Raw genomic sequence first — 70,729 nt, 5'->3', positions numbered from 1 at the left:
TGGGCCGGGAGACTCTGCCCTAGCGCTTGGCATCTGGATTCCAACACAAGGCTGCCTCAGTCGCCTCTGGCACTCCCTCCCCTCCCCCCAACCCCTCTATTTAGCCCCTGTGTTTTTGTGTCCATGTCTGTCTGCATCAGGAGACCAGAGCCTCATCCACTAGCCTCCCTATTCTCCCCACCTTCCCACCGGCCTGTTCCATATACCAAGTCATCAATGAAGCCTGTTAAAGCAACATGAAAGTTCGGAAACATGCCTACTAGACTCTGGGGAGGTCACCCCTCTCTTGGAAGCAGATATTACAGTTAGGAGCTCTCAAAGTCCCGGGGTTTGGGGTAGGGGATCCCCAGCATCCAGGAGAGTCCCGCAGCTGGTGCCTCGGTGCTGGGGAGCACAGCTGCTCTGTCTTCTGTTGCCAAAGGGCTCCACCCAGAGGACAGATGGCTGGGATCCCTGTTTACACAGACCTTTCTCCACCAGGTATGGATGAGCTGTCCTGAAGAAACTCAGAAGCCCCCACTGCCTCTCCAGAAGAGCTCTGCAGAATTACCTCCTTTTCCCAGAATAGCCCGTGCCCAGCCCTTGCCTCCAACCCCAGGAGTGCCTGCTGTCTGCAAATGAGAAGAAAAGCGGGGCAGCTCAGAATTCCGCCTCCCACCCAGGAGAGATCTGAGAACCAAACGAGGCTGTCTGTGACTGGGCTCGAGCTACTAAAAAGTACAAGGCTCTGCTCAAACCCAAGGGGGTTTTTGGTTGTTATCTGCAGGCAAGAGGCGCTGTAAGAAAATTCTCCCCAACTGTTTTCACTTCCTCTTCTCTCTCTTTACCCTGGGAAGGGGAAAATCCTGCAAAGATTTGCAGCTGATGTGTAAAAAATACCAAAACAAAATTCTAGTTGCATTTTAACAGTATCTTTGGGTGGCAGCCACGTGACTGGGTTCTGACGTTCCAAAATCAAAGCCCAAAAGAATCATGAGATCAGAACAAATGTGTGGGTGGTAATGCCCTCTGGTCCAACGTACCTCACCATACTGTCCCCTCAAAGCCCCTCCAGCCTGGACCTGGATAACTCCCAAGGACCCCCGCACTTCGGGCAGCCCGTGGAAGACATTGTCTCTGTGCTATGCCAGAATCCATGGGCCCTACCTCCCACTGGTTCCCAGTGAGGGCCAGGTGGTATTTCAATGACACAGAGAGCCCAGGAATGCCCAATCCCGCACAGCCTGCTCCACCTCCCACAAGAAGTTCCCAGGAAAGCCAGGCCAAGGAACAGAAGATAAGTGGGAGTCACTGTCCCCTAGCCATTCCAGCACCAGTAACATCACAAAGCGCTGAGAACTGCTCTTACCTTTGCTGGGAAAGGTACATTTACTATGGCGCTGGGCCCTGGGGTGAACAAAGCTGGGAAGGACTAGCCAGAGGAAAGGTCATGTTCAGCGGGTTCAGTAGTGGAGAAGTGCAGAGTGAGGGGGTGTGACTGGTAGGTGGTCCCAGCATGCCTTTGAGGGACTGTAGACCTTGACACGAGCTGCCCTAATGCTCCCCTCTGCCCCGCCCCAGCCCGGTGAATGCCTACAGAATGTTGTGGTCCCAGCCTGAGTCACCATGGTAACCTCAGAGCCTGGCTCATGTTGGGTTGTATGTTACAGAAGAGGGGCTCGGTAAATGTTCCTTGAATGAATGAAGGAATGAATAAATGCCAGCTGGTTATGGGGCTAGCATATGGCCAGACCTTAGGATAGGCACCCTGACTTACACCCCTTTTCCCCCATAGGGCTTCACAGGGAAGCAGCCCCTTCATTGGAAGGACTCCCTCATTCAACATTTCGGAAGCACTCATTGAATAAATATTTCCTGAGCTCCTACAATGCACCAGACTTGGTTCTAGGTGCTGGGGATTCATCAATGAACACAACACAAAACCTTCTGCCCAAAGGAGTTTATATTCAGTGGGAAATGAGACAAACTCTGTTTTCCAGGGCCACCTGGGTGGCTCAGTGTTAAGTGCCTGACTCTTGATTTCGGCTCAGGTCATGATGTCAGGATCATGGGATCAAGCCCTGCATCAGGCTCTGCACTCAGCAGGATGACTGCGTGAGATTCTCTCTCTCTCTCTCTCCCCTTCCACCCTCTGCTCGCATGCGCGCCCTCTCTCTAAAGCAAAGACAAAACCCAAAAAACCTCTGTCTTCTGTGTCATATACACACTCATCATTTCCCTTCACGCCTTCTCCTTGCTCATCGAATGCTCTAGACTTTAGCCCTTCGAGCCTTTCAAGTGGTGCCCTGCTTCCTGGCAGGAGAAGCTGTGTTCTTCAAACAGGGTAACAGTCCAGTGACTTGTGAAGGGCGACTACAAGATGCCAAGTCAATCCTCTGGGACAGAGGCAAGGGAGGCGACACTCTTGCTTCCTGGACCTCAAACCTCACTCTGCATCCACTGACAACATCTTCTGCCTTGGGGTAAAACTGGCCCTCCTATTTTAATTAAAGCGAATTAAATAGAATCAGCTTTCACAATTGAGTGACGCAGAACTGTCCCAATGGCCACCATCGCCCTGGGCACCTTGCCAGCGTTGGGCCTTTGGCGCCTCATTGTCCCGACTTTGCTCCCTAGGCTACCTGGCTTCCGGCAGGGGGTCTGTGAGCTCTGGCACACGTTGTGTTGCCGGCATCTGGAGAGGTGTGGCCAGCCCCCCACATGACTGCTGGGATGTGGGCGCTGTTCTTAGGCAACATTTCCCACTTTCCTGGGTGGCATGACTATCTCACTAGGCACTGGAGGTGGGTGCTCAAAGACACCAAAAAAACTCACTTGCACAGAATGAGGGGGCATCGTTCGCTTTTGAGATCTGGCCTATGTGGTTTTCTTATAGAGCTAGGCTCACAGTGCAGTCTCAAAAAAAAAAAAAAAAGCACATTCATTTTTGGGGGGGAGAAAAGATACAAAATGCAGAAGAACTGTCTATTTAAAGTAATCACATGGTGAGTTGCTGCAAAGTGGTAAATCCTCTTTTACACCAAAGTCATCTTAATTGGGTTTTCGTGATGTGGATTTGTTAAAGGTTTGACGTGAACTGCATCCCTCCAGAGTCACTTTTCCTGTGTGCTCCCTGAAGCCAAGGGGCTAATAGCACCTAAAAGTGGCCATAACTCATATCACACTCACAGCCTGGGGAGGGGTGTAAACTTAATCCTCTTATCTAAAGAAAGTCAGAATTTCCGCCATTAAAGGGAATCCAAAGGATGACGTTCAACGAACAAAAACAACCCATGCTCCCCATTTCACAGTTGGCAAGTCAATCCTCTTCACTCTTTCCCCATTTCTGCTAGTAAAACTGAGCTCAGCAGGCCTGCTTTTTTCCTTCTAATGCCAACTGATGGAATTGCCCCCCCAAATGCAAGCCATGACCATGAACTAAGTCCCTTAGAAAGAACTGTGGGGGCGCCTGGGTGGCACAGCGGTTAAGCGTCTGCCTTCGGCTCAGGGCGTGATCCCGGCGTTATGGGATCGCCCCACATCAGGCTCCTCTGCTATGAGCCTGCTTCTTCCTCTCCACTCCCCCTGCTTGTGTTCCCCTCTCTCGCTGGCTGTCTCTATCTCTGTCGAATGAATAAATAAATAAAATCTTTAAAAAAAAAAAAAAGAAAGAAAGAAAGAACTGTGAAAGATGGCCTTTCTCCCCCCGCAGCTAAGGAGGGAGAAGTGCCACTCCCCATCAGAAAACCAATTCAAGAAATCAGATCTGATAAGGCGCTAGGATGAAGATTTTTACAAGAATATAAATCTTGTTCTGCAGGGCCGCGTGTGGACTCCGTGAGTATCCATCACTGTTCTCGGCTGGACTTGGTTGGAATAAATCTGTCCCTGGATGCTTTCACTCAACAAAATGGTCTGGGAAGGGGGCGCCTGGGTGGCTCCGCTGGTTACGCGTCTGACTCTTGGTTGCCGCTCAGGTCGTGATCTCATGGGTGGTGGGATCCAGCATCGCGCTGAGTCTGCTTCAGGATTCTCTCTGCCCCTCCCCGCATGCATGTGCACATACGCTCTCTCTGTCTCTAAAATAAATAAATACATGGTTGCTTTCTTTTTTAAAAGGGTCTGGTAAGATTCCTAAGACTATAGAAGTGGTTGCCATATTCTGTAACAAACAAACAAAAAGCCCCCAAAGACACTGGTAGTTCTGACGGATTTGCTCACTTAAGAATGGGCTGTTATCTAGAAACTGACACCTTTGTATTTCGATGCTATTCTGTGGGTTTCTCTAGCAAATCACATACAAAACCATTCCCATTTCCTCTTCTCCCACTTGCATGACGGAACAAATGAAACCTAAGACTCTGGGCTTTATAACATAATTTGAAAGGCTGAGTTATCGAAATTAACAGGGCTAAGCGTTGTCTCTCTATTGAATGGCCCATGGGGTTGTTTAAGACCCACCATGGGTGGGTATCCTGGAGATGTGCTCCCTGCCTCCTCTTTCCCCAGGAAGCCCTCCTCATCTAACCTAAACTTCCCTTCTGGATCCTTCAGCATCATCAGTGTGAAACAAGACAAATCCATCTTTATCATTAAGTCCCTGTCACTTTGCTTCGTGTTACCAAAGACTTCTTCTCATCAGGGATGAACAGTTGGGAGACAAAGAGGGAAAGGAAGGATGGGAAAAACAATTGTCACCAATCACTAAAAATCACTCATTTAAAAAAAAAAAAAAGAGCAGCATCTCAATTAAAACTAGTACGTGTTTAAGTTCCTTTTCACCCTGTAGAGTCAAATACTGAATTTCAGTTGCCCTGTGGGGTGTCATTGACATCCCGATGAGTCAGACATAAATTAGACAACTGGCTCAATTCTCAGGACCCCTCAGGACTTCTCAGAAGAAATAGCACGGTCACATCCACAGTCCAAAAAAAAAAAAAATTACACACATACATGTAAGCATAATCTACCTAATTCTGGGAACTCTTCTGGCTGATTCTACTTGGCTGAAGTGTAACCAACACCGCGCTCTTGAAACTTGTATCGTTCCCTCCCGAAGAGCTACTTCTCTACCCCGATCTTGGCTAATCAAAACCCCACCACCCACTGATTGAATACAGTGAATCCCACCTTATAATGAACCCATATGCGGCCAGTTAAACTGGATCGTTACTTACAAGGAGGAAAGTTCATGATGTATTCATCAAGTGAAAATAGCAGGTACAAAACAGCCAGTGCCATATACCCATTTTGAAAGCTCTGTATTCTTTTCTTTTTGAAGAGATTGGACGGATATGGTCATCTCTTAGTGGTTTCTTTCCTTGCCGAGCTTCTCAACGTTTCAAGACATTTTACTTCTGTAATTAAACGAATGTAAGGGGGAGACATCCTGCTTGTTAGAGGCTGATTTTCCCCTGCCCCAAATAAATATGTGGAAGTCCTAAACCGTAGTACCTCAGAATGTGTTTGGGGACAGGACCTTTACAGAGGTGATTAAGGTCAAATTAGGTCACATGGGTCACACAGGCCCAAATCCAATATGACTTCCATCCTGACACGAGGAGGAGGTCAGAACACGGACAACACAGACAGAGGGACGACCGTGTAAGGACACGGCGAGAAGGCAGCCAGCTGCCAGCCAAAGAGGGAAGTCCTGGAAGCCACTAGCCCTGCCAACACCTTGATCTCAGACTTCTAGCCTTCAGCGCTGTGAGAAAATAAAAATTCTGTTGTGCACCCCACCCCGTCTGTGGTGTTGTGTAATGGCCGCCCAAGCAAACCAATACACTGCCCACCTCTCAGAGACCAGCTCAAAGGCCAGCCCAGCCATGAACCTCCCCTCACTCCCAAACTTCCCCTCCTTCCTTCCGTCTTTCTGTTGCCTCCACTTTTGGGTCATCTGGCCTCACGCCAAATAAGGCTTGTTCGCACCTCTCACCTGCTACGTTGGAAGCTCTCGAGGGTGAGGCCCAGCCCGGGAGAGCTTGCTCAGATGGCCTGGAGGGAGGGACAATTTCCCTAGGACACCAGTAGGGGTCAGACAGCCTAGAGGTTCCCTGGTGGCGGGGCCCTGTGCGTGTTTGTGGCTGTGTGGCTGTGTGGCTGTGTGTGTCTGCTCTGGGGGAGGGTGTGGTGGTTCCACAAGGGCACCGCTTCGTACCAGCTGTGTAATCTTGGGGGCCATCACCTTCACACCCAAACCTGCCAGGTTCTCAAAGCACTTTCGTCTGTATCCTCTCATTTCGTTGTCATGACAATCCCCTAAGATTGCATATTATTTCCTCCGGTTCGCAGGTGAGGTAACCATCCTCAAAGAGGTGGGGAAACAAAACATGTAGTTGTGAAAACTTATAACAATAAGAGCTAGGATGTCCTGAGTGCCTGGCAACGCACTAAACACTCTGCGTGGCTTATCCCAATTAATCCTCACGACAAGCCTGTAAGAGAGGAATTATTACTCGACCTACTTTACAGATAAGGAAACTGAGGCTCAGAGGAGTTACCTGAGATCACGCAGCTAGAAAATGGTGGAGTTGGGGCTTAAACACGGGGTTCATATCCACAGCCCACACTTGCAACCCATATGCCACGCTGCCCCCTCCCCACATAAATTAGTATAGAGAAGGTGTTCAATGAGGGGAACAGACAGGAATTGCTCCAAATATCAGAGACGGAGTTCTTCTTAAGTCTTCTTAAAAGTCTTCTTAAAAATGGTGAGATTTGAGCCAAGCCTTTAGGACATAGTTGAGTGGAGAGGATGGGAGGGGCCAGGTGGCCTCACTTAATGCTGTTTACAACCAAGAGTTTCACAAGTCAGGGTCAATCACCCGATTCAACCCTCCATATCCCTCTTGAGCTCCCGGTCTGTGCCATCCACCGGGCCGGGAGGTGCCGGGGAGAGGAGGAGGAAGAAGAGCTCGATCCCTGGGGGACGGCAGACTGCGCCTAACAATGAGGACCCAAGAGGACAGGCATCAATTCCACTGCCGTGGTTTTAAGGCTCTTTCTCCGAGGCTTTGAGCGCGGAAGCCCTGGTTCCAATTCTGACACAAATTTCCTTTTTTTTTTTTTTTCCTTTCGACGTACCTGGTTAATTTCTGATAAAGGTGAATCTCAGGACGGTGGCACTGCCACAAATTTTCTATTGAGATTTTAGGCAAATCTAGCCCTTCTCATGGCCTCAGCTTCTGCACCTGGAAATGGAATCACTGAATATGTATTGCAGAGTGACTTCCGTAAGCTAACAGCAATCATTTACATGCAATTTCCATTCTTTGTCTCTTTCTCTCTCTTTTTTTTTTCTTTTGTTCGAAATGTGAGTTTCATGTTAAGGACAGAGGTCAAAACAAAGAAATAGGTTTAAGTGTCAGCAAGGTATGGATCAAAGTCATGGGAGCAGATGGATACTCCAGGAGAGATGTTTGTTAACTGAAAGATTAATTAATCCACTCTCCCAGGCCCACCTCACGTTTCCACGCAATCAGAAGCTCTCACCCCGGCAATTAAAATTAAGAAAAGCAGCTATTTATGGAAGGAGGGCATAGAAATAGCACCAATCACCAGTTTTCATTCCCCTGGACTGGCTGATGCTTTCAGAGGAGATGTTGTAAGTGGATTAACCTCACAGGCCCCCGGGAAAGGCAGAGGAAGAGAGTTGGGTCCACAGCAATCATGTGACCCCAACCGTGGCACCCATCTGAATCCAGAGGGTCTTGTTTGGGGGCCTCTCCTAACTTCTGCCCTTCTTGCTGGACCCACTCCCACCAGAACACGCACCCCAGAGGTATGAGAAGCCATACCTCTCATTGGCTTATTTCATGTAAGTCTCAAGACACAAGACAGAGTCTTAAGGAGTCGGCTCAAGAACATTGTCTTACACAGATTGAATAAATGGGAACATTTCCTTGGCTGGGTGGGACCCCAATGATCAATGCAGTCACTTGAGATTCTGAAGCACATTTAACACCTGTAACGGCGTAGGTAGGACATATATTTGACTTTTCCTTTTCTTTCTTTCTTTCTTTCTTTTCTTTCTTTCTCTCTCTCTCTCTCTCTTTCTTTCTTTCTTTCTTTCTTTCTTAATGATGGGAGAAAAACTACTTGCAGAAGAAATCTCTTCCATGTAGATTGAACCCTCGACCTTTTTCATCCCAACCTCCAAGATTAGATATCCAAACCCAATTTTGAAAGTATGATGGCCCTCCTTCTTGGAAGGTAAAGAAGAGCGAAGTCTCCTCATTCCCACATTCTACCATCCCAGGGCTGCCTAAGTCATGCCAGCCGGGCCTCTCCTGACCTCTGTGTCGGCATGCTACAACGTACCCAGCCTGTCAAGGGGCTGGGGCTCTGGAAGGAAACCTCACCCTCCTGAGCTGCTCCAGAACCCAAGCAGATGTGGTGAAAGAGAAAGATTTCCCAGTAACTGTGCCCACAGGGTTCCGGGGACCTTTGAGCTCAGTCTGTGCTGATTCTCCTCAGGCAGGATGAGCTCTCAGTGCTCCCAGTCATTCGCTGCAAGAAGAAAAGCTGCCCTAGTCACCCTCACTCACTCGTCTGACAAACATGATATGGCTCTCTGGCCAGCACCATACTCTCTCTGTACTGGGGATACAAAAATGAAAAGGCAAAGTCCTTGCCTTCAGGATCTCAGGATCTAGTAAGGGAATGAGAACAACCTCCTTCTTGCTTTCTTACCCACTTAGCCCCACTCCAGGCCCATATCCCTGATATCAGGAAGCAAGACACACTGGGTTGAGTCAAGTTGGAAAAACTATAGGGTTGGGCTGTTGACTATCATTCTGGCGAAGAACCCAGGAGAATCTGAGATGTTTAGAGCTTGTAGCAATCTTGGTAGCCTCGGACGAGCTTCTATGTGGCACTATTTGGGGGGGGGGGGTAAGCCTTACTCTAAGCTCCAAGACAAGCCTACAAAAGGAAGATAAAATAGTCACAAAGCTGGACACATCGTCTGTTCCTCCTGGAGAAAAGAAAATGATACAAGTAGAAAAAGATGCAGGCAGCAGAGATTAATGCAGGGACGGGCAGCCAAGTGGAGAAAAGTGTGAATCCGGGTGCCAAACTCCATGCAAGAGCCCTGAGGCCTGGCCCCAGCAGCTGGGGGTGGAAAACTTACCACCTCCCTTTTTCTGTTTGGGGAGGTATGGAAGGTGAGTGGAGAGGTTGCTTGACTAGATTAAACTCATGCAAACCCCATCCCACCCCTCTCCCTGCCCACAACTTGGTGCCAAGAGGCTGGGTCTGGTTGGATCTGGTCAGGTCTGATTGTGTCTGGTCAGGTATGTTCTGGTTTGGTCTGGTCGGGTCTGGTTGAGTCTGGTAGAATCTGGTTGGGTCTAATTGGATCTGATCAGGTCTGGTTGGGTCTGGTTAGGTCTGACCAGGCATATAGCTCAAATACTACCCCTGCTTTACGTGGCCTAGTAGTCAACACGGACACCTGAGTTCAAGTCCCAGACTGCCCTTGCTTGGAAAAGTCTCTGATTCTCTTCAAGCTGCAGTTTCCTCATGAGTAAACAGGGGCATTACTTACCACAAAGCTGTTGTGAGGAATAAATGAGACAACTTGTATAAAACACCTAAACAGTGCCCAGCAGAAATGGGGGTTCGATACCTGTTATTATCAGCTATGTGGAGTCTTTCTACCCCTTCCCCCAGTAAAACAGCCCCCGCTCCACCTGGAACTCACAACACAATTTGGCTTTATCTTTCATTTTCTGCCCTTGAAGGGAAATTTGACTCAAATCTGTCAGAATTCAAATGACAAGTAAGAATTTAAGTGATTCTTGTGAAAGAGGGAGGGAAAAGAAAAAATTTAGAAGTGATGGTGTCTATTGGCAGAAGTATGTGACCCGTGACAGTTCCAAAAATAAAACCCAGATTGAGTTGTTGCTGGTTAGAGAGAAATGGACATTTAAGATAGACTTGCTACTACTCCAAGCACGGCCCATGCGCATCCCTTGCGAACTTGTTAGAAACGCAGACTCTCACACGCTAGGCCGGGCCTGTAGAATTAGGATCTGAATTTTAACAAGATGGCTCCTATGCTCTCCTATGCTACACTTGAGAAGCGCTGGATAGACCCGTGGTTCTCAACCTTGGCTACACACTGGAATCATCCAGGGAGCCCTGAAAATTCCTGAGGCCAGGCTATATCCCAGAACAGTTAGAATCTCACTTCTTTTTACAAAGTATCAGATTATTCCAATATGCAGCCCGGCTTGAGAGCCATTGATCTATGCCAACACTGCAATTTAAAGATTAAGGAACTAAGGTCCAGGAGGTAAACTGACCCACCCAAGGTCACACAGCAAGTGAGTGACAGGGCTGGGACTGAAACCCAAGTCCTCCAATTCCAGGGCTCCCTTCACCATATACTTCACTGCCCTACAGCAGTTTGGGAAATGGGGGTGGGGAGGGGAGCGCCAGGTTTCCCTTTCTGGCTTGGTGTCTCTGTGGTTGGCTCCTCACATCAGGTCCTGAAGGCGGGCTTCCTGGACGTGGGTGGCCTTTGGCCTTGAATTCCACGATGAACTCTGTCCATGCAGGTCTCTCCCTCCCAGGTGGTAGGTGTCCGAAGCCCAGGGCCAGGTGGGATTCTACTGTCTAACAGGTGGCCAGTCTCTGGGTTAAAACAGCCTTACCCAGCCAGCCTGGCCCTGCCATTCCCACACACCCGTCTTCCCAGAGCCTCAAGCGCTCAGGGACTGTCCCACCTCCCAGGCCACAAGGTTCTCAGAACTCAGGTAAAGTTTCTGAGCCCTCGCAGCCTCAGCTCCCAGCCCCTCGCAGAACCATGGGGACAGGCCCATTCTCAAGTCAGCAACCGCGACAGTCTCGAAACCGTCAGGGCGACAGGCTCCCCCCGTGACTTGTTTTTGCTCTTTTGTCAGGGTTTAGGGGGGGATGTGTGTCTCTCAAACCTCTGATTGTCTCTGCTTTCTGACTTTTTCTGGTGTGTTTTTGAAGTGGCTTTTTGTTATTCTACCTCGGCTCGCTCACCTTTCTCAGCAGCCGTGGAAAACACAGCCCTGTTCTACTCTCCGCTGAGCGCTGGGATTCCATGTAAACAGCCTGGTTGCTGGCCTGACCAGGCTGAACAGATCAGAAGGGCCTGGGCCTGTCGAGCCCTTGAAAATAAACATGTGGCATAAAATTTCCCCTCGCTTGAGGCGGAGGATGGCGTAGACACAAGAAAGCAGAAGGAACTTTCTAGGCATACGATCACTGACGGCCCAGGCAGATCTGTTCTGCAGCCCCTGGAGCAGGCAAGAATGGGACCTTCTCCTTCCGTGAGCATCCGGGCCTTGCGAGAAGGAGGACCTTCTGGTCTCCTGTCCTGAATATTAAGGGGTAACTCTACAGCTGTGCTGTCCAGTATGGTAGCCACTAACCACATGTGGCTACTGAGCACTTAAAATGTGGCTAGGGTGACTAAGGGACTGATTTTTAACTTTTATTTAGTTTTACTTAATTTTAATTAAGTGTAAATAGCTAGGGGTGGCTGGTGGCTTCTGTGTGAACAGAGCAACTCCACAGCTCGGGGTGGGCTGCACGCAGGAATCCCCTGGGCAGATGTAACGCACTCTGATGCCCGGACCCCAGCCTTGAGATCCTGATTTCGTGGCACAGGGTGTGGACTGAGCAGCAGAGTTTTTAAGGCTCCACCGGTAACTCATACGTGCAACCACATCTGAGAACCTCTTGGCCTAGAGAACGTCCAACAGTGCCTCCAACCTCGACTGCCCACATTTTGATTTCGTCTCTGTGGTTTTCAGAGTTTGAAGAGCAAGGAGTTCACTTAGAGTATCAACTGAAGACACGTGAAGATGTTTTTCCATGTCCTGAAGGTAATCCATGTTCATTGTAGGAAATTGAAGAAATTCAGAAAAACAAAAAGAAGAAATCCCCTAAAATCCCACCACCCCAAAAAAGGGTTAAAACATTTGGATGTAAACCCTCCCAGACACTTTCTCATGGATCCATCCGTATGTTGTCTTCAAAATTGGGACCGTACCAGGCTTGCTCTCTTGTGATGGGTTTTTGTCACTTTGCAAACTGATTAATACACACTCATGTACCATCGATTGTCACGGCTGCATGGTATTGTCTCTTAGATATAAACCACAATTTATTTATCCAAATCCATGTTAGCACTGGTCCTATTTTTGCTATTGTTTAAAAAACATTGCTAGGACTGTAACAATAGCAATATCCTTATGAAAAGCCATTCATTAGCCCCTTAGGAAGACAGGGGAGGAGTCGGGGAGGGAAAGGAAGAGAAAAGAGAAGAAAATTATATGGTCAAAAGGCATACACATTTAAAGTAATTCAAAATACTGTCCAGAAAAGTCGAATCTCTTTACATTCCTACCAACAGAGCATGAGAGTCCTTTTTATACGCATGCTGGCATTGGGGATTGAGTTTTCAAATTTAATAAAGTTTTTAAAAAATTTAAAACCACCAACAGGCAACTCACGGTGAAATTCAGCATCCCTTTGGTGAGTCCTGACTATGTGCCAGGCTCTGCCTTTGATATCGGTGATCAGGATGAGGGGTCCACATCCCTGCCCTCCGAGCACTCAGGACAGGGAGGAATTCAAGGGCTTGGCTTTAAAGTCAGGGAGAACAACACAGGCTAAATAGAAGTACGAGAGTCACACTGCAGAGCAGGGAAGAAAAGCTCGTAATTCTTCCTGGGGATGCTGGGAAGTCTGGCGTGGGAGGTGGGGGGTGGGGCCTTTGAGCTGGCTCCAGAAGGATGAATAGAAACACCAGCAAGAGGGGAGAGGTGGCGGTATTCGGCAAACACCGAAAGGTGCTGGAGACTCAGAGACTGGAAAGGTGTCACTTCCATGTTTCGGTGGCTCTTACTACAATCAGGAAGCTCCCCCTTGGATCTATCCCACAGCCTCTTATTGACCCTTAAATCTCTTCCCTCCGGTTATTTGCAGTGGGTACAGGAGATAACATGGTTGTCCACTGTCACCTTCAGAGAGTTCTAGATTAATGCAGTATCAAGAAGCATGGTATGGTATGTTTTTATTTGGGTTACTCACTCCTTTAAAAAAAAAAAAAACATTGACATAGAATGTCATTTTTTTAAAAAGAGCTGCGGAAGTCAAGGTCATGGGGTAGAAGTCTGGGTGACCCGGATTCCTCAGGTCTCAGGTCCTGAGCCCAACTTGTCCACCATTCTCAGGATGGCCAGGGCCAGTCTGTGTAAGGGAGGAGGAGCCAGTACAAGCCCTGGCTCTCCCTCCTAGGACCATGGGGCAATTCACTTCATCTCTCTGAGCCTGTAAAACATGGGTTGTAGGAAGAGTGAACATTAGATCTGAGGGATGGGAAGGCATTTTGTTAAAAATAACAGTAAGATGAAGAACTCGTGGCTCCTGTCAGTGTGGGCCACTGAGTCTCTGTGAGCCAAAAGCTCACACTTTCTTTTTAAGATTTATTTATTGATTTATTGATTTATTTGAGAGAGAGAGCGTGTGTGAGTGGGGGAGAGGGGGAAGAGGAAGAGGGAGAGAGAGAGAAAGCGACATTGCCCCCCCCCCCCGAGTGCAGAGCCCAACACCGCAGGGCTTGATCTCACAATCCTGAGATCATGACCTGAGCCAAAACCAAGAGTCGGAACACTCAACCGACTGAGCCACCCAGGCGCCTCCACACCCGCCCACTTTAAGTTTCAGACATACTGGCATTTTAGGAATAAGGCAAGTCCCCAAAGATGGCCTTTCCTCAGAAGCTCACTGAAAAAGGAATTAAGAAACTTGCTCAGTCGTGACCTGAAGCCAGAGGTTTATGAAGGGCATGATAGCCACAGGACCTTTGAGCGTGAGATCCCCTTTTCCACCCATTGACCTACACTCCCCCTTTCCCCAATTCTGTCCTATAAGGTCAGACACAGAATCAAATTTCCCACCTGCCGTGACTTCACCTCCCCCTTCTCCTTATAGCCTGTGACACACGTCCGTGGAGAGTCCCACACATCATCACAGAACAAAAACAAAAACAACATGAAAAAATACCAAATCTGCGCCCTTACCACCCCCGTCCCTCCACTATGAGTCGCCCACATGACAAGAGTTCTTTAACTTGGGTTTCAAATACTAGAAATGAAATGGCTTTTTTTTTTTCACTTCTGCTATTTACACAGTCAGAGACCTCAAGGCTAAACCCACCATAATTCAAGTTTATTTTTAGATTTCTCAGCTGTAGAGATCTACAGAATGCCAAAATGGGCTCAGTGATTCAGTCAACAAGAGGAAGGAGAAAGGGGACGGAGCGCCGTGGAGAACTTGCACCAGGCCAGGTGCCTCTCTGGTTCTGCTTCGGCTCGTCCTCCCAGAGACTCAGGGCAAACCCTGAGCGATCGTACCTTCGCAGGTATTGAAACAGAGGTTCCAGGTAGTCACACGACTCTGTCAGAATCAGACAATCAGCTCATCGTGGGGCCTGGATTTGAAATCGGGAACAACTCAAAGCCAAAGGATTTGTGCAGAACCTTCCCCACCCCCCTTTCTTTCGCTTGCTCCACAGTCAATCCCCAGGTACCTCCTTTACCTGAGTGTTTGCACTCTCCCTGTCCTAGCTACCTGTACCTTGCCCTTCTCTGCTTGGGAACAAAAATAGGGTCAACCCAGAGAAGGTTCTGGAAACATAAAGGCTCCCCCCTACCCTCCCCTGCAAAGCAGTGGCACTGGCCTCATTCCAACCCATCTAAGCGACTGACTCCTTCCCCCATACAAATCCTGGTGAGGAGGAGAGCAGAGTGAGTTTAACCCCCTGGTGGGGAGGGGTGGGTTCTGTAGGACCTGCAGCCGCACAGAGCTGGGCTGGAACCTCAGCTTGGACGCTGGAGGCACTTACACGTCACCAAGCCTCCATTTCCTTATCTTAAATTGGCGAAGATAAACCCACCAGTCAGGATAGTTTGGCCCTGGTCAGATTCAAGCACATGGTTAACATCTAAAAACGTGTGCTCATTCTCTTCCTCCTTCACCTCCCCAGGAGAGGGGTACAGGGCTACTGTCAGGGAGCCTGGCCTGCAGGGAGCTTTGGTAACTATCTCTGAGGAAGCTCAACGCATTCATTCAGGCCTGCCTCGAACATCTGCAGGGCCCAGGCAAGCGCACCAACCAATAGAGGCCTACACACCGCATGCCCAGAGAGTTATGCCATAAATCAAGCTAATGAACTGTTAAATAAAATAGGTTCTATCCTATTTTGAGAATCTATGTTTCCATAATGAAGAGTATATTTTTTAATGACCTAAAAGGCCATGCTCAAATTTAGAATTCTTAGACTCCATGGAGAGCTTCCCTTCAGCCCCTGAGCCCAGGCCTACAGCTCACTCCCCTCCATCCCCTCCTCCTCTGTCTACACATCAAAGCTATGTCTACACCACCAGCCCTACACACTGCCAGCCTTTGGCCACCTCTTCAACCCAGGGGTTTCTGGACCCCATGACCTGGAGCATGACGTAGAAGTGGGGACACAGACCCACCGTGCACCTGTCATTTGCCTGACAAGGTGTACGGTCCAAAGGTCAGAGACGGGCCTCCCTCTGCCGGATCTGCGGGAAGCTGTGCATTTGTTCAAGGTGTTGCCTACCTGGCGCACTAAGCAGGAATTCACGCAGTGAGCCAGAACCACAACAGTCTACCTCCTCCACCCTCTTGCGTTAAACCCTACACCTGACATGTGAAAGGCAATCACACTTTTGAACATTTTATTTTATTTTTTTTTTAAAGATTTTTTATTTATTTATTCGACAGAGATAGAGACAGCCAGCGAGAGAGGGAACACAAGCAGGGGGAGTGGGAGAGGAAGAAGCAGGCTCATAGCAGAGGAGCCTGATGTGGGGCTCGATCCCACAACGCCGGGATCACGCCCTGAGCTGAAGGCAGACGCTTAACCGCTGTGCCACCCAGGCGCCCCCACACTTTTGAACATTTTAGTCTTTTTGTGGTAATCTTTGTCTCTGTACCCCTGGGATGGGAGCCAAGGACATGCATATGTCGATATTTTACACATCGAGTCTCTTCAGTTCTCTTTTGGTTCTTCGCTTTAAAAGTCTTTGCTTCAAAAACTATAGGGGGTGATGAAACTGTTGTATGCTGTATCTTGCTTGTCGTAGTGGTTACACAACTGTCTGCATTTATAAAAACCCCTCGATACGTACAACAAACTAGGTGAACTTTACTATATGTAAGTGATAGCCCCAAAAATTATGTAATAAAAATTCTTCCTTCAAACCACATTTTGAGAAAGGAGCAGGATTTGAAAGAGAAATTTGTTTGGGCATCTAAAATAACTTCCTACTCTGTAACATTTAGGGTGAGTCAGTGTCGTGAACATCTGTCCTATTCGTAGACACCCATCGTCTTACGATGGCCTTTCTGGAGGAAATTCCCTTACGCTCCTGCCTCCCCCAAGAACTCCAACTCCCAGGCTCCCTTGAAGCTAGGACATGAGCACGTGACCTACCCTCCACCAATCAGAAATGCTCGTGAAGACGCGGCTTCAGAAGTGAGTCCCGCCTGGACACGCAGTCCGTAAGGGGATTCCTCTGCTGGTGTGTTGGCCTCAGAAGCATTCGACTTTGGGGTTTTCGGTGGTTATGAAGTTGGGTTCCTGGTTACCAACTAGTGTTGCTTAGGGGAAAGAGGATGGATGGGGGAGTTCCATTCCTTGTTTTCTGCTACTAGCTATCAGTCCCCTTTGGGAAAGTCCTTAACGTCTCTGAGTTTCTATTTCCTCATCTGTAGAATGGGCATCAGAGTACTTACCTCATAGGATTGTTGGGAAATGAAATGCGGTAATGCCGGGACCGGCATGTAGCCGACTCCGAATAACAGCAGCTCCCTTCCTTCCTCAAACAGCAGGTAAGATCCTTAAAATCGCTGACCTGCCTTATCAGTCTGGGAGCCTTCCCAGAGTACGGACCCCATGAATTTTACTCAGAAGCCAACGCTGACACTAACCTTTGAGGAGCGGGGGTAGGTGGCCGTATAGTTCAGTGGAGACAGGCCCATTAAGCTTCTCTCCTCTGTCCATCTCCTCCCTTGCTCTACCAAAGAGTGGCCACTATCTCATGAGCTCTAGCTGTATCCTGTTCGAGGTCAAATCAACAGAAAAATCCTTCATTTTGATTTAATATCCACCAGTTTGAGCACCAAGAATATGCCAGGTGCTGTGTTAAGCATCTAAGAAATAAACAAGGTGCCACTTCCTTGTAACCTGACGGAGACAGAAAGACGCATACATGCCCTGGATACGTATTAGACTGAGAGGTGCTAGCAGAGTGTGAACAGCGTGCTGTGGGCAGTGGGTGTGAATGGCATGCTCTGGGCTTGCGGCAGCAGAAGTTCTTCAGGAGCTGAGAGCTACAGGAGCTGGTTCTTAAATGACGAGTTGGAGTCTAACAAGGGAAGAAAGAGCCTTTGCTCCTTGAGAGAAGAGCATGTGGAAGCACCCAGAAGAATGAATGTGCTCAGTGCTTTGGGGGAACTCAAACTTGGCCCAGAATGGCTGAGTGGGAGTCAGAGATCGAGGCCAGAGGTGCTGAATGAGCTGTGTTGAGAAGGGCTTTGCGCGGAGAGCGTACAAGAGGAGGAAGCAGACATGGTCTCCTTAAACAACTGTGTGGGAAGGACTGTTTCAAGACTCCTCCCGTGTTTTCCTTCTGACCAAAGCTCTACTAGGATTTCCTAAATGTGCATTAACTAAGCTGCTCTGAACCTCACCGCCCCTCCTGGAGATGATCAATGGAATCCCCCAATAGTGAGGCCAGAGAGGACATCCAAGCTCATCTGGTTCAATCCCCAGAGGAGGAAACAAGAGAGGGGCTCCTGGAAACTTGGCTGGCCAAGCAGAGACTGGAACCCCGTACTCTTCTGCCACAACAGATGGTCTCGAGCTAAACAAGCATAAAGACACGGGGCTTTCTAATAACCGAAATGTACAAACTCCAGGCGCTCAGCCGGCAGCCCTCAAGCGGGAGATCATGGGCAGCCTCTTGGAACACACCACGGAGCCTGGCCTGCTGAGTGGCTCTCAGCCCCAGGCCCGAGCCTGCTCACATGCCCTCACTCGGGAGGGTCCTCCGGACCCGGGAGCAGACCCTGGTTGCAATGAAGCCAAGTGGGGTGGAGCAGCGGCTTGGTGGGGATGTGATCCAACTGTTTGAGAGGAGAGACTTGAGGTTGGTGGGGACAGTCCTTGCCAAGCACTACCATGCCCTGCGGAGGAAGCCCTTCTATCCGGGCCTCATCACCTACATGAGCTCTGGCCGGTGGCAGCCATGGTCTGGGAAGACCCCCGTGTGGTCTGCTCCTCAAGGGCCATGATAGGACGGACACACACCGGGCTGCCCCCGGCACGATCAGGGGGGACTTCAGCATCGGCATCAGCAAGAACATCATCAGTGCCAGCGACTCCGTGGCAGGGCCCAGAGGGAGATCCAGCTCTGGCTCCGGAGCAGTGAGCTGATGCACTGGGCAGACGAAATCCACAAGGCAGCATCCGCCCAGCCTGAGCACTCCGGCTGCCCTCAGCCACCCCAGCAGCCACCCAGCATCGACCACCTCTGTCGACAAGAACTTGAACCCACACCCAGGGCCTGCCCCTCTGTCCCAGACCACCTCCGTATCCACCTTCTGCCCCACCCCAGCCCAGAGGGGTTGAGCAACCAAACTTTATGTGCCTTTTAGTATCCTAAGGCAGCAAGAAATTGAACCAAATCCTTTCTGGACCAAAGTGCCAGACAACCTTTGGGGCGTCTCCAGAAGTGTATAGTGTGACCTCCCTTCCCCTGAAGTGGGGGTGGGGGGCACATTAAAATCCACTGTGTTGTGCACGGTGGTGCACTGCTCATTACAGTTCCCGCCATCTCTGAGGTAGCGATGAGGACTTTATGCAAAGTTGTTAAGAGTTTGAGAGTAGAAATAAAGCTTACCCTCTCACACACCTTAATTAATTAATTAATTAAAATTAATTAGGGGCGCCTGGGTGGCTCAGTGGGTTAAGCGTCTGCCTTTGGCTCAGGTCGTGATCATGGGATCCTGGGATTGAGCCTCCTGTCAGGCTCCCTGCTCAGTGGGGAGCCTGCTTCTCCCTCTCCCTCTGTCCCTGCCCCCCCATTCGTGCGTGCTCGCTCGCTCACTCAAATAAATAAAATCTTTTAAACATGAGTTAATTGATTAAATGTAATTAAAATTAATTAGTTGATTAAACTTAATTAAAATGTACACACTCCACTGTGAAATATGTCTGGTTGGCCCGGTGGTGGGCTCTGTCTGGGGGGTGGGGCGCAGGCACGCTGGATTTCTCATCCATCACCTGGCCTGAGAGCAGCATCACCTTTTCCGGCCTCTGTTTCACCACAGAGCTATTTCAGTCCAAGTTTCCAGCTGCTCTTGCCACCTCACCAAGATAAAGGTCACTGTAAAAGTCTCTCACTCAGGGACAAAAAAAAAGCCAAGGAGATTCTGGACAACCGTCAGGCACACGCAGGGGTTCTGCCATGGAGCTGTTGGGCTAGGAGGGCAGTGTGGCCATCCCTTTCCCTCCACGGGCTGAGACCAGAATGGTACGAGGTTTCTCTGAGCAATTCTAGAAGGACAAATGGCTCCTCTGCTTTCCCTTTCACCTTTCCCCAGACCCCCATCCTCACCTGCCCCCACACCTTCCCTCGTAGAGCTTGACGACGTGAAAAACACAGACCCGTAAACTCTTCCTCTCGGCACTGAGCCCAGGTGGCAAAACAGGAAGCATCTTCTTGTTAAGACAAACCCATTGTGTTCTCTGTGCACGCGTGTCCTGACAAGCGGCAGGAAGCCGCCACCCGGCCGTGGCAACAGGTGTCAGGGTGACCTGAGGCCTCATGCTAGTCTGTGCCCGTCCCTCCTTCCCTTTTCTTTCTCCTGGAGAGCTGCCTCCTTCCCCCTGCAGCCCAACAGCTCCTCACCTCACCCTGTTGCTCCTTTCCCTCACGGTGGCCCAAGGCCTGAGAAGGACTTTCAAAAGCCCTACGCCCTAGAAGCATGATAGCCTCTCTCCAAATAGAATTCTTAATACTGAGCAACCAACACAAAATACGCACATACGCTGGAATGAAGAGAGCTGCTTCTTTAGATGCTCAGATTACAAAATTCTAGGTAAGTTCAAAGCAGAACCTTTCTCGAATTTGGGGCGTCCCTGTCTGGCTGGAGCCCTAAATCAATACCAAGCTACCCAGCCCTGATGGAGGCCCACTCTCTTTGGCTTCCGCACGGGAATAGATTGTTCCCAAGTTATAAAAAACAAAAACGGATTGGAGGTGGAGGGAGGGTAAGAGGTACCATCTTGGACTTGATCTACTTGGCCAGAGGGACTGGAAGCTGTAGGACACTCTGGGTAGAGCCAAGAAATGCGTACTTGGACCAGAGCTCCAGCTGCAAGCAAGGCAGGACCTAGTTTCTGCTGATCTGGCTCCCTCCAGGGGACTCGGGGTGTGCTTCCTTCTGGTAGATCTCTCCAGATCTCACCTTCCAGAGAAGATCTCTCTTCTTTCTTGCCCTGTTCGACTCACCCTGTTCTTTCTTACGGTAGCAGAAGGGTGAGTTTATGGTAGGCTAAGTTATTCCCTTTTTTTTTTTTAACATTTTTTCCAGTTTTACTGAGATATAACGGACATACAGCCCTGTATGAAGTTCAAGGTGCACAGCATCATGACTTGATTTATACATATTTAGAAATGTGAAATGATTGCCAGAATTAGTTAACATCTATCATCTCACAGATAGCAAAAAAAATTTTTTCTGGTGATAAGAACTCTTAAGATTTGCTCTCTTAGGAACTTTCAAATATACTATCCATCAGCATCACCTACACTGACCATGTCTCCCACCACACTCCTGCTCAGTCTTCCCTGCTCCTGTGCTCTTCCCACCTGATCTTGTGGTCTGACGTCTCAGCTCACGCCTAAGCTTGACCAAGATAAATGCACTTTTATTAACGTCGTTGAGAGATTTCAGCCAGGAGAGAGGGAAAGCCAGACTCTTTTTTTTTTTTAAGATCTTATTTATTTATTTGACAGAGAGAGACAGCCAGCGAGAGAGGGAACACAGGCAGGGGGAGTGGGAGAGGAAGAAGCAGGCTCCTAGCAGAGGAGGCTGATGTGGGGCTCGATCCCAGGACCCTGGGATCACGCCCTGAGCCAAAGGCAGACGCTTAATGCCTGAGCCACCCAGGAACCCCAGAAAGCCAGACTTTTTAATACTATTGTCAGACATGCCTTTGGTTTTTTATTTCTTTTTTTTTAAATATTTTATTTATTTATTTATTTGACAGAGATAGAGACAGCTAGCGAGAGAGGGAACACAAGCAGGGGGAGTGGGAGAGGAAGAAGCAGGCTCATAGTGGAGGAGCCTGATGTGGGGCTCGATCCCATAACGCCGGGATCACGCCCTGAGCCGAAGGCAGACGCCTAACCGCTGTGCCACCCAGGCGCCCCTGGTTTTTTATTTCTTCTGGATTCTGCCTTCCTTCAGTCAATATCCTCCATTCTGCATGTCTTATTTAATATACATGATAAGACCGGTTCATTGAATGCAGGCCTTTAGAAGCTCATCTTGAAAAATCAGTATTTTTCCAGTTTGTTGACAGAATTTGCATATGGACCCCATTTCACTTGAGAAGACTGGATGGGTCCCATCAGTAAACAGTACATCGCTCTTTACAAATTCTAGCAGCCTAGGTGCTTAGTTGGGAAAACACAGCCCTAGCTAATTGGTTCAGAAAAAGGAGTTCGTTGAAAAGATAAGAGGTGGGCCCAAGAGTTGGTAAGAAACAGTAAGACCACATTCAGGGCTTTACAGACAGAAACAGATCAGCTACGTTATTCTTTACCCTCTAGGCCACCAAGTCATCAGTTGGTGGTTGAACTGAATAACTAGGAAGGTTTCTTCCAGATCTTCTTCCCTGCTCCTTCTCAGAAAACTTCGTTCATGGGTAGGACTTCCCCAAAAGCAGAGCGCACATTGTCAGAGAACAGGACAGGATGTAGGAAGCCTTGTCTGAGGGCATTTTTTCCAGGCAAGGAGGGGACAGCCATGGCCTGTGTCCTTCAGGTCATGCCTAGTGTCAGGCTGGCATGGTGGGAAAAGCCCCTTAGTTTGGAGTCAAAGGTCAAGTCACTTCTTCTCTTTGAAATCTCAATTTTCTCAATCAGAAAACTGAAACCTAGCGAACAGAGCAACCCTGAAGGTTACATGGATAAGATACAAGAATGTGCTTAGAAATATGGAAGCCCTATGCAAATATGGAGGCTTGTTACTTCCCATTAGTTGGCATGCTCTGTGGTCATTAGTTGACCAACATGGCTTATTGGGCCTTCAAGTCCTAGCACTTGACCCAATCTCTGGCAGAGCAGGAACTCAGTAAACAGATGCTGGATGAGTGGATGGATGGACAAATGGACAAGCAGAGTAGCTGGGAACAGTCAATTCTAGGAAATGTTTTGCACACCATCCTTCGACAGGTCGCAATGGCAAAGAGAGATTCACTCTGAAGACATGGCAAAAGCAAAAGATGTCTCATGTGCCAAACACAACCTCCCTCTGGTAACAGGCCGGAAATCTGGCCCACAGGCTACATCTCTCCTGCAAGAAGGCCAAGTTCAACAGTGGGGCTCTCCCGGTGTCCTGAACTCCTGAATTGAGCAATTCTGAGAAAGCAAGCAACCTGTTCAAGGTCTGCTGGGCAACACTTCTGGCCTGGGCACTTGCTCCTGACCACTTGCCATTATCCTCCTTTCTTCCCCTGGGTCGATCCTACTGGTCTGAGATGGCACATTTCACACGGCCTCCCCTACGTGCTCCTGTGGCATCTTGGGCTTGCCCCACCCCCCACCCGTTAGTTCTCACCGCATTGTACTATATTCTGTCTTCTATTGCTTGTTTAAATATTATGAAATGTTTAATACCTGTATAAAGAATAATACCATGATATTCCTGGGTACCTCTCTATTTGCATCCTCTTCCCTTCCCATATTGAGTTGAACGTATACCTTTTCATGCATGTTTTTATACTTTTAGTGCTTATACTTTTACAGTGCCTCTTTATTTTTCCATCTTCCCCACTGTTATGGAATAAATGTTTCTGTCCCTCCAAAATCCATATGTTGAAGCCCTAACCCCCAGGGTGGTAACATTTGGAGTTGGAGTCTATAAAGGCAGTAATTAAGGTTAAATAAGGTCCTAAGAATGGGGCCCTGATCCAACAGGATTAATATCCTTATAAGAAGAGATATCAGAGGCCTCTTTCCCTCTCTCCCTCTCTCCTCTTCTCTCCTCGTCCCTTTGCACACACTGAGAAAAGGCCATGTGAGGATATAGCAAAAGGGTAGCTATCTGCAAGGCAGGAAGAGAGGCTGACTTTGTTGGACCCTGATCTGCAGCTACCAGGCTCCAGAAATGGGACAAAATAAATTTCTATTGTTTAAGCTACCCAATCTATGGTGTGTTGTCAGCCTGAGCTGACTAATCCACCCACTATGCCCCAAGTGACTTAGGTAAGACCAGGGACCATGGGTGTTCATCCTTGTATTTGTGGAGTCCAGAGCCATGCCTGACACATAAGTGCTTGTGAAATATATTTGTAAAATGAATGAATGAAGTCACTGCAGAACCAAAACAGTAGTCCTGGGGCCTATTCCCTGGGAGCGAAGTGTTCTCTGCTCTGCCATAATACAGGTCCTATTCAAGCTGCTGCTGAGACCAGCATCTGCGGTCAATTCCCACCAAAGTCAATTTAAAAGGAAGAAAGGAGCTCCCAAGAAAGAGGTGGAGGGAACGCTGGCATCTCAGGAAAGTCACTTTATTAATCAATTAAATGTTTATTAGGTACCTGCTTATCAGGTATTCAGTGCTGAGCCGCCTCTGTCTCTGTGGGGCAATCAGTCTTTAAAAGACCAAAGACCTGATGGTCCAAAGACGCTCTGGACGAAGCAAGTGCCGTGCATCTGCTTCTCTTATGGACATGTCCTTCATACGGACACTTTGGACTATTCATGGCACTGTAACCGGAGAACGTGAACTCGAAGAGCTCCCTTCACTCGTAAGACTGAGCACATCCTTGGCACGGCTTGAAAACAATGGAGCCCACTCCCACAAGCCCCTGAGCATCAGTAAGGGGCTTCACTTCTGGAGTCCCTGCTTTGACTTTTAAGATTCTCCAGAAGGAAAAATTGGGGGCCAGGGGTGCCTGGTCGGTTAAGCATCCGCCTCTTGATTTCAGCTCAGGTCATGATCTCAGGGTCATGAGATCGAGAACTGCATCGGGCTCTGTGCCCATCAGAGAGTCTGCTGGAGATGCCTTCTCTCCCTCTGCCCCTCTTCCTGTTCGTGCTCTCCCCAACCTGCCTCTCTCTCTCTCAAATAAATAAATCAATCTTAAAAAAAAAAAAAAGATTCTCCAGAAGGAAAGAGGCAGCAGTCTCAAGAAGTTGGCTTCACGTCTCCTGCTAGACATGCAACACATGCTGTATAACAAGTGGGATGGGGCAGAAACTTCCATGAGAGAGGACATCACCCAGGGGACCCATTATTACACTATTATTGAACTATACCAAACTATACTAAAAATTGGGGGTTTTTAAAATCACAGCACTTATTTGAGGCAATGCAAAGACATCTCAGAAAAGTACACAGCACAATTTTGTTTTCAAGAAGCATGAAGTCTACTCCAGAATAGAAAATAGTTCACATGCCAATTTGGGTATCCCCAGAGTAAAGTGCTATGGAAGTTCGGAGAAGAAAGGGCAGCAGAAGTGGGCCATCCTGGGCCTCCATGGGTTGATGGGACTTGGAAAGTCATACTGGGTTCCTCTATACTGTACCTGCCATTAAGAATGTGTTCACCGCGAGTAGTCACTGGTTGCATGCTATCATGAAGAAGGAAAGTTCACGATCAGTGTTGAAAAATACTAGGGAATCCCCATGGTCTCCCTCAGAGGCCAGCTAGGAAACTGAAATTGAAGGCTCCCAGGCCACAGCCATGCAATGTCCATATAGACAGAGTTGGAGGGACCAGGTAGGACAGTGAGAGGAAGGAAAGGGTTTGGAGGGAGCACCACCACTTAGCATCAGGCAGAGGCTGCTAAGGAAACCAGAATCAGCAGCCCTTCTGCACCGACAACATGCTGCACCTGCCACAAAATTCTCCAGTCCTTCCCGGTATACTTGTGGACCTTCTATGGGGGCCTATGCCAGCTAGAGAACCAAAGAAAATCCCTAAGGATAACAAGAAATATCCTGAAAAGAGAGCCTGAGCCTTATGTGGCCCAATCCCATGATTTTCAGATGGGCAGCCAAGAACCAGAGAGTGGAAGTGACTTGCCCAAAGTCATAGAGTCAGTTACAGCTGAGGCAAAGCTGGAACATAGGTCTTCTGCTTCTAAGTTTTTGTTTCTTAGCAGCATCTGGCACATAGAAAAGGGCTGCAGGAGGAAGCTTCTGGAATAATTCCAAACTGAAGTTGCCCTGCCCTTCCTTACCAACACCCTGCCAGAGATAACGCCTGAGAGTCCTTTCTACTTAGTTCAAGGGATTTCCTATATCCCTAAAAATAAAATGGGCTCCAAGTGCCGGTGATGAGAGTAGTCAAAACCTTTGGGCTGGAGAGAAGGTTCAGTGAGAGCTTCTTGTGTTTCCACTTGGGGGATGTGGGATAATGGGAGTGGTTAGGCCGTGAGCAGGATGCCACAAGAAAGTTCTGCACTTCAGTCTCAGATGGCAAAGCTTAGGTGTCTTCTAAGCATCCCAGTCTCCCCCCTTTACACTTGAGAAAACTGAGGCCCAGAGGGGGGAAGCAACTTGCCCAAGATCATACAGAGAGCTAAGTTCATTGCGCTACACCCCAATAGAATGTTCATCAGTCTGGGGAGAAGAAACCCTATCCTATCTACTTGTTCATCTGCCTTCCTGCCCTGTGCCATCTGGGATTTCTTTCCCTTATTTTAGGTAAAGCATCATGTCATGCTTGGTCTTGGTCATAACTGTAGGGAAAGGGGGTATAATCTAACCTTAAATTCTTCTGTGTCTTAAACTCTTTGGGGACAGGAATCACCTTGTATCAGTCAGGGTTGAAGCAAACAAGAGCCACTCTAGGTATTTGAAACAAAAGCAATTCAATATAGGGAGCCAGTTATCCAGGTGATGGAAGAGCTGAGAAGTCAAACGAGGCATGGTGAGGCCACCCAGAGATTAATAACAGCAGGAAGTCGCCAGTATCCCCAGAGCTGGAGAGACGTAGGAAGAAGGTAGTATTACCAGAGCCCAGAAACTAGGGCAGGAGCCGGAGCCAGGGTGGGGGTACTCATCAGGTGCTGGCCCCACAGAGGCTGATGGACACTAGGATCACAGACAAGGAGCCACTGCTGGGGGTGCCTCCGGGAGCAGAGAGGGAAGCATCCTAGTGATGGAAAAAGCTAGACTGTGCAGACAGCACCCAAAGAGGAGTTTGAAAGGCTATGCTATTATCAAACAAAGTAGACTTTAAGACAAAAATTGATTATAGAGACAAAGAACATTTTATCATGCTAAAAGGGTCAATCCATCAGGAAGACATAACAAATAAACATATATGCACTCAAAAAACAGAGCTCAAAGACACACGAAGCAGACACTGACAGGATTGAAGGGAGAAATACGCAATTCAACAATCATGGTTGGAGACTTCAATATCCTACTTTCAATAATGGATATAACAACCAGGCAGTCGATCAATAAGGAAACAGAAAACTTGAACAAGACTATAAATCAACCAGACCTGACAGATACTATAGACTACTTCACCCAACAAGAGCAGAATACATTTTCTTCCCAGGTGCACATGGAACATTCTCCAAGACAGACCTTATGTTCGGATATAAAATGAATCTCGGGACGCCTGGGTGGCTCAGTCATTAAGCATCTGCCTTCAGCTCAGGGCGTGATCCTGGCGTTATGGGATCGAGCCCCACATCAGGCTCCTCTGCTGGGAGCCTGCTTCTTCCTCTCCCACTCCCCCTGCTGTGTTCCCTCTCTCGCTGGCTGTCTCTCTCTCTCTCTCTGACAAATAAATAAATAAAATCTTAAATAAATAAATAATAATAAAATTAAATTAAATTTAAAAATAAATAAAATGAATCTCAATAAATTTAAAAGAATTGAGATCATACAAATTATAGTCTCTGACCACAATCAATAACGGAAGGAAATTTTAAGAACCCACAGATATGTGGAAATAGAACAGCGTACTCCTAAATAATCAATGGGCCTAAGAACTCACAATGGAAATTAGAAAATACTTTGAGATGAATGAAAATGAAAACACAACATATCAACACCTATGGGATGCAGCTAAGTGAGTGCTTGGAAATTTATAGGTATAAACGCCTCTATTAGGAAAAAAAAAGAAGAAGAAAAAGAAGAAGAAGAAGAAGAAAGCTCTCATATAAAGAACCTAACCTTTCACCTTGAGAAATCAGAAAAAAAAAAAAAGACCAAACTAAACCTGAATCAAGCAGAAGGAAAGAAATGATAAAGACGAGAACAGAACCAAATGAAATAAAGAATAGGAAAAAGTAGGGAAAATCAATAAAACCAAAAATTAGTATGTTGAAGAGATTTACAAAATTGACAGATCTTTACACTTACCTGATACCCAAACCACACAAAGACATCATAAGAAAATGAAACTACAGGGGCACCTGAGTGGCTCAGTCAGTTAAGTGGCTGCCTTTGGCTCAGGTCATGATCCCAGGGTCCTGGGATCGAGTCCCACATCAGGCTACCTGCTCAGCAGGGAGTCTGCTTCTCCCTCTGTCTCTCCCTCCATTCATGCACTCTCTTTCTCTCAAATAAATAAATAAAATCTTTTTTAAAAAGTTAAAAAAAAAAGGAAAGAAAACTACAGACCATTATTGCTTATAAATTTAGAGGCAAAAATCCTCAACAAAATATTAACACCACAATCCAGCAATATATAAAAAAAGATTATACACCATGACCCAGTGATTTATCCCAGGAATTCAAGGTTGGTTCAACATATAAAAATCAATCTACAAATTTTCCATATTTAATAGAACAAGGGACAAAAAAACAGAAAAAGCATTTAACAAAGTCCAACATACTGGGAATAGAAGGGAGCATGATATCTAGAAATTAACTCAAAATGGATCAGAGCTAAATGTCAAAGCTAGAAGTATAAAACTCTCAGAAGAAAACACAGGAATTAATTAAATCTTCTTGAACTTGAATTAGGCAATGGTTTTTTATTTTTTTTATTTTTTTTAAAGATTTTGTTTATTTATTTGACAGAGACAGCCAGCGAGAGAGGGAACACAAGCAGGGGGAGTGGGAGAGGAAGAAGCAGGCTCATAGCGGAGGAGCCTGATGTGGGGCTCGATCCCAGGACTCTGGGATCATGCCCTGAGCTGAAGGCAGACACTTAACCGCTGTGCCACCCAGGCGCCCCTAGGCAATGGTTTTTTAGATAGAACACCAAAAGCACAAGTGACGAAAGAAAACAAATGAACTGGGCCCCAAAATTTTACAGTTGTATGCTTCAAAGAACACCATCAAGAAGGTGAAAAGATATTCCACAGAATGGAAGAAAATATTTACAAATACTGCATCTGATAAAGAACTTGAGGAACTCTTAACAACTCACACTAAAAACAAATAACCCAATTTAAAAATGGGCACATGATTTATTTATTTATTTATTTTTAAAGATTTTATTTATTTTTATTATTTGAAAGTGAGAGAGAGCACGAGTGGGGTGAAGGGCAGAGGGAGAAGCAGACTCCCCACTGAGCAGGGAGCCTGATGCAGGGCTCGATCCTGGGACTCCAAGATCATGACCTGAGCCAAAGGCAGATGCTTAACCAACTGAGCCACACAGGCACCCTGGGCAAATGATTTAAATAGATGTTTCTCCAAAGAAAGTATAGAAATGGTCAATAAGCACATGAAAAGGTGCTCAACATCATTAGGGTAATGCAAATCAAAACCGCAATGAGATACCATCTCCTAACCACCAGAAGACTAGAATCAAAAAGACAATAACAGGTTTTGTCAAGGATCCTTCATATATTGAACCATATGTGGAAACTTCGTATATTGCGAACAGAAATGTAAAATCGTAAGGCCACTATGGGAAATAGTTTGACAGTTCTTCAAAATGTTAAACATGGAGGGCACCTGGGTGGCACAGTCAGTTAAACATCTAACTCTTGATTTCAGATCAGGTCATGAGATCAAGCCCCACATCGGGCTCTGCGCTCAGCATGGAGTCTGCTTGAGATTCTCGCTCTCCCACCGCCCCTGCCCCTCCCCCTTTGCACACATGCTCTCTCTCTCTCTCAAATAAATAAATCTTTTTTTTTTAAAGATTTTATTTATTTATTTGACAGAGATAGAGACAGCCAGTGAGAGAGGAAACACAAGCAGGGAGTGGGAGAGGAAGAAGCAGGCTCATAGCAGAGGAGCCTGATGTGGGGCCTCGATCCCAGAACGCCGGGATCACGCCCTGAGCCGAAGGCAGATGCTTAACCGCTGTGCCACCCAGGTGCCCCTTCAAATAAATAAATCTTTTTAAAAAAATGTTAAACATGGAGTTGCCATATGACCTTGCATTACCACTCCTAGGTATGCACCCAAGAGAGATAAAAACATTTATCCACACAAAAACTGGTACATGAATGTTCGTAGCAGCATTATTCATAAGAGCCAAAAAGTAGAAACCATCCAAATGTTGATAAACCAAATGTGGTATATCCATACGATGGAATATTACTGGGCCATGAAAAGCACTGAGGGCATGAGACGGGCTATAACCTGGATGAACCTTTCAAACATGATGCTAAGTGAGAGAAGCCAGACATAAAGGCCACAGATTATATAAATCTACGTATATGAAGAGTCCACAAGAGGCAAATCTATAGAGATAGAAAGATTGGTGGCTACCAGGGGCTGGGGGCAGGGTTGGAAGGGAGATGGAGAGTCATTGCTAATGAATAGGGGGAGGTGATAAAAAATCTTCTAAAGTTGATGGTGGCACAACTCTGTGAATATACAAAACCATTGACTGGTACACTTTAAAAGGGTGGATTTTATATATGTGTGTGTGTATGCGAGTTATATCTCAATACAGGTGTCAGAAACATTCTGACATAGCCCTTCTCCTCTACCTTCCGTCACCTGCCAGTGCCTCCCATTGGCCAAACCTACCCGAGAAGCTGGAGGGCAAAGTAGTTTGGGAAATGTAGTTTTCTGTGACACTGAGCCGGGCAAGGGAGGGATGGGCATAATCCCTCACTCGCCTCTGACTCCCTGGCCTGTGATATTCAGGCTTAAACGTGTGTCAAATCGATAACTGGCCCCTATTCTCTTGCCTTGGGCTGGGATCCTTGTCAGCTGGGCTACACGGGGGGCTTTTTGAATATAAATAACCTGATGAGTCATGATCCTGTGACCAGTGAGTGGGCTGTCACTGTCACCTTCTCATACCCCTTGGTTCTAGAAGGCACTTCGGGGCCATGGTTGAGGTCGGATTGGAGGGAGGAGCTGGGGTAGGAGGGGCAGAGAAGAGGGTGGCTCCTTTCACAACTTAAAAGCACTTCCTCCCCAGACAGTGGGAGCTCAAGACCCGGCACAGCCTTCCTGTGTGGTTTCAGCTGCCCAGAGAGTGTCATGGACCTGGGTGAGTGAGCCTCCCTGTGTGGGGAAGAGCAGCACTGGGTCACTCTGACGCCTAGCCTGACTCTGTGGAATGGAGATGGAGGAGGGGGATGGCAGGCATAGGGGAGCCTCGCTGAGAAATCCAGTTCTGCAGTGGTGGCAATCAGTGTCTGCTTCCAGAGAATGCCACCCTGTTCTCCCAGGCACAACGGATGCACCTTTCAGACCTGGGGGAAGGGGTAACCATTGGCACCAGGAAAGACGGGAGGGGTGGATTGGGGTGGTGAGGTGGTGTCTTTCTAGAACAGTAGGGACTGGAGAAAGCTCCAGGGCTGGGGTTGGTGGTGATCTGGTTGGCGCTTGTCTTCATCTCAGCTTGGGGTGATGGGTGAGGCTCTCTGGGACTTGTTTCATCAGGATGAAGTCTTCAGAAGGCTCCAGAACTTCACTCCTCGTCCTCCCTCTGCTTTCCACCTTTCTCGCCTGCTAAGCAGGGATCAGCTCTGTGCTCTGAGGAGCAAATGGAAGGTGCTGTCTTCTGCCGGCAGTACAGGGCAATGCAAACACAAGCAGGCTCCACACCCCTCTGGCTTTGCTGTCTTCTCTTGCGTGTTAAAGGCTGGGTGGGCAACAGGGAATGGGACAGCAATGGGGCATTCAGCCTGCTGAAGTCATAGCCCAGGCCCCCAGTATGGTCCTTGCCTCACTTCTTTACATTTTCTGCCCTGGCAGGTGACTCTTCCCTTTAAAGAACCTGTCCTCTGGTCTAACCTCCGTCTTAACTAGAGGGATCACAAAAGAAGCTCTGAGAGGGTTCTGAGGGGTATGTCCAGCTCCAGACAGCCCATGTGTAAATCTCAGCTATGAAGTCAGACCTGGCTACAAAGGCCAAGTTCCTGGATGGTTCATTCTCACTAGCAAGCGAAGCACCACGGCGGCCTCAAAGCCGCAAGAGGTTGCCTTTAAAAAGTGAAGGTTCACTGGTGCGCGCTGTGCTGTCCTCACACTCCTCCCACCACACCACAGCCTCTTGGCTTTACTCTGCCTACCCCGCCGGCCGACCCAGAACCCTGGGCTTTTGCGGACCCAGCGATCCGCTGTAAAGGGGTTAAAGTAACCACCCAACCCACCACTGGAATGCCTGGAAGGTGGGGCCTAGTCCTTGCATCTCCATCTCGGATGCTTTGGGGGTGTGAGCAGAAAGTTTGTGGAATGAATGAGTGAATGAATGAATGGCATCAAGAACTCTGAGTTGACTTTCGTTTTTAAAAATCTCTTCCAACTTCCTCTCCTCCCAGCAGCCTGCTCCCTAATCCCACTCCCCAGACCCCCATCCCACTTAACCACGATCACAGAATGCAGGCCGTCACCCACTGAGGACTGGTTCCTGACTCTGTGGGACCTCTGTGTCCCGGTGGGGATGCTGGGAAATGTTGGAAAACCTGCTCCCCCAGAGGGGCAAGGGCGCCGATTGGTCGTTCTTGCCAATTTTCATAGTGTAAATTTTCCCCCCATGGTTGATTTCAAGCCTTAGTCTATTTCAAGGCTTGAAATGACTGAGCAGAGAGTCAGGGAGGGATGTGCACACTGGCTCCACGGGCCTCCGAGAACCAGCTCCAGTCCATCACCACGGGTCTTCCCCCCGACCTAGGTTTGGGGTGCTAGCCTCACCGGCTTTGATGCGGGGAGAGAGGGCAACCTCTGGTTTAGGAGAAAGGGATGTTCTCGCCTGCTTCACTCAACTCGAGAGAGAGCCCCAACGGCCAAGCCTGAAATACTGGTAGGAAGGGAAGCCACTGAGAGAAACTTTGCTCAGAACAGACTCAGGGCCGTTGGTAGGGCGGATGGGCCACGAACGATCTGTTTTTCTCTCTCATCTGCCCAGCAGGGAGCAAGAGGTGGGTGAGGAGGCAGAGTTTCTGTTACACAAAATGAAAACACGAAAGCCAAGCCAGGCTGAGTTGGTCTCTTTCATGATTTGAATGAGCAGCCGGAGGCGCCCTCCCCATCTTCAAAAGAGGAGTCTTAAGACCTCAGAATTCTCCAAAACAGAGAAAAGATAAAATGAGCATGTGAGAGACTTATGTCTCAAAGCTTGGCCTGAAATGGGGGCAGAGGGTAGCCAAAGGAATGCAGGGCCAAAGCCCTCTGGCCTGGGAGCGTGGCTGGGGAGGAGGGGAACCCTGCAGCCTCAGGGAGCTCTCCTCTCTCCTCTTCGGTACCTTCTTCCAGTCAACTATCACTGATGGGGGAATTTGGGCTTGACCGGTCTTGTGGGGAGAGAGACAACGTATGTCAATAAGTCACTGAGACGGAGGGAGACACAGGGCTGATGGGGTAACGGTGAGGCACGTGGGAAGCTCAAAGAAAAGTAGTGAACATGGGCCAGAGGAGCCTTTACATTGGGTTTTGAAAGGCGTGTACAAGTCTTCAAACCAGACAAGGAGGAGCAAGGGAGGCAGGATGCGGCAGGGAGAGCAGACTCGATTTCCATCAGAGGCCAACAAGGTAAACGAGGGAAGGGGCGTAAGGTGTAGTAAGTGGAGGGGAGCAGAGTGAACCAGAGGGTACAAGCCCTACCTAAAGGCATCCAAATCCAATTCTTTGCAAATCCAGGGTAGCCAAGCAGAACATCCTGGGGGCTCAGCCTGTGGACCCCCACCAGTCAGCTCTGACAAAAGCTAACAGAAACAAGGTAGGAGCGAGTTGAGGGGGGTGTAAAGAACGTGGCCATGCCAAGGAGGAAGGTAAGAAGGGAGGCAAGAGGCACAGGCAGGACCAGCCTTAAAGATTTCGTGTGGCATTGCTGAGGGGCTTGTCCTGACAGCAATGGGGAACCAGTGAAGATTTTTCTTTTTCAATCAGGGGAGTTAAGGGATGGGAGTTGCGTTTCAGAAGGAGCTCTGAATGTCTTATGTCAGGGCAGAGGTGGGGCCGGCTCTGAGATGTTAGGGAATAGAAGCAACAGAGCTGGAGGACCCATGGGATGTGGGAAAGTGAGGCTTCTCGTCACGCTCCACAGAGGTCCCTATACACAGAAGACTCATCAAAAATGTAAGGTGACACAGTAGTGAGAGTTCCATTCAAATCTCAGATCCATCATTAGCATCTGTGTGACCCCAGGCAAGTGGCTTGACCTCTCTGGGCCTCTATTTTTTGGAATACAGCTTGAGAATCACGAGGCATGGCTCACAGGATGTTGTGAGGGAGAGACACACAAAGACGAAGAGGCAGCACAAAGGACAGGTTAGGAGTGTGGTTTCTGGAGATGGAAGGTTCAAAGCCCAGCTCCACTATTAGCCAACGGCATGACTCTGGGAAAGTTGCTAATCTCACTGAGCTTCAGTTTCCTCAGTACTAGATGGGGACTACAGGAGTACCTACCTCAGGGCTTTTGTGATGATTGAAAATGGTCACACGTGGAACGGTTTGGTGCATAGCGAGAACTCAAGGAATTTGAATTATGTCCCTGGGTAAAGCAGTTGGTATCATACAGACTGCAAGTTTCCACCAGCTGTCAATCGTCCCTGCCTGTTGTCTGAAAGGGGGACCCCCGAGCTTCTTACCTTCTCTCCAAATTTCCTTACCTCTTCCCTGTTTCTTCCCTCCTCTCTCTGCTGCCCCCCCAAAAAGTTGTGTCGGCAGTTGAGGAATTCCAGAAAGGAAAAAGTTTAGGGTTGCTTTTGGGGCCAACTAATGGCAGCCATGATTCCCTAGAGGGCCTGGAAAATATGGGGATGAAAGTTCGGGATTTGGAAGAGCGACCGACCAACAATCCCCTCCTCCCAGACAGGAAAGCAGTTTCCCTTGCTGGGGGCTCAGGTTGGAGTGCTAGGGAATTTTCTTTTCATTATGATTATTACTAGAAACTCAAGAACTCAGAAAATACCCAACATATAAGTCATCTACTTCTCAGCCCCTGAGATTCCCAACTTCTAAAGCCTGTTGCTTTATGACTTTGTAACAGATAGAAACGATCTGACTCATGGCCGCTGACCAGGCTCCTGCCACACACCAGAATTCCCCTAAATTCCCATTTGGTTACCTTTCTTGAGAACGGCCTATTTTGGTTCCACAAAGCCTTGTTCATCCACCATTTCCAATACACCTGGGATGAGAAATCATCTACACACACACACACACACACACACACACACACACACCCTAGTCGCACCTCCTTGCCCCTCCCCTCCACCTGTGTCAAAGGAATGGGACCGGGCCCAGGGGAAGGGGTTGATGGAGTGAAATAGAAACAGTTCTTACTCCTTGTATCTACCCGTTGTGACTTATCAAAACTTTGAGGTTTCTCAGTTCTCACTGCCAGTCAAAGCGGGCTTTCTCTAGAGTAACGAAAGATTTGTACGTGTTTAAAGAAACCTCGAGCACTTCACACCAAGATGAGTCAGTGGAGAATGGGCGGTGCGTTGGACCCTGACAAGAGCGTGTTGAAGATGGAGGTGTGGGCTTGAGTGGGGCCTCCCACGGTAATTCAGCGAGGAAGGGGGATGGGAGAGGGGAGCTAGGATGTTGTGCAATCATCTATTCCCACCCAGGACTGCAGATACTCAGGCGCATGCAGGGGACAATGGGACCGTAGGTGCCTGTCCTCAGTAAGAGAAGACACGCCAGGAAGGCAGGTACAGGTAGACAGTGAAGGGCTTGACGGCCATACTAAGCTTCAGGGCCTTTCCCCTTAGGGCTGGATGGAGAAGTCCTCAGGATTTAGGAGGCCCTGTGGGGGTTGGCATCAGAGCGCTGCCTTAGAAAGACGTGTCTAGCAGTAGTGTGCAGTATAACTTGCTTGAGGTCGAGGAAATACCTATTTGTTTATGTGGCTTGAAGCTCTTTCTCCTTGGCCCAGGAACCCCCAAGCCCAGAATCCCCCCGACCTTAGATGCAGAGAGACTTCCAGCAGGTGGCGCTGTAGCCAAGGACAGAGAATTCACTGGCACTCTACTCCCTCTTGGAAAGCAGAATCCCTCGCTTGCAGCAGGAGGGCCCCCGGCTTCCAGAAGGTGCCTGAAGCAGAGTCCCAAGCATTTCCCTGTCCCTGTTGAGACTGGAAGTATGACGGGCCTGCCAGTCCTGCCTTGGCATTCATTTGTGGCATCCCAGTTACTGACTGTCCTGTGGGCCAGGCCCTGGCTGGGAGCTGAGGGTCAGGTTATGGGGTCCTCCCAGACAGTTAGGTGAGATAAAACTGCTACATAAATTACGCTGTGCACTGTCTTCCCTCCTCAGCCCTCCAAGGAAGTAAGTTCCCACTCCAGCCCTCAGCTCAGCCACAAAGCAGAACTGAGAGGCCAGATGTCCATCCTCTGTCCGCAGCACAGTAGGCCTGTGCGAACCTCGGGTCTCAACCTGTTGCTCAGACTCAAGAGAGACTCCTGACTTCCAGAATGTTCCCAGTTTCTGACCCTGCTCTCCGCAGGCCGGGCAGGGTCCCTGCCCATAGCAGAGTGTCTTCCCTTTTCCTGCATTTCGCAAGGCCCCAGATTAGAAACAAGTTCAAGAGCAAACATACACACACGCTTCGGTCAAGCAAAAAAGGTAGTTACCTCAGAGAATAGTCTCTATCATACCACACTATCCTAGGACAGTGTCCCTTCAGGCCACCCCGGTGCTCTCTCCCCCAGAAGAAGGGGAAACATGGCATTCATTCACTCATTCATTCATTCATCACAATTCCTGGGTGCCTTCTTGATTCTGGGCCTACACTGGGTAAAAGGGAAGAGGTCCCTGCTCCATAGACAGGCTGAGGGAGTAGGCCAAGTAAATCACCAGTTGGCCTTAATGAATGTCAGTTGAATGAGGGGTTATGGGGAGTAGGTGGGTCCCCAAAGCATTTTCCCATCCTTGAGATGCTAGGAAATAACCACACTCCTCCACCAGCCCTGTGGCATCAGCCTCTCCCCTCAGCTGACCTCCCCAAGAGGACACTTAGGGCTGCAGATGGGGCTGCCCACTCACCCGGACGCAAGAAAAATGCTCCCCAATGGCTACTGGCACAGGAGCAGTGCAGGAGACACACACACACACACACACACACACACACAGAGTTACCACCACCCTCTCAGGGCCTTGCTTCCCACACAACCTGGAGTGAGAGGGGCCACTCAGACCCAGGAGTCAGGGTCAGTCGAAACTTAGCCTTGAGGGGTGGTATGGGCCAGGGAGGGCTTTCCAACTCCAGAAGATGGCCTGAAGAGCCAAGCGGGGGGGGGGGAGCGGGGGGCTGCCCTGCATTCTGATCCCACTCCTTTCCGGGACATCGGAGTGGAGGAAGAGGAGGTGAGGGCGGGCAAGGCTGGGCAGCAAGCCAGGTCCTTCAAGGCACAATCTGGTTCTGATGTTCCAGACAAACGTGGTGCCTGGGGCTTGTGATGAAAGTTCCCAACAGTGCCCCCATCCCTCCCCAAGGCTTTCTTTCCTAACAAAGAGCTGTCCCTGCCTGCCAAGCAATAACTTTCTCACCTTGTCTCCTACAGGGAAACCAATGAAAAGCCTGCTGGTGGTGGCTCTCCTTGTCATTTTCCAGGTGAGATCTGTGGCCAACAAAACTCCTTCCCCCACGCCCCCTCCCCAAAGCCCACCCTTTCCCAACCCCAGGGTCCTGGTGGAGGAGGTGGGCACTTGCTGGAAGGAAAGAGACCCAGACACAAACCCACTTGCCATTACTTAAGAGGATGCTGCCCCTCTCCATCTGCTGAGTGACCCTACAAAGCTTCACATGGTCTCTGAACGTCCTGACGCCATTTAAATTAAAACACAGGGGGAAATAAGATACACCCTCTCCCCCACCCCGCTACCACTATCCCCAACCAGGATACAGAAATGTGGGCTCCATCTGAGTGTGCAGAGAAACAGCAAAGGCTGTGAGGTTCCCGGAGTCTGTGCATGTGTGTGCACAGCCATGCGTGCAAAACTTCATACATGAGCTGAGAGCAGAACACGTGGTCTGGTGACCTGGTTACTATCCTATTACCCCAAAGCTGTCTCCCTCCCCCAGTGTCCAGCCAAAGCCTCCCCTGGAAGCCGCAGTCCCTCCTGTGAAATAAAGAGGACCATTTGAGCCCCACTTAGTGGGGAGGGAAGAAACCATGTGGCCCAGGACACTGGGGGTGGGGGGAGAGCTCATACTTTACAGGGGCTCAAACTGCGGGAGCAAAGTCCCCCAGTTTACATGGTTCTGCTTCTCAGTCCCAGAAACGGAGACAGGAAAGCTGGCCCCACCGGGTGCTGGAGTTAGAAGAAACTATAACTCAGAGTCTTCTCTCTTCCATTTGTTGGGGGTGGGAGCTCTCTGGAGGGGGAGGGAGAGGGGGAGGCCAAGGCCAGAGCTCGAGAGGCAGTCCTTCAGAATTTGGCTCTTCCCCAAGTCTGGAGGCCAGAAGGGCAGCTTTCCAGGAGCTCTGGCCAGAGGCAGGCCCCAAGCTGGGCACTGTTCCCAAAACCCCATCCCAGAGGCCCCCCGGAGCTTGGGCTGCAGCCCACAGCCTGGCCCCCTTCCCCATCACCGCTCCCTCCCCTCTTTCTTCCCGTTTCAGGACTCAGGAGGGGCTGTATTGCTAGAAGTGGAGGCTGGAAGGTTGGGGAGGGGATGAGGGACAGCTGGGGCTCATTCTTCTCTTTACTTGGGGGGACGGGGGTGGTTCAGATGGGGCAGGATGTGGTGGGGCTGTGGGCTGCAGAGGCATCAAGCCTAGTGGCCCAGAGTCCGGAAGTAGCAAAGGGTGGAAAAGAAGGCGGGACAGGGTGGTGGGGAGCACACTTCACAGAGGCTGCGTGTACCCCCTAAACCCTGGGACTTACCAAGGATGGCTGAGAGCAGCCAGCCTCTTCAGGACCCTCAGGCCGCAGTCATTCCCAGAGGAGGGGAAATGGGGGTGCCGCTGACTTTTCTCAAGATAGCAGTGCCCAGAGAAAAGGCTCCTGGATATTATTTTGTCCTCGTTCTGCGGCCGTGATAAATTCAGGATTTGGAAGTGAGAAAGACAGAGACAGGAGGTGGGGAAGAGACTGGGTTCCACTCTGGCTTTGTGACTTTGAGCGAAGTTCTCCAAAAGCCTCCCTTTCCTCATCTCTAAAGTCCCTCCAGATCCCCTGTTGCAGGACAACCCATTATGGTGAGATGCCCAGAGCCCAGTTCCCAGAGGAGGGACCATGAGCTTCCCGGGCAGCCCAGCTGCCAGCCCACAGAGGCTCAGCCATCACTGTGCTCAGAGGCACAGGGGCGCGTGCCCTCCTTCATTGATAAAATCACAATAGGCTGCCTGAACCTTCACCCTGCCCTGCAGATGGGCTAAAAAGAAGGCCCTGAGCAGCTGAGCCCGGCTGATTGGGATCTGCCAGAGGAGACTGCGAGGAAGAGAGAGACAGAGAGGTAGGGGGAGAGGGTGGGAGCGCAGGGGGAGAGTAGGAGACAGAGCCCATGCTCTTCCCGAGGTGCAGGGAGGACTCCGTCACAGCTGGGGAGGCTAGGGCCCAGCGGTGCGTCCTCCGCTCCTGTCATAGCTGTGCAGTTGAGTGCACTTGGGCACGTGTTGCCAGAGCCCCCGCTGCATGCCGGGCACCGTGCCTCGGGCCCCAGGGATCCACAGAATTCAGCAAGTCACTCACCACGCAGTGTCACGGCAGCTTGCCCCAAACCGGGGTTTTGAGGCTTCTTAACAGAGCATCCGCTTTCCTCTCTTCTGGCTCCAGGCCCTCCTCAACCTTAACCCCAATGTGGATTTTCCCTCAAAAGCTGAGTATTTTGTAGGCTCCCTGGAAAACTCTTTCTAGCAGATTCTAAAAGGAGGCTCAAGATGAAAGACACACATTCCTACTTTCCTGGATTTTCCAGGTGCCAGAACCGAGGATGACCACCTCACCACAGCCATGTGAGGGAGAGAGTAGTCATTTCCATTTCACAGATGAGGAAACTGTGGCTCAGAGATAAAGTGTGTTTATCTGGCCCAAGGCTCAATGTCCGGACGATTTCCAGTCCACCATCAGGGGACGTAATGTCGAGCCTTTCTGAGTTGGCAAGAACAGACCCTTGCTACTTATTAGAAGTGCAGAATCTCAGGTCCCAGCCTATTCAATCAGGACATGCATTTTGACAAGATCTCCAGGTAATTCATGTGAGTGTTAAGATCTGGGAAGCACCGGTTTCAAATCAAAGAACCACCTGGAAAGTTTAGAAAAACAGATTGCAGGGCCCCACCCCCCGTGATTCTGGCTCGTAGGTCTCAGGTGGGGTCCAGGTCTCAGGTGGGGTCCGAGAATTTGCAGGCGATGCCAACACTGCCCATGGTGGGGACCACACGTTGAGGCCACTGCTCTGGGCAATCCCAGCGCAGCAAGATTCGCCGAGCTGAGCTGGATCCCACTCAGCTAAGCGGGGTCGTGCTGCCCTGTTCCCTTGCCCGCAGGTGTGCCTGTGCCAAGATGAGGTCACGGATGATTACATCGGAGACAATACCACGGTGGACTACACGCTTTATGAGTCCGTGTGCTTCAAGAAAGACGTGCGCAACTTCAAAGCCTGGTTCCTGCCAATCGTGTACAGCCTCATTTGCTTCATGGGCCTGCTGGGCAATGGGCTGGTCGTGCTGACCTACATCTATTTCAAGAGGCTCAAGACCATGACGGACACCTACCTGCTCAACCTGGCCGTGGCGGACATCCTCTTCCTCCTGACCCTCCCCTTCTGGGCGTACAGCGCTGCCAAGTCCTGGACCTTCGGCGTGCATGTCTGCAAAGTCATCTTCGGCACCTACAAGATAAGCTTCTTCAGCGGCATGCTGCTGCTTCTTTGCATCAGCATCGACCGCTATGTGGCCATCGTCCAGGCCGTCTCGGCCCACCGCCACCGAGCCCGCGTCCTTTTCATCAGCAAGCTCTCGTGCGCGGGCATCTGGATGCTGGCCATGGTGCTGTCCACCCCGGAGCTCCTGTACAGCGGCCTCCAGAAGAGCAGCAGCGAGCAAACGCTGCGGTGCTCCCTCAACACCGAGCACGTGGCAGACTTGATCACCATCCAGGTGGCCCAGATGGTGGTGGGCTTTCTGATCCCCCTGGGGGCCATGAGCTTCTGTTACCTCGTCATCATCCGCACCCTGCTCCAGGCCCGCAACTTTGAGCGCAACAAGGCCATCAAGGTCATCATCGCCGTGGTCGTGGTCTTCGTCGCCTTCCAGCTGCCCTACAACGGGGTGGTCCTGGCCCAGACGGTGGCCAACTTCAACATCACTGGCAGCAGCAGCTGTGAGCTCAGCAAGCAGCTCAACATCGCCTACGATGTCACCTACAGCCTGGCCTGCGTCCGCTGCTGCGTCAACCCTTTCTTATATGCCTTCATCGGCGTCAAGTTCAGGAGCGACCTCTTCAAGCTCTTCAAGGACTTGGGCTGCCTGAGCCAGGAGCGGCTCCGGCAGTGGTCTTCCTGCCGCCACACCCGGCGCTCCTCCATGAGCGTGGAGGCCGAGACCACCACCACCTTCTCCCCGTAGGAGGCTCCTCCACCAGGACCAGAGGGACCTCTCCCGGGGCCCCGGGGCCGGGGACAGGCTCCAAAAGCTGCAGAGGGAAAGGCGGTCCCGGCCTTGAAGCTCGATCTCATGGGGAGAGCCCGTGCGGCAGCCCGGCCCTCCCGCCCTAGCTACCTCCACCCAGGTTACAGAACGTCATGACTGCTGTGCTACGGCAGATCCTGCCACACCCCAAAACCAAGGCTGTTGTCCCCCAGACCGAAAACCAGAAGTAGAAGTCAGGAAACAGTCCACACTTGGAGTGAAGGGAGAGTTGGTGACAGGTGGACCGGTGGAGGGGGCCTGGCAAGTCCTCTGAATGAACTCCTTCTGACCTAGCAAGACGCCCTCCCTGAGATTCGAGGGCTGAGGCAAGCTCTTCCAGAAAACAAGGCTTTGTCTCCGAGACCAGAGATGGTGGGGAGACTTCTTGGCTTGGCAGGGAAAGGGGACGCCAGCGGGTCAAAGTCTCCGAATTCCTCCCTCCAACTCTTTTTCCACTGTCATCCAAGCCGCCGAGAAACGAGAAACGGGCAGCCTCCAGGCCTCCCAGAAAGCGCATTGCCCCTCGCCTGCCACCTCTCATCAGGCTGCTGCCCTCCCGGGCTCTCCGCAGGGAGGGGTGTGGCGTTTCCTGCAGGCCAGGCCAGCTGCCTCTGCCCAGCCAAAGCCGCGCTCCCGGCCAGGACTCTGGGGCGAGGATGACGTGCGGGGAGCCCTTCTCGGGTCTCAGCACTGCTCGGATGGAGGAGAGGGCAGGAGGAGAGGTTAGGGGCCAGGGGGTGGCGACAGTCCTGGCTGCCAAAGACCAATGAGCTGCTCTTTGTTCTTAGTCATGGGGACAAAAAACTCTCATCCTGTCCTGCTTTCAGTTCATTTAGACAGCGCAGTTTACTCACATACAAATACAAATTTTCCCTTGTGGAAACAACAGCTTTAAAAGAAAGGGGGGGGATATTTTGGTAAATGGCAAATGGGTATGTTCCTGTTTTGCAAGCCCCCACTTCCCACCTGACCACCCCCTCTTTTCTCCTTTCCCTGGCCTTCATTACCCAGAGATGATCAGAGCCCTGAGGTCTGCCAAGCTATGTTGTGAGCCCATCCAGTGACACAGGCCCAGGAGGCTGAAAGAGGTGGGCGGAGGGGAAGTACAGGGTGCCCATCTTGCAAATGCCCTTCCAGAACTTGTGGGAGAGGACCCAAGCCTGTGCCATCAGCAGTGACCCAGAGATATGGTTTGAGCAGAGCTTTGGAAAGAACAAAGTTGTCCCTATCTATAACCTCACCTTTAGCAACATTTACTCACTGGTCAGCTCATCTGTTCCCGCTCGGTCTGGAACTAGAACCCATAACCCTTTGTCAGTCCCTTCACGCTCCCCACAATGGTGTATAGAGGGAGGGCGTCCCCCTGGGGACACAGACCACAGCATGCTGGGTTAAGGAGGCTTGGGATAGCACCCATGTGACAGGCTGCACCCTTTGCTGGACGCTTGAAAGCCAGGTTCATGCATGACCCACCCTACAGATCCATAGCTAATGTCCAGTGACCCATAACGGAGGGGCAGGGATTGGGGAACAGCCGGTGCCCTCCACATAGATCCATGTCCCTGGGTGTCCTGATGCCTGCCCAGATCCCTGACTCCTCCAAGCCAGAGAGGAGGTTGGCCCAAAGCTGTGATGCATGAGGACGTGTCTGAAGGGCCCAGCACAACAGCAGCTGGGGGCCTGGCAGGGGGAGAGGGGGGAGGCGACACTCAGGCCAAGGTGATTCCATCAATTGTCCAAATCGAAGAGAGCCTCCGTGGTAATGAAGCCCGTTCTGTAATGTCATCAGCACATGACACTGCCCTCCTCCGTGGGATGCCCTGGCCACTATCCGTCAGCCAGCAAGCCCTGGGGAGAAGGAAGCCGGCCTGGGCGCAGCTCGCGGGGAGCAGCTCTTGAATATTGAAGGGTGCAGCTGCGGATGTGTGTGCACGAGTGTGGGGTGAGGGGGGACCCCGGAGCGCCTGTGGGGCCCCCAAGAGGAGCACGGAACTCACTGGTGTGTACAGCCTAATGAGGTTACAGGCGGGAAACGAGCCTCGGTCCCTGAAGGAGGAATTCGAAGGAACGCTCATGAGCAGGAAGCCAGGCCAACCGCACAAACACGCCATCTCGGCCTCAAATACATTTTTCTAAAATAACTGGACATCTTCGAGTATTTACAGAGACAACAAACACCAGCAATGTTAATTCCCCAAACGGCTCTGTCTCAGCTCATTGCTGGCCTAGCCCCTGCTCCCTTGCCCAGCGCTCTCATGGGCCTACCTTGAACTTTGGGGGACCCCTAAGGAAGAAGGAAAGAACTCACTGGGGAGACCCCCAGCACCCAGGTCTTCTCTCTCTCTCCATCTCTCATCCACTTATACAATTGCCCCATCATCCTGGGTTCATGGCCCCCATGGCCCCTCCCCGTCTCCTTCAGCATCCCCCGTCTTTCCATCCCCAGCCTCCCTGGCTGTAACCCCAGGGCCTAAATCTGCCCGTCCAGCCAGAAGCACCACACCTCAAGAATCATGGATTCACAGAGCTGCAAGGGACCTCAAAGATCAGCTGGTCGAAACCAATCATCTTCTAGATGGGGAAACTGAGACCCTGAAGGAGGAACAGACTTGTCTAAAGAGGCTTTGCAATATAAGGATACTGGGGAAACTTGCTTTGGGGGCCTGAGTATCTGGCAGGATTATGGGAGGCGGATGCGGGAGAGCCGACTCTCTGAAGCCAGGCTGACTCGGAACCTCATCTCTATCGCTTCCCAGCTGTGTGACCTTCAAGTGTTGCTCAACTGCTCTGAGGCTCAGATTTCTCAACTGCAAAATGGAGAGGATTTGGCAAACATTTTGCACTGTGCCTGGAATGTTGAATGTGGTGATGGGGACCACAGGCTCTGCAGCCAGACTGCCTGGTTTGAATCTCAGCTGCGCTCCCTGGGCTCCTTACTTAGTCTCTCTGTGTTTCGGTTTCCTAATCTGTGTGATGGGGAAAATCATAGCACCTACCTCCTAGGACTGTTGTGAGGAGCAAATAAATTCATATTATGTAAAATGCTTAGAAATCCTTCTGGAAGGGTTGTTGATAATCATTAAGAAATGTTTAATACATGGTAGCTTAAAAAAAGAAGTTGCTAACCACAGGGAAACCAAATTCAATCCCTTAGCCCCATTTCCATCCCCCCACAACTTATACATCGAGCTGGAGGACAGCCTGAAGATTAGGCAGTCTGTCCTTCCCACCAACTGTACGGGTAAGTCAACGGAGGCTCAGAGAGGTAAATTACTCACCTGAGGGCTCTTAGGAGCTCTTGGCCATGCTAGAACTTGAACCCAGGTTCCCGAGCTCCATCCAGAGCTCTTCCTGCAGACCTTTTGCACTCCCCTGGACTCCCCCATGCGTCCACCCTGGCCTACTCCACCCTCATCCCAGACCATCTAGCTCTGGTCTGGCAAGCACCGTCCCTCCTGTCCTGTGGCCAGGCCCTTAGGGAGCATCTCCCCTCACCCCCATAAGTAGTCCCTGTCCTTGACACTGAGTCCAGGAAATGAGGTACAAAGAAAAGAAATATGGCAGCAGGCCCAAAGGAATTCAGGCAACTCATCTTTTTAAGAAAGGATCTTCTCTGAGAGTCAGAATTATTTCTGTACTGAAGGTAAAGCGTTGGAGGGAGAAGAAACAGGCCTTTGGGAACAGGAGTGGAAGTTGAGGCAAATGAGATGGGGAGCAGAGGAGAGCAATTCTGAGTGAGGAGCAGAAGGAGGGGGAAGGTGGGGCAGGGATGCATTCTGGGGATGACACAGCTAGGGGCCAGACTTGGAGAGTACTGTCAGTGGGGAGAAAGATGCCCCCCACACACAGAGCTTCCCTGGGCCTCCCAATCACAGGTGGGGAGAAAGGGGCTACATGAGTCTTAGAGACGGGGGGGCTCACAGCCTTCTTGGCCAGGAGGGGGTTAGAAGTAGCCCAGTTTCCCTGGTCTGAGCCCCTAGAAAAACTCCAGGGAGTAAAAGAAGGGGTGCTTCTCCCCGACATCAAAAGAGTGACCAGGTGAACCTTCCCAGCGTCCGCTCCGTGGGAGCAGATGTTTGAGAGGCACCTTAGGGAGTAGAAGCCTCATCACACACACACACACACACACACACACACACGCACACACAACACACACGTGCACTCACACACACCACCCCCCAGCTCAGTCATCTGTCTTGTCGGGGGCCTAGAAGGAGACACAGACAAGGGTCCGCTGCAGAAAAGGCGACTTGCTTGGCCAAAGCAGCTGTAGACTAACACATCTCAACTGACCTCCAAAATCAGAAATGAGGACACGTGAATGCTCCCGCGGACTCTGTGTGTGTGCGCGTGCGCGCGTGTGCTCTCGGGGCCCAGTTCAGACTGCTCTCCCTCCCACATTCACTGTGAGGATGGATGTAACCTTATTTTTGTCTATTGTTCCCTAACCCCAGGGAATTCATTTGCTGGGTTGTTCCTTGTGTCATAGTACCCACCGCACAGTGTGGCCTCTGGGCTCTCGTCTCCGAGTGAATAAACATGGGCCTGCACGTGCAGGGCGGGGTCAGGTTTTGCCCGCGTCTGGCCATCTCCACTCCCTGCTGGGGCCGAAGGTCCCGAGGTCACACATCCATCCCCGTAGCAAGAGGGCAGGGGAGAAACCCGTCTTGTCCCTCCACCCCAAGCCCTCTCCTGCCTGTGTCGGAGCTTGCTTAGGGCCGCAGAGTTCATGTTTCTGACACCGTGAAGTTCCACGGATGCCACAGATGAAATGCCACAAATCCTTTCCCAGCGTTTAAAAGGAGGCCTGGAAATGCACGCGCATTTATCTTTGATGGTTTATGCAAACTGTCCTCGAGTAATGGAAACAGGAACACTGTTGCATGTGAAGGCCAAGTGGTACATTCTTCCCAGGCCCAGGAGGTGTTTTCTGCGGCCGAGCCAGGGGCCAGGAGTCACCCACAGTGGCACCAGCTCTGTCTCTTGCCCGGAAGCCTGGGCTTCCTCCTGGGTAGTTAACTCCCTGGACACTGCCATCTCGCCTGCGCTAAGACCTCCTCCCGCCGCCTGCCTTCAGGGACGCTCAGCTGCCAAGGGTACTGCTGGCAACCTCTGGCCTTGGGAGTCCAGAAAGGAGGAGCAGGGAGAACAAAGGGAAGCTCTGAGCCTGTGGGGGGGGGGGGCTCAGGGAGACACCCCTCTGCTTTCACCTTCATCTTCAGATCAGGACACAGCCCTGGACTCTCCTCGAAGCCTTCTCTCCCTGTCAAAGGCAGAACTTGGATTTTTACCCAAGAACTACACCTGCCCTGCCTCCTTCTCACTGACCCCACCCCCGGCCACATCTTCCTCCCCGCTAACTCGGGGAGACTGCGGACTGCCTAGAGTTTGTGAGATATTCCTTACTGGGAGAGTCCGAGGCGGGGTGACAGTGGGGGGGGGGTGGGGAGGGCTGTCACAGAAGTGACTGCAAGAATCAGAGAGCCTCAGGGTAGAAGACACCTAGCCTCGGAGGCGAGACAAGCTCACATTTACCGAGTGCCTATGATGTGCTGGGGACTGTGCTGGGCAGAGCACCCCCCGCTGAATTCTTGTGAAAGCAGGTGAAGAAACCGAGGTTTAGGAAGTTCGTGTGACTTCCCTGAGGTGACACATCTAGCAAGAATAACTACGACCTTACTACAATCGCATTATGTACCCCATCTTCACTCATTTCATCCTCACACCAACCCTGCTAGAGTCTCGTTTTACAGATGGGAAACTGAGGCTCAGAGACGTTAAGTAGCTTTGCCAAAACATGCAGCTACTCCATGATAAATCTACTAAGTGATTTGGACCCATTCTAGCTGGTCTCCAAAGCCCGTGCTCTTGCCACTCGACTACACAAGCCAACTCAATAGCTGTCCATTCATTACCAAATCTGCATGGAGCCCCTACTTTGTGCCAGGCATTGTGCCAACACTCTCAAAATGTATCAGCCAACATTTTGCAAAACTGACTGGATGCAAAGCTCAGACCTGGGAGGAAGGAGAACAAAATAACAAAGATACAGCCCCCACCCACCAGGGGGATGGGACCCCACGGCCCCACGGGTCTTTGCTGCTCCTTGAGAGCTTGGTCTCCCTTTCTCTCCTCCAGGCCCTGCTTCCCACCCAGCTTCCTCCAGAGGCCAGCCCTGCAGGGCTGTAGGCTCTGGGAGGCAAGGGTCTTGGCTCTGCCACAGACATGCTGGGCAACGCTGGCGAGCGGCTTTCCGTCTCTGGGCTTCCATCACCTTCACTGTGAGGTGGGGGAGCTGGACCGAATGCTTTCTACCATTGCTTCCAGCTCTGCTGTGCTGCCGGTACCTCGTCTGGGTGGGGTCAGCCAGGCAGGCCTCCAGGCACGCTGTTGCCTGGAAGGGGTACAGAGTGGGTGGGTAAGGGGCTGAGGAAGCTGCCCCACCCCCAGCTGTGGTTTCTGGTGGGGCCACCCTGGCAGCAGGTGGAGGGAAGTGTTTGTCACCCTTCCAACAAAGCACTAAAACAAAAGCGTCCCAGGGCACCATGGGAGCAGGCGGCAAAGGCGCCAAAAACGCCAAAAATAAAACACACCTTCCCTTTGATAGACCCCAGCAGCTGCTGAGGGGCCTGGCCTGGGGGTGGTGAGGAAAAGGCTCAGATTTCAGGCCAGAGCACGCGCCCCCACACGCTGACACACACCACACAAGCAGCACACACGTACATATACACAAATTGCAACACACTCACATACACAACCGGCTTCACCCGCCCGAGACCTGTGCGGTCACACGGAGCCCGCACTCAGCGGGGCCCACGCTTGATTTAATGCTTGGCTGGCTCTGTCTGTCTTGAACTTCTTTTTTTTTTTTTAATGTATTTGACAGAGAGAGAGAGAGCACAAGCAGGGGGAATGTGAGAGGGAGAAGCAGGCTCCCCACTGAGCAGGGAGCCCAGTTAGGGGGCTCCATCCCAGGACCCCAGGATCATGACCTGAGCCCAAGGCAGACGCTTAACCCATGGAACCACCCAGGCGCTCCTGTCTTGAACTTCTTAATAATTTTTTGACAAAAGGCTCAGTATTTTTATTTTGCACCGGACCCTACGAGTTCTGCACGTAGCCCCCCCAGCGGACATTCATCAGTACATACACTCACAATGTGCTTAAGACACGCAAGCATTTCCATACAGGACTGTGTACACATACCCACAGAAGTACAAATACGTGCACACACCCCCATACACAGCAATAGTCCCCTCCTCCCCACACTCACTACAGCACACACGACCCAAAGGACCGCGAACCCTCACCAGTACCCCTCAGACACCTGCAGTTCGATTACCTCAACATTGGGGGGCATCAGAGCAAAGCTCTGGGGAAGGGGCACGGAGGGAAAGCAGCCTCATTTCCTCCATCCCCTAGAATCCCCAAAGCTACAGCTGGCTTCTCTCAGAGGCCTGAGACCAGCAGCTGGGACCTGAAGAAAGGCTGTGCTTGGGAGTGGAGGGAGCCGTGGGAAGGGAGCAGAGCATGGGGTGGAGAGGGAGAAAGATAGCTAGGAAGAATGAGAACAGTAATGGAGTCCCCAGGCGAGGGAGCCAGAGCCGTGGTCCCCTAAGAATTTAAAAGGTCTTATACTCAAAAAAGTAATAGCCCTGTCCTCCCCTGAAAGCACCCCCATCCCAACCTGGAGAGGCACCCCCTCTTCTCACTAGCTATGTGGCCCCCCGGGGAATCCTCTCAATTTCCCAGCTTCAGCTTTCTTCTCCTCTAAACGGGGAAAATAACATCCACATTGGAGGGCTATGAGATACGCCCTGATACTGCGGCCTCGCCTCCTGGACTCCCAGCAGCGTTCCACTTCTTGTCTCCTTGTCAGGCCTCGCAATCCGATCCTCGGTTCAGGAACTCCAGACCCCTCATGAACGGCAGATGTTTAGCATGTTTGTTTCCCATCTTCTTCTCCCCTCCTTTCCTGGTCAGACACAGACGTGACAGCGAGACACGGTCCATCGCCCCCCATCCCTTCAAGGGCATTCGGTGTCCTGAGGCCCTTTTGGATCCTGTTGCACACACACCCTCAAACCAAGCAGGACCTCAAGGCCTTGAACCTGTTCTTCCTCCTCTACTTTTTGTCCCCAGTCCTCACCTTCCCTGCTAAAAATTGTTCCAGGCTCTGCCGCTTCCCTAAAGGCCCAAAAATCTGTGAGGAGTTAACATTAAGGAGTTAGCTGGGAAACAAATCCGCTCCAAGCAGGGTCTCTTTTTCCCTGAGAGATGTAGGAACCAGCTGCCTTGACACAGGATAACAGAAGTCACTTGGTTGGGTTGCAGAGTGAGGGCAGTGGCCCTGTCCCCATTACACCCACCCACGCGGGGGGAGGAATGGCCCTCTGAGGGCCGCCACCAAGAACCTGGATCTCATTAGAATTCTGACATGGGAGTAGGTCCCTCGGATCGCCACACACACTCCCTTGGTTACAGGGAAGGAAACTGAGGCGTTGATGAGTAAAATGATGGGGGGGGGGCCTGTGGGCTTTCTACCACGCAGCCCCCGTGAAACGAAATACAGAGCGTCCTCCCCGCCCGCCACAGCTGGTTCCCATTCCCCAGGCCATTTGGAGGCCAGCCAGGGAGGGAGGGGGGCGGGGACGGTCTGGTCACCAGGTGCCCCTTGACAGGGAGGAGGGGGCAAAGCAAGGGATCTGGCACCCGATTCCCATTCTGTTTCACCATTTACCATCCGTGGAAACCTGGCAAGTGCCTGCTCCTCCAGGGCCTCAGTTTCTCCCTCTGAAAGTGGGCGTGATATTCCAATATAGGGGACTTATTGGGAGAAATACACTCAATGAGAGAGGGGAAGCAGGAGCTCTTTGTACCAGTACAGTGAGGTGAAAATACAGACTTTTTATTGGCTTGCTTAGTGATATCTAACTGGGATAGGACTGTAGAAGGGCCTTGACTTGGTGATGATGGACAAAAAGCCCTCCTGCCTCGACTTGGTGATGATGGACAAAAAGCCCTCCTGCCTCGACTTGGTGATGATGGACAAAAAGCCCTCCTGCCTCGACAGCACCTTAGGGCAGCTCACAAAGACGCCCTTCCCATCACAGAGGCTGGAATGGTCCCGTCTTGGGTGGGTACGGGCCTTGACCATTTAGGGGTAATTTTCCCCCCAAGAGATGTAGGAAGCAGCTCCCTCACCCCATGAGAACAGAGGTCACCTGCTTTGGTGGCAGAGCAAGGGCAGCGACATTGGTGAACCTGTGCTGTTCCTGTGTCATGTGGTCCTCAGTGGGTCCTCGCTGTGCCCCCTTCATGACCACAGCTCCTTCTAGAAAGGGCGCTCCAGCCACCAAACTTAGCAGGCACAGACCACTTCCCCATTGGCTGGCCTAGCCCGGTATCTGGCCCAGAACAGGTCAAAAACATTTGTGGAAGAAATGTATGAATGGTGAACTTGGGGTCTTCCCACACCCTTGACTCATAAGTTTAAAATCTACCCAAAATCCCCTGCACTGCAGAGAGATGCCCAGCAGGTGGGCCCCTCTGCAGGAAAAGCCATTAGTCAAGGCTAAAGGTAATGGGGCCCTTTCAGACATGCCATCCTGGAAGAGTTCCAGACAGTAAACAGATGACCTTGCCCTCTAATGCCTGCCCCCACCCCCACCAGCACGGGGTCCAGACTCTGACGCAGGCTCCTCTGCAAATAGATGCCATTTCCATGGGAACTGAAACCCCAGTTTGTTTTTCCCTCCAAGGCACTCTGTAATTTCCAGCACATTTCTGTGCAACGTCAGCATTGTAAGTTCACGGCAAGCTGCTCCTCTGAGTGTGAGTCCAGAGCAGGGCAGCCGAGCTGACCCAGAGAGATCACAGCGAGGCTCCTCTCCCAGAAGGCTGTCTAGGGGCTGTGGTCGCCAGCCTCTGCCTGCCTCCCCAGTGCACAGCGGTGCCCAGCAGGGGGGTAGAGCCAGAGATGAGTCCTCGGACCTCCCCTGGGAGGCCGGGTGGGGGACAGGGGTTGGCTGGGGCTCATTTCCAGTAAGAAGTAGGAGGGATACACAAGATCTCAGTCTGGCAGCCTGGGCCCCAGCGATGGGTAACAGATGATTTCTGGCTGCGGGCGGGGGGGCGGGGGGGAGGTTGTGCTCTCAGGGGTTGGATTGTCAACATCTATTGTCTGAGCCTCTGAGGAAGCCGCCAGGAAGCAAAAGCAGAGTGATGGACATCGGAGCTAGGGGTGTGTGACTGGGGGACAAGGCAGTGGTAATCTTAAAGTCTAGGATGAGAAGTATATGGGGTGGGGGGGGTGGCTTGCCAGAAGATGGTCTGCTGTCTGTCCCCTGGCCATTCGGTCTGAGGGCCTGGGCAGCAGGTCCTTCCCAAGTCGAGCCCTGAGATGACCAGAGCCCAGGAAAGACCCAGAGCCATAGGACCCAGCCAAGCCCGCCTGGGTTCATGGCCCAGGGTGTCTGCGGCTCTGCTTCCTACCAGCCCCCCCCCGACACACACCCAAAAGGGCAACAGGTGCATGGCCCAGACACCCTCAGCAGCCCCAGAAGGGGAATGTGAGGCCAGGGCAGGAGTTTTTGGATGCCTTTGATGTCTTTGACCTCACTCTCTCTCCAAGCACCCTCAGCAGCAACTCGGGGCATAACAATAACGCCCACTCCTGCCGCTTCCAAGGGCGTTGTGGGCAAGGTGAGGAAGCTGGTGTGAAAGTGTTCCGTGCCCTGGTTGCTGATGTTGTTATTACCTGTGGGGGGAGCTCCACACCACCCTGCTTCAGTCCCAGAGCTCCCCACGCTGCCTGCCCCTCCTGCGCAGCCTTCCCCACTGGCCCATTTCCCCGATTACTCAGCAGCAAGGCTTCAGCCCTGGACAGGAGGCCGAGGCCCCCAGGAAAGGGGGAGGAATGCTGAAGGGGGATCAGGATGTGGCCCAGGGGTCCTCTCCCCAGACTGGCAGCCACGCCGCTGCTTTCTGGAGACCCCGAGGCCTGGAGAGCCAAGCGGTGGAGGCCTGGTGGCCCCAGACCCCGGCCTCACCCTCCTGCCCTTACATGTCAGCACTTGGAGGCCACGGCCTCTCATGCCGCCTCCCTACTGCACCGTGTGGTTAACGACAACAGTCAAACCACTGACCTGATTTTCTGCAAAAAAGAAAAGATAATAGGGCACTTCCACGTGGGTGGTGGTGCGCTCACGCTCACACTCGCACACACACAATGGAAACTTTCTCTGTCTCCTTCACAGGAACCCAACCCTGAGAGAGAAAGGGAGAGACTGAAGTCTGTGTACCCAGAGCTTCCTGGAGTACAAAGCTCAGTGTTTACCTGCGGTGAGAGGCCTAAGTTCCCAGACCCCTCCTGCGCGAGCATGGCAGGTTTGGCGGGCCTCCCCTGCAGGCGCCAGTGTCTCTAACAGATCGGAGTCTCTGGGAGGTGTGGGCTGTTCTGCCCGCACACTAAGCTTGGGCAGGGTGGGGTCGGGTACCATGCCCCCATGGGTCCCCCGAAGGGATTAATAAGATCCCCAACCCCAAAGAGGAGATATAGGGCACCAGAGGGTCCCATGCACATAGGGCCCAGGGATCCCAGCCCTCCCACCCCAGAGAGGTTCTGGGTGGAAATAGCTGTCAAAGACAATGTTTCCATCCCTGCATTTTCTCTAAACCCAGAGTCCCAAGGACCCAAACAAAAATATCTTGGGGCCAGATTCTGCCACTCAGAAGTGATGAGGTTGCCTCATGGTAAGTTCTCGGGGCTGGGTAACTCATTATTCTGCACGCCGTCAAAGGGCAGCTGCCTTCCCCTGCCTGCCTGGAATGGCACCTGAGCTGAGGAGCGAGCTCGCTTTGGCCACCCACCACCATGTGGTCTTAGAGACGCACAGCGTCAGAACGGGAAGGGACACCAGAGGTCACCGGCCAGCACTGCAAGGACATCCCTCGGGCCTGGAGAGTCCCCAGCACCCCACCCCCAGTTTTCTACCCTCACCACTCAAAAGTGGTCTGAACCAGCAACACCAGCAGCACCTGGGAGCTTAAGCAGATGCTCAGGGGCAGACCTTTGGAAGCCACATCTGCATGTTTGACAAGGTCCCTCGCTGACTGCCCAACCCAGGCCTGGGCCTCCTAGGAGTTGTGTTCTGCCCAAGAGAGCCTGCAGCCTGCCCACCTCGGTCACCCCTGCCTTCTTTCCCCAGAGAAAAGAGTCAGCTGAGCTGGAAGTAGTCCTGACCTCAGAGGGTCCTAGCTGCCTGTGTTGAAGATGGGCAGGGGAAGCTGCCCTTCTGGAAACACAGAGCAGTGGTGGGCCATGGGCCACATGCAGGGTCTCATCTGGTCTGACCAAACCTTTGAAGTGCTTCTGCTCACCCACTCTCTAGCAGTCGATGGTCACGAAGGTGACCCGGTGCTCCAACTGTGCCTACCCCTGCCCTTTGGTGTGTGTCCCCTATTCCAGACCCCCTTGTTCGGCTCCCTGACTCCAGGCGAGAGCCAAAACTCGGTTCTCCACTCCCTGCAGGCTGTCAGCGCTCCCCCTGAGCTCCAGCCGGCTGGCTTCGTGGAGGGGAGCTCGGTGGGTAAGAAGGCTGCTTGGCTGAACCAGAATGGCCCTTCACAGCTATGCAGGCCCCGAGGGTGTGAAGATCACTGATTCCTTCATTGCTATTAACATCTTCGTGTGAATTAGCTACTGCAGAGGTGGGACGGGACATCTGGCCTGTGACTGTTAGGAGGCCTGGTCTCAGGAAGGGGAAAGCACAGGCATGTTCGCCTCCTCTTGCCCTACTCCAGCCAGCCACTCCTGCTAGGGCAAGGGGTGCACGAGGAGCCTCACCCAGAGGTCTGTGCTGGGGGATCAAGTCCCCCATTTCCTGTATGCCCCTCTCTCCTGACCTGGGATTTCGAGGAGTTCTATGAGGACGGGGGCTGCCTCTGTCCACTCACAGGTCTCCTGCCTCCGTGCTCGGCCTTCAAGGCAGCCATCCTATTCCCCAGAATGGAAGGAAGGGAGGAAAACTGATATTTAAGGGGCTCCTGATACATGTTGGCCACGACGCTGACCGTATAACCACAAGCTCATTCGGTTCTCACAACACCGTGAGTTGGTACTGTTATAGTCTCAGTATACTGAGGCTGGAGGCAGTTAATAATGTGCACAAGGTCACCCATCTGGTCAGTGGCAGAGCCGGGATTAGAACCCAGTGCCATCTGATCCCCCCTCTACCTGCCAGGTCTGCAAGGCAGGCTCCCGAGTTCAGTCGCCCTCACTCTGAGACCAGCCAAAGGAGGGGGCAGCTCAAACACATCCCTCCTCACGGATTTCGGACCAAAAACGGCAAATAACCTCCATCCTGAAGCCCCTTGCCCACTCAAACACTCTTCCTGGAGAAAGTTTACAAACGGAAAGAGATGGCAAGGCAGCCAGAGGAGCACCCATTGGTGCCCTGGCCCCAGCGGCTGCGCCAGCATGGGCACAGCGCCGTGAGATCCCGGCGCCCCCACCCCCGTAGTCTCATGCCCAGGAGATCACAAGGCCCTGGTGCTGCAGAGCTCCTGCTGGCCTGATGTCACACGGGTCCTGGCCATCCTACCAGGCAGGAGGAGCCAGGCAGGAGGGCCAGGGAAGGAGCCAGCTAGGGCTGGGAAGAGCGCAGGGCCTCCAGCTGCAGGCTTCTTTCCCCAAACCACGGCAGGCACACGGTGAAAAGGAGCAGGGGCAGTTTCGCCAGGCTGACCTGCCAGCCGCAGCAGATTGCCGATCCTCCCCCTCCCCCACCCATGCCGATCCCAATATAAGGAAACTAATATTTACTGAAGTAAGCCAGAGCGGTTGTCTTCTTTTACCCAAGAGCTGTAGGTGCTGTTATGTTCTTGTCACTTTGAGGAAACTGAGGCCCAGAGGAGTTTACCAACGTGCCCAAAGTCCCACAGCTGAGGGGTGCAGGAGCCAAGAGACAAGCCCAGGCTTCTCTGGCTCTCTCTCCACTTGGGGCTGATACTTCCTCCAGGATCTCAGTCCTTATTTTTTTTTAAGATTTTATTTATTTATTTGAGAGAGAGAGCACGTGAGAGTGAGCATGAACGAGCGGGGGGGGGGGGCAGAGGGAAAGAGACAAGCAGACTCCCCACTGAGCAGGGAGCCGGATGCGGGGCTCGATCCCAGAACCCTGGGATCATGACCTGAGCGCAAGGCAGACACTTAACTGACCGAGCCACCCGGGTGCCCCTCCCGCGGAGCTCAGTCCTTTAAAAGCGAGCTGGACTTGATTCTTGGGCCCAGAAGCAGAATCTCCCACCCCCAGTCCTCTGGCCCCTTCAGTGTGGTCAGTGTCACTCCAGGCCTGACTTGCGCACTGCCCCGCAAGCTGGTGGAGCATCCCGCCCCGGGGCGAGGGCAGCTGGAAGGTGCATCCCACGTAAAGGGCAGGCCACTGGTCACCGCATCATCTTTCTGCTCGGAAACCTCGCAAGGGTCCCACTGCCTCTCAGTGAAACCCAGCTTTCCCATACGAGCCCTCCTCTGTCTAACTCTATCCTCCTCAGTGTCCCCATGACTCCCCATCACCCCCTTCGTTTCAGCTAAACTGGGCTGGCCTGTGTTCCCCCACCAAGGCCTGCATTTCCCTTTCTGTCCTCCTTTGCTGGGCTCTTTCTTCCCTCTGAAATCCCCGCCCTGTCATCTTCACCTGTCAGAGTCCTGGATCTCCATACAAATGCCACTTCCTCCAACGCACACATTAATGTGAGTCCCCTTCCCATGGCTCCCCGTGGGTGTACTTCGCCAGGTTTACAGTTCCCTAAAGAATATCTCATTCCCCCAGTCTGTTGTGAGCTCCTAGGGCAAAGACCTGTCTGCTTTCTCAAAAGCTTGTCTTCCCTGGTGCCCCGAGCGGTGCTGGGCACACGGCAGGTGCCTGGCAGATCTGGGGGGACCAGAATGAGCATGGCATGTCTCTGGAGGCAGGTCGTGCACCTAGAGGCCTGGGGTGGCTCAAAACGAGACTCGGATTTCCTGGGGTGCGGGGCGTTCCTGAGCAAGGCTCTGCCCCTCTCTGAGGCTGGTTAGAGGTGCCAGCTCTGTCACCAGGAATCATGAGAAATCTGGGAACAGGGAGTAGAGCCAAGGAATGTCCCACCCACGGCATCTGGAGCCACTTCCTTCCTGGAAGGAGAACAAAGCAGAAAGAAGAGATAAAACCTTTCCCTGCATGGAGGGTGTGGAAGGCTGGGCCCCAAATGGGCAGACCGCCCAGAAAGAAGGCTGCCAGGTGACAACCTGGGGACCTGAGAGGCCCCTGGGAGAAGGGTGGGTATTGGGTCGGCGCAAGACCCCTTTTCTTCTGTTCCTTCCAGTCGCTCCTCTGGGAACCCCAGACTTTCCTCCCCCACCTCCTTTGTCTTTCTCCTTCCTCACCTCCTCCCCCATTCTCCCTCTTGTCTCCATGACCACCTACTCCCCTGGACTCCACTGCAGAAAGACCATGTATGACTCTGCGTTTTCACCCCCTTATCTTGACATTCCAGGCCTTCCTAGGGAGCTGCCAACACACCTCTTCACCCCTTCCCGCCTCCGACTCTCCCCTCCCTGAGTTTTCCTCCCTCCTGACTCTGGTCATGTGATTCCCATCGGCTGCAATGAGCTTTCTCCATCTCCCCCTGTGGCTGTCCTGCCTCTCCTTCAAGACCCCTCAGATTTCACTGCCACACAGACACACAGACACACACACTCACACACACGTCAGAAGTCAGAATACATCACCCCCTTTGCTGGGCTCTCACTGTGCTTTCACCTCCCATCCAATGCTTACTACGCTCTGCCCTGGATGGGAAGAGCGATAATAACAGTAACAGAAATATTGTTTCCCGGAGTCTGCCGCTCCTTCGGTCGTACACGGAATCAACACTGGGGAGTGGCCGCCCGCCCAGGATGACATTTCCCAGCCCCATGGCATTAAGATGAGGCCATGTGACTCTCCAGTAGAATGTGAGCAGAAGTGGCACTCCAGGGCCAAGCAGGTGAGAATCTGGCGTGCCTTCTCTACACTCTTCCCCACCACTGTCTGGATGCCCGTGATCGAGGCAACCCTTCAAGCTGCACGTTGAAGTTGGCAAAGTCGTCAGCACCCGGTCTCCAAATGAGCCCCGCTGGCCACCTGGGATTTCCTGAGACCATTACAGGAGCAAAAACCAAATTTCTATCGTCTCTCAGTCATGCCACGTTCTTGGGCCTATTTGTTACACCAGTTAGCCTATCCTGACCGATACACGCAGCTCCCCACGTACTGAGCACCTGGTATACGCCAGCCGCGCTCTTACACGCTCTCGTGTTCATTAGCTCAGTTAACCCTCACAGCACTTTTATGAGGGAGCCGCTGGTGAGTCCCCATGTTAGAGATGAAAAAACTAAAACTTGGAAAGATTAAGTAGCTTGGCTCCAGTTACCCAGTTAATAAACTTCGTTCTAACTGGAACCGGACAGCAGAGTCACCGACAATGCGTTTGAGACATGTCTGATACGCAACCCCCACCCCCAGGTTACTGTCACTGAGAGGTTCAGGGTGGTGTTCTAGTCACATCTTCCCCCCTGCGGAGACCAGTGTCTGAGCCTCACTAGATATATTTAAATGTAACTGCTTTTTAGTTCCTATTTTCCAAAAGCCCACTAGGTCTTACACAGAGTGGGGGGCACTGCACATATGTCAACCCTGATCGCCCCCAGAAACCCTACCAGGTGGCTGTGTACTTTGCTGATCTGGAAGGAGGCTCCAGGAAGCTAAGTGACCTGGCCCCATAGAAGGCACTGTGTCTGATGAGTCCTCACGGCCACTCTGCCCCCAGGAGAAAAACTCACCTTCATTCCACCTCTCCCTTGTCAGGTCACTTCTGACCCTCCTGGGGGTTTCTAGCAAGGCAGGGGTGGGAAACAGAGGAGCCCATGCACGCATGCCGGTGCTCACGCACACGGCCTATGTGGGTATATCAATCTCTATCACTCAGTCTGGTTTTCATTTCTTCAGGAAAGGGGATGGAGTATGACAGAAGAGTAGAAGGAAAGAACATTCCACAGGCTGAGGGAATAAAAGATCAGAAAACATCAAGGTCGACAGAAACTGTAGGTATCATGGCCAACGCACTGGCTTACCCCAGGAGGAAACAGGCCCAAAGAAAAGGGCTGGCTCAGTGAGTTGTGGTTAAAATCTGCTTCTAAAACCCCTCAAGTGCTCTTTGCACAATCCCCTCTGCCTCAAAGCTTGGGGAGGGGCTGTAGCATCCACTGTTTCATGGCTCATCTCAGGTGCCCCCTCCTCCAGGCAGTCTTCCTTGGCGTCTCTACCACTTCCCTGTGCTGCAATGGTTTACTCATCTGTCTCACCCACTAGACTGGGAGAGGGCAGACACAGATTCTGTCTTTGTCTCTATTGTGTCCCCAGACCTCAGAAGACCTGGCACATAGTAGGCACTTAGTAATGTCCAAATGAGCAAATGGATAAACTGAGTGGTTATACCCACTCTTATACATAATAACGGCCTCATGTTTACCAGTGCTTTCACTTCTCAAACCGGATAGTCCCAATGGAACCCCATGAGGCCCATGTGACAAGGAGAGTGGTATCGAGCTCGATATGCACAGGTACACACGTGCAAACCAGCACGAGCAGTTCCCATTCCTGTACATGTAGGAGTAGATAGAGGCCCCTCCCCTTTTTGGCCAGTGAGGAGGATGTCATGATGTGCTCTTTCCTGGTTTATCTGCAGAAATAGAGGACTCCCCCACCCCAAGACTCACACACACACACAGAGGCATCTGGTCCCTCACAAGTGCAGGGCTGGTTTTTCCCCTTGGGGGGGCGGGGGGCGGGTAGAACACGAGAAAGCCAGCTGTCCACCAGGGGGCATCCAGAGACCATTGGACTCAATGCCTCAAAACCAAGATGAGACAAGGAGACCTGCGGGGGGGGGGGGGGGGAAAANNAAAAGCCTGGTGGGGTCTCTGGCAGAAGCCCAGAGGAAGAGATGGTTTTCGCCACTAGAGAAATAGGACCAAAGCATGAAGACCGCACCTCAGTTCCCTAGATAATAGAAATGGGAATAATGAGAAATATGAAGGATAAATAATACTTATTCAGTGTTTACCATATGCTGTCCCACGCGCTGACCTGATCGCTTAACATGTAATAAATAGCTCATTTAATCCTCATCTCACCTCTGCGAGGTTCAGTACTGTTATAATTCCTGTTTGGTAAGTGACAAAAATGTCTCAGAAAGATTAAAGGGCAAATCAGAATTTGAACTCAGGACCTGTTGCCCACTGTTGACTCTGTTAACTACTCTGCCCCTTGATATTAGACCTTCAGACCTCCTACTTCCCAGGGCAGGACCGTACGCTGCACCCCACTGGCCTCGTCTGTGCGGTGGCCTTTGAAGGTCCTGGGAGCTGATTTCCTAGGAGTGAATAGCTCGTTGCCCTGAAGCTACCCCCTCATATGCTCTAAACTGTTGACGTTGGTTGGCATAGTTCCTTCGAAAGCAATAAAGCATCTCATAGCAACAGCCGTAAAGCTGTTTCTCTCCCTTTGACCCAATACTCTCATTCCTAGGACTTTATTCCAAGGAAATAATTCCAACGGAAGCCCAGTGTTATCTGCATAAATGTGTGTCCTGGAGTCTTTTCTTTAAAGGTCAAAAACTGGGAACCAGAGTAGGGAAGTGGTTTAGTAAACTGGGACATCCACACAATGGGCAATCAGGCCTGGAAAGCCGCAGCTGGGTGGCTGTGACGGGAATGGGGAACGCTCTTACTGTACGCTGTGTCGCCACCATACCCCCCCCCGACTGCCCCCAGCTAGCGAATTCAACTAATCACGCTGATCAGAGACACAGAGAGGGAGAGAAATCTCTGCTCGTGTTCAAAATAGATTCGTAGCCTCCACCGCCCCCGAGGAAATGGCAGAGGAGCTGAAATGCAGCAACAATATCAAGCTAAATGATTCTCGGCTTTTGAGTTGCTGAGGCCCCAGATCCTGATGACATAGAGGAATTTCACAGCGTGATTATTGGTTATTGGTGATCTTCACCTTTCAGACTGCGTTGTGATAGAATAAAGTGATGTATACTACATTCTTTTTTTTTTAAGATTTTATTTATTTATTTGACAGAGAGAGAGACAGCCAGCGAGAGAGGGAACACAAGCAGGGGGAGTGGGAGAGGAAGAAGCAGGCTCTCAGCGGAGGAGCCTGATGTGGGGCTCGATCCCAGGACCCTGGGATCACACCCTGAGTCGAAGGCAGACACTCAACGACTGAGCCACCCAGGCGCCCCTGTATACTAAATTCTGTGAAGGTAAAATAATAAATAAAATAAAACGAAACAAAAGAAAATAAAAATAAATTCTGCAAAGGTGATTGGCACAGTGTCTGTTTTCTAGCTTGACCCCGGTGGTCACATACACAGACCATGGACACTGATGTACAATATCTCTCCCTTATTAATAAGTGGGGGTGGGGGAAGAAGATTTCAAAATTAGTGTGCCCCCCAGGAGTTCAAATTACATGAACATACATGTTAGGATGGTGACAAGTGTGGCTGGCCTTTTCCAGATCATACTTGGTATTAGTGACCGGCTGCTGCAAATTACCCTAAAGCTTAAGTTGGTCTTTAACCAACTTCTATTATCTCACAGCTTCCGAAGGTCATGAATCCAGGTGCAGCTTAGCGGAGTCCTCTGTTTCAGGGCCTCTCTCAGGCCGCCACCAAGGTGCCGTCCCGGGCTGTAGTCAGCTCAGAGCTCCACTGGGAAAGCGCCAAGCTCACTCAGTGGTTGTTGGCTGGATTCAGTTCTTCGTGGGCTGCTGGGCCAAGGGCCTTGATTTCCTCACCGCCTGTTGGTGGGAGGGCTCCTCTGCACACGGCCCCTCCTAGGGCCCCAGCTGGCTTCAGCAGAGCCAGTGAGAGAGGAGAGCCACAGAGAGTGGGTTCGAGCAAGATGGAAGTCACTGTCCTTACTAGCCTAATCTCAAAAGTGACATTTGTTCCCTTTTGCCATATTTTATTCATTAGAAGCAAGTCACCGGGTCCAGCCCACACTCAAGGACGTGCGGTATGCCCACCACATACTTGGGCACTTTTAGCATCTTCTCAATAACAAAACCAGTATTTCCAACATTGCTTGTCTAATATGGAGATTTTCTAAATCTGTCGGCAAACTCCCACACCCGTTTCTCACAGGCCGCCGTCCAATGTCCCCTGCCCCACGGAGCTGACGTCCATGCTGTCACGGCATCTGATTCCCACCTCGCCTAGCAGAAGGGCCCAGCCTGGGGAGTGCACTCCGGACTTGGGGAGGGGCAGGGCAGCCATGTGAGGATGGGGCCACCAGGCACTTGCAGAAGCCAACAAGGCCCGGCCAGAAGTGGCCTCATCTCTCTCAAGCTCAACTCCCCCTTTCTTCTCAGCCCTCTGCACTCCAGCCACAGCGGCCTCTTTCCTGGTCTCAGACAGGCCAGACCCTGCCCCGCTCCCTGCATGAGCTTCTGCTCTTGCCTCTTCCGGACCCCCAGCTGCCCCAAAGCCTCACCTGCCGAACCCCTACTGAACCTTCAGCCTCAGCTTGGATGTCGTCTCCTTGCAGAGGCCACCCCTGAGCCTCCACGCTAGGTCAGGTCCACTCCCTGGAGATTTCTGATGCTGACTCAACAAGCCCTGGGGGATTTGTTAAGTTGTGCAGGTTCGGGAGACCCTGTCCACCCCGTCACAGGCTCCAACAGCGTGTCCTTCTCCCATCTCACTGGGCACATGGGAGACTGATTAGTTAGTTCCCTGAGGGCCAGGTCCACGCCTGTCTTGTCCAAACCCAGTGGGGGTGAATGGGGAAGGGAAGGGGCAGGCCGAGGGAGAAAGGCGGGGCGTGGGGAGAGCAAAGGAGCACTGATGTTGGGCAGGAGGGAGGCTCAGCTTGGTTCTGGGAGAGGCGGGCCCTGCAGGACATCTGGGTTCCACTGAGAACTTGCAGGTTGCTAGGGGAGAATCAGACATCTAAGACAAAGAGAGATCTTCCAGAATTCCTGCAGAAAATCAAGATCTTTGCGTTCCTTCAGGTACAATGTGAATTGCCCACAGCCTGGAGATTGAGGGTTGCCAGATTCAGCAAATAAAAATACAGATGTCCAGTTAAATTTGAATTTCAGGCAAGCAACAAATAACTCTTTAGAATAGATCTGTCTCAAATAGGACACAAACATCTTGTATTTTATCAACCCTGCCAAGGTATGAACGGAGTCTGAGGCACCAAGGCTGGAGTCTATGATTGTTCCAAGGGGTTTCTGGCAAAAAGAACCAATTCTAGGGCTCCACTCTCCAAATAGGGCCAGGCCCCAGCCATACTGCTCAGAAAATGGTGGCAATCACCACAATTACAACAACACAACATTAGAAGCAGCCTAAATATCTTTCAAGAAGAGTGTATACATTTCCTAGGGCTGCTGTAACAAATACCACAAACCGAGTGGCTTAAAATAAGAGAGATTCATTGCCTCACAGTTCTGAAAAATAGAAGTCCAAAATCAAGGTGTCAGCAGGCTCATGCTTCCTCTGGGACTCTGGGCGGAATCCTTCCTTGCTCTTCCTCGCTTCCAGGGGTGGCCGTCAGGCCTTGGCGCTCCCTGGCTTGCGGCTGCATCACACCAGTGTCTGTCTCTGTCATTACAAGACGTTCTCCCTGCATCTCTGTCTCTTGTCTTCTTATAAGGATACCAGTCATATTGGATGAGGGCCCATCTGAATCAAGTGTGGCTTCATCTGGTCTCAATCACATCTGCAAAGATCTTATTTCCAAATAAGTTCCCATTCCTAGGTACCAGGGATTAGAACTTCAACATACCTTTTGGGGGGTCACCATTCCACCCATAACAAAGACAATGGATAAATTAGGAATCAATATATGGAAGGAGATTCATTATAGACTTTTGAGTGTAAAAAAATAAAATAAAATAAGAACCCAAAGTTAAGAAAAGAAGTCATACATCCCGTGATCCCCTTTTTGATCTTCTACAAAACCTATATTTGGGACTTTATGTTTAATTATTACTTATGTGTTAACTTATTCAACAAATATTTACTGAGCACCCACCAGGAATACTGCAGCGAATAAGGCAGGTCCCGTCCCTGCCTTCCGGGAGCCTACAATTGGGTGTGCAGCTGGTTGGAAGGAAACACATCTCTACCTGTTGTTTCGATTTCCAAGGGAGCTTGGAGAGGGCGAAGGAAAGATGTTTTCTCTTCAATTTATTTTTTCTGTACTGCTTGAATTTTTATAACAAGCATGTTATTAATTTGTAACTTTCAAAAAAAAATGTTTAGCCATTTTTTAATCCAAAAGCCTGGCCCTTTGGAAGCTTCTCTGCTATGTCTTCCGGAGCACAGCGGTTCTAACACAGTCACAAACCTTGTGTGGCTGCCCGAACAGCCTTGCTGGCTTCCCTGAGCGTCGGTAAGGGATGCTCAGTAGGAAGTTTGGATACAATCCAGTCGCTCATTTATTCAAATTGTATTGATGAAGAGGGAGAGACTTGCAACTATACATTTATTGATATGCTTATTTGATCTCTGTGTCTCCTACTGGGTTCTAAACCCCAAGATGTGGGGTCATCATTTTTTTATGTGCAATATTGTATAACCAGCCTCCAACGCAACGTTCAGCACATTTTAATTAGCTACTCAATAAAACTGTGTTGAATGAATGAAAGAATATCAAAGCTTGGGTTGGCTCCTATCCTTCACCTAGTCTAACCCACTTATTTTATAACTGGCAAAACTGAAGCCCCGAAAAGTCAAGCCACCGAGCAAGTAAGTGGTAACAACACCTAGAAGAGGCTTGTGGCTCTCAATCCAGCCTCTGACCCTGGAAAAAAAAAAAAAGTGATACACATTTTATAGTGACATCAAAAGACATAACCAATTAAGTATAGAGAAGCACTGTCTAATAATTATCAAAATATTAAATCACTGTTTTCATCTAACTGTGGCTTTTCCCACTGGGGCTAAGCATTCACCAGATGTTGGGTATTGCGGGTGCTAGTAATCACACCCCTCGATTTTCCAAGTTCTGATCCAATTGAGAAATAGTCACAGGAGACAAGTAGGGATTAAAATGTTAGCTTTATTGCTGGTCCAGATGGATTGGAGGATGTGGCTTGGACCCAAGACCCAAATGGGCTTCCTTTTCCTTCTCCCCTGATTTGACCTTACCCACCCACTCACAGCAGAGCAGCTGGACTATTGAAGTCCTCTCGGGCCAGGGCCGGGCCTGCCCTGGGGCTCATCGCCTGCAGGAGGCAGGAGCAGAGAGAGCAGCATGCGGCTTGTGGTTAGGTCAGTCCCAGAGCGAGAGCCAGGAACAGGCTGAGCAATGCACACTTGATACCTTTTTCCCTGCCCCACCAACCCAAGAGGTCACTCCCCCTCTCACACGGAGGAACCAGGAAGGGGGTGACCAGAAAGTCGAAAGGTTTCTCCCCAGTACTTCCAAGAGGATGTAAGTTCCTATTTTATGGGCTGATGGGAGAATGGGGAGAAGAGAAAATTGTCTTCCTTAATGACAGCCTTCAATGTACTCAATAACTTTTCATAGAACCTAAACACCTCTGTGTTCCAGAAAGCGGCTCTGAGGTTAAAGATGGTGTCAGTTGAAAGGTGAATTTGCTGGGGGGGGGGGGGAAGCCACAGAAAATGGAACAATAGGTAACTTAAACTAATAAGGGATATATTTTTCTTATGCAACAAGAAATGCCGAGGTGGGCAGTCCTGGGTTGGTGTGAAGCTCCATGATGTACCCCGGACCAGCACTCATTCTGTCTTTCTGCTGCACTTTCTTAGCAAGTGGCTTCTGTCCTCATGCTCACAGGATTTCTACTCCATGCCTAGGCATGCCATCTATGTTCCAGGCAGGAGGGAGAAGGGCAAAGGCACAGGTGACTCTGTCCCTTTTATCAGGAAAATGATAGCATTCCCGGGAAGTCCATTCAGTACGTGTGTGTTTTCTCATTGGCCTGAGCTGTGTCCCTTGCCCTACCTCTCTACAAGAGGACCTATGAAATTTAATTTCTAACTTGAGTTTTTTCAAATAAAGGGAATGTCCAGAGGACATTCTGTCCTGCCACAAAGGTCACCAAACAATGATGAAAGAAAACATAGACAATATTGTCAAAGAATTGCTTCTTTTAAAAAATATCTGGGGATGCTTAGCTGGCTCAGTTGGTGGCATATGCGACTCTTGATCCCGGGGTCATGAGTTTGAGCCCCCCATTGGATGTAGAGATTGCTTTGAATGAATGGATGGATGGAAGGATGGATACATAAATAAATAAATAAATAAATAAATAAATAAATAAATAAATAAATCTTTTAAAAATAAAAATCTAAATGGGTTGGACATATTGGGGAGGGGGGCAAACATTCAAGAGAGAGATTATCCCCTGTGCAAACACTGTTAGAGCATAAAATGATTGGAAGCTTAGTTCATTTTACAGTTGATGCCTAAACCTAACAAAAACATACTAAAGTAATTAACTCATTAATTAAAACCACGTACCAAGCTAACTTGCAGGCTGACAAAAATTCTATGTTTTCCCCTTTCTTGGTTTCCCCCTTGTTTTTACTTCAGCCCATCCTCATACTCAAATAACTTCCTAAGAAAGAGTATGTGGCAAGTAAATGTCCTCAGCCCTGATCTGTCTCCATATGTCTTTGATTTGTCCTGGTGCCTAAGAGACAGTTTAGCTGGGTACTGAATTCTAAAGTGAAAGTCATTTTCCTTCAGAATTTTGAAGATCTTGTTCCACTGTCTTCTGTCGTCCAGCACTGCTGGTGAGAATCTGGTGCCTTTCTGATTTTCATTTCTTTGTAGGTTACTTTTTTCTCTCTCTGGAAACTTTTAGGAGATGCCTTCTCATTTTTCTGAGTACTCAGAAATTTCTAAATCTTGCGTGTTCTTTACGGGGCGGGGGGCTTGATGGGCTGTGTTAGTCTGAAGACTTGAGTCTTTTTGGTCTGGGAAATTCTGTTCAATCATTCATTTGAAAATTCTCTTCCCTGCTTGCTCCCTTCTCCCTAAAATACTTATTCATAAAATGTGGACTTCCTGCATTGTGTTTTTTTTTTCCCTCTTATCTATTCTCTAATAAATTTTGATTATTTTACTTTATGCTTTATTTTCTGAGAGATTACCCTGACTTTAACTTTCAACATTTCTATTGAATATTAGTTATATTTTTCATGTTCTGGGACTATTTTATTCCCTAATTGTTCCTTTTTTTGGTAACACTACTCATGTTTTATAAATTCAGTGTCTTCTTGAATTCTCTTTTTAACCTCTACCTATAAATTGTTTTGATTGCCTCAAAGGTCTTATTTTCAGTTTGTTTATCTTTGTCTTTCTATTTCATATTTTTTCCTTAAATAGCTTCTGGCTTGTGGTTGTCCATTCATATTTAAGAATCAAGCAGGAGAAAAATTTCCTGGAAGCTTTGTGCACATGGATAAGAAGAGATGAATGGCAGTTTGTTTCAGAGTGAGCTGCTCTTTATGCTTTGAGACTTCCAAATGTCAGCCTGCGCTGTGCTTTACTCGAGGATGCCACCTTCAAATTCAGCTTTCCTAGTCTTCCTCAAACAGTCCAATTTTTTTAAAGAAGACTCTCCATTTTAGGGGGAAGAAGTAATATAGGGGTACGGGGTAGAGTCAAGCACTCTGCATGCCTGGCTGAGCACTTTGCATACAAGGGTCAAGGAAGTCGATTGTCCCATTTATAGACTTTCAATTAAGCCCCCATCTTCAGCCACATATCCCCTTGCCACCCTCCATTGCACCCAGCAAATCCAAGTCCCAAGCTCCTTCAGGCTTCTGTGGGCAGGTCAGCCCCCATCTTGGCTGCAGACGCCGCCATGCACATTCCAGACTGCAGCTTCCTCTATCCCGCTTCCTCCGTCCCCACTCCTCCATCAAACCACTCCTCCAGAAACGTGTTGAGGTTTCTCTTGTCCACGGAGACCCTTCCCCTAACCTTTTCTTCAGAAAGGCGTATATGTTTTTTATTCTTCTAAGACATTTCTGAAGAAAGAAGAGACAATGTGCATTTAGCTGACCATCGTGGACTAGAAGTCCTATCTGCGTGTAATGGAGGGTGGTGGGCATGGGCGTGTGTTCTCTTACAGTTTTACATGGATGGACCTCTGCAGACTGTGCAGTCTTTCTAATCAATGACACATTTACAAGAAATTCAAAAATATGCACAGAGAAGGAAGGAAAACTTTTTTTTATTACACAACATTTGAGTGTGTGTTGATTAAAATATATTTTAAATATGAAACTAAAATCAGCCGTGTCCCTAAAGCACCTCCTCAGAATCCTAAGTTTCATAGAACAGCTCAAGAAACCACTGGTCTGGTAAAAAGAACACGATTACTCGGATTCAGACAAACTTGATTCAGAACCTGGCTCGATCATCTGCTCTCTCCAAATCCTAGTTTCCTAGTCAATACCTATCTCCTTGACTACTGGGAGGATTAAATGAGGTAATACAAAGCAAAGCACCTAGCACAGAACCTGGAGACTAGTAGGTGCCCAATAAATGCTAATTACTCTCCCTCCTTCCCACCTCATGCTGAGCTACTCACCATGCCCACTTTGTTCACACTATTCCCACCTCCCCCTTCTCCACCTCTCGAGTGCCTGCTCAGTCTTCAAGGTTCAACTCGGACATTCCCACATTGACAGAGTCCCCTCCGACCTACCAGAAGATTCACTGTTCGCACCTCTGTTGTAGCTCCCGTCTGTGCACACACCTGGCCCTCCCGTGAAGGATTCCTTAAAGACAGCGTCCTGCTCTTGTTCTTAAGACTCCTCCCTAGCACCCAGCATGGTATCTGACCCATAGTAGGCACTCAGTAAATGTTGGAATACATACATAATTGAATTGCAACAAGCTAAACTGGATTATGGACAGCCTTAACCAACTGCCAGGCGGAGACTCAAAAACCGAGCCGTGACCCAGACAGACAGATTCGAACTTGTCCACATTGCAAACACCTAGTTCCTTTCTTGCAGGAGTTTCTGAGCTGTTGTCATAATGACCTGTGCCTCCAACCCTGCCACTGTGCCAAACACAAGTAAACACATTCAGCTCCACGAGACAGAACCTTGGTTTGGCTTGGCCCTTGCCCCGCCCCATGAGACAGAGTCAGGAGGGCTAGACAGAGCTCACCTGGATTTATGGGAACCCACTGGGTGGGGATAGGATTTTTCATTCTCAAGAATGACATGTTTTGCTCTGGGGCTGGGCTGGGGCAGGATGCTTTCTCTGTTATTCTTCTCTTTACCTTCCCAGGCAGCACATGGCAGAAGAACACATCTTGGGCCTGGGCCTCTCCCCTCTTCCTCCTCTACCTTCACCTCCCACCCAGGCAGGGTCAGGCCATTCGTCAGGCAAAATAGAGATGTGACACAATCTGTAAGCAGGACCCTGTTCCAGGGCCTCACACAGAGCCTGGGGTTGGAAGAACACGGCCCACACTGGGAGTCGCTGGCCTAATGAAGAATGCAAAGCCCCTATCTTCAAGAAGCCCCCAGTCTGGTGGGGTGGGGAGACAAAGCATAGCTCCCAGGCTGATGCGGTCACACCCACATCCAGGAAACACCCAGTTCAGTGTGGGAGACAGTGCACATGCGCACAAGCATCATCCAAAACTGAGTGGATACAGCACCGGCCGTGGTGCCTCCTGTGTCCCTACCATGCGCCAAGCATTTGACGTATGTATCACTTTCAAGATCATCACCCAAGTGGTCCAGTCTCAAGGAATATATTATCATCCATGAAGACAACCCAAAAAAAGATGATAATTTCAAAATAACTCAGCTTGTTGATTTGAATGCCTTAACCCCAACAGAAGGGATTCATAGGCCACAGCAAAGCTGTGTGGATCTCCCTGCTCTCCCTGCCTCTCCTCCCTCAAACGTCCCTCCTCTCTTAGCCCTGCCCCGACCCTCTTTCCTCTCAATTCTACATCACATTTGCCCAACGATTATTATGACAAGTCGGCACCGTCCTTAGAGGCTGAGGGAGGCAAAGCAATTGAGTAAGCCAAGCCGAATTTGCTCCAACGCACAGGGAGGAGGGAATGCCTGGGAAGGAACACTCATGCCCTAACAATTTCCACCCTGTCACACACACATTATCTCCTCTGTCTCACAGCCACTTTGTAAGGTTGGCACTATCATCTCTATTCTATAGATGGAAAAACCTGAGGATAGCAAAAAACCTGTGACCAGCAGCGTGCCATCGCTAAGTGGCAGAACGGGGACTTGCCCCCACCACCACTGTGGGCTCCCGCGCACAGGGATGTGTGATCACTAAAAGCATAAATACCACTTAGCAGGGTGCCCAGAGTGAAGGAGTAGGGTGACTCAGGGCTTTGAGGGAATGCTTTGTGGAGCGCCTTCTCCAGGGTGTGGCAAACTCTTCAAGACCTCAGGATATGCATGTGTTTGTGTCTGTATGTGTCTGGGAGGTAGGTGAGGTGACCACAGGGAGTTCCCCTCAGCCATGGTCCACTTCTTACAGCTCATGGTGTGGGAGGACATTCCATGCAGAGCCACTCATCCCCGGGAAATGCACGGAGGGCTGTGAGGACACCTCCCACACTGAGGGAGACGCACAGGGATGCTCACTGAGGGTTAGAGTGGGCCAGGGGACTCCTGAGAGTAGAATTCACTCAGGGCACCTTGTCACAGAACGGGAAGATTCTGTCTCTGACAACAGGAGGCTGGTGGGGCACGTTTTACATGCAAGAAAACTGGGGCCTATCAAAGTTTCACTGCTGCAGAGGACTTGGGGCCAGGCTTACACCCAGACCTTCGGACTCCCACCACACCCTGCAGCCAGCCCAGGCTGGCCGGGGAGGAACAGAGAGTTCTACAGCTCACTCCCACGTCCCCAAATCCACCCAAAAACCGTGGGTCAGATGGGGCTTTGACACATCCTTCTTTTCTTTCGGGGGCCACCAAGAGACTCCGGACATGGGTTCGTTGGGTGGTTCCATGGTTTCCTGCAGGATCTGGCAAGAAAAGGCACTCACTGAAGGAGGGGTACGGGCAGTGACAACAGACGATATAAAGAGAAGAGCGCTAGGTAGGAGCCCATCGGGACCCCTTCCTGCTTTCCTGCTGCCACAGCCCAACACCCAGGACAGCCTTCCGTCACTGCCCAGGAGGAGGCGGGAGTACATCAAGCTGTACAGAACCCCTGGGGGGCGGTGTGCAGAAGGGCGGAGCAGGCCAAACAAGGGTGCCTATGCCTTTCTTCAACGCCCACCCTCCTTCAACGAGATTAGCTTCGACTTAACTGTTTTACTCACCCGCACTCAGGGGCAAGCCTCTGTTTGAAGAAAGGGTCCAGC

The 70,729-nt window shown here is 50.6% G+C and overlaps 1 protein-coding gene, 2 long non-coding RNA genes and 1 pseudogene across 4 annotated transcripts in view; 3 read left to right on the top strand and 1 right to left on the bottom strand.

The window, feature by feature from the left end:
- Positions 1-6,058, bottom strand: part of LOC117795450 — a 37,383-nt gene extending 31,325 nt beyond the window's left edge. The window contains exons 1-3 of the long non-coding RNA XR_004619477.1: positions 5,918-6,058; positions 5,157-5,336; positions 1,349-4,058 (exon numbers count right to left, since the gene is read on the bottom strand). This is a non-coding gene — a long non-coding RNA (uncharacterized LOC117795450). The remainder of the gene's footprint in view (positions 1-1,348; positions 4,059-5,156; positions 5,337-5,917) is intronic.
- An 11,226-nt stretch (positions 6,059-17,284) lies between these two features.
- On the top strand, positions 17,285-19,230 carry LOC117795655 (annotated as a pseudogene).
- Positions 19,231-30,602: 11,372 nt separating this feature from the next.
- On the top strand, positions 30,603-44,322 carry CCR7 (C-C motif chemokine receptor 7). Of its 2 annotated transcripts, none has more exons than XM_002924938.4 (3): positions 30,603-30,733; positions 37,200-37,249; positions 40,128-44,322. In XM_002924938.4, the coding sequence occupies exons 1-3, from the start codon at positions 30,724-30,726 to the stop codon at positions 41,205-41,207; spliced, it is 1,140 nt and encodes a 379-aa protein (XP_002924984.1). In that variant the 5' UTR covers positions 30,603-30,723; the 3' UTR covers positions 41,208-44,322. The 2 variants fall into 2 exon arrangements, with proteins under 2 accessions (XP_002924984.1, XP_034496080.1); XM_034640189.1 differs by lacking the exon at positions 30,603-30,733 and adding an exon at positions 30,767-33,219.
- Positions 44,323-52,226: 7,904 nt separating this feature from the next.
- Positions 52,227-60,488, top strand: LOC117795770. The gene is made up of 3 exons (XR_004619911.1): positions 52,227-52,658; positions 58,301-58,463; positions 60,440-60,488. It is a non-coding gene; the product is annotated as an uncharacterized LOC117795770 (long non-coding RNA).
- Positions 60,489-70,729: the final 10,241 nt, after the last annotated feature.

Source organism: Ailuropoda melanoleuca, chromosome 13, assembly GCF_002007445.2.
Source record: "Ailuropoda melanoleuca isolate Jingjing chromosome 13, ASM200744v2, whole genome shotgun sequence".
Classification (NCBI taxonomy): Eukaryota; Metazoa; Chordata; class Mammalia; order Carnivora; family Ursidae; genus Ailuropoda; species Ailuropoda melanoleuca.
The sequence above is the reverse complement of the archived record's forward strand: the minus strand, read 5'-3'. Positions and strand labels throughout refer to the sequence as shown.

Excerpts from the sequence above, each read along its gene's own strand:
- CCR7 (XM_002924938.4), top strand. Across the intron at positions 37,250-40,127 it reads CTCTCCTTGTCATTTTCCAG|GTGTGCCTGTGCCAAGATGA; the intron begins GTGAGATCTGTG and ends CCTTGCCCGCAG.